This window comes from Scyliorhinus torazame, chromosome 5, assembly GCF_047496885.1.
Source record: "Scyliorhinus torazame isolate Kashiwa2021f chromosome 5, sScyTor2.1, whole genome shotgun sequence".
In the NCBI taxonomy this organism is placed as follows: domain Eukaryota; kingdom Metazoa; phylum Chordata; class Chondrichthyes; order Carcharhiniformes; family Scyliorhinidae; genus Scyliorhinus; species Scyliorhinus torazame.
Window position 1 is genome coordinate 112187712 of NC_092711.1, and position 72089 is coordinate 112259800.

At 47.1% G+C, this 72089-nt stretch overlaps 5 non-coding genes and 1 gene segment (V, D, J or C); 1 reads left to right on the plus strand and 5 right to left on the minus strand.

Moving 5' to 3' along the window:
* The first annotated feature begins 19819 nt into the window (after window positions 1-19819).
* LOC140417869 (T cell receptor alpha variable 38-2/delta variable 8-like) lies at window positions 19820-20340 on the plus strand. The segment is given in 2 exon segments: window positions 19820-19865; window positions 20018-20340. Coding segments are annotated over 2 exon segments (369 nt in total).
* Window positions 20341-39549: 19209 nt separating this feature from the next.
* trnar-ccg (transfer RNA arginine (anticodon CCG)) lies at window positions 39550-39622 on the minus strand. Its single transcript has one exon. It is a non-coding gene; the product is annotated as a tRNA-Arg (tRNA).
* An 82-nt stretch (window positions 39623-39704) lies between these two features.
* trnav-uac (transfer RNA valine (anticodon UAC)) lies at window positions 39705-39777 on the minus strand. Its single transcript has one exon. It is a non-coding gene; the product is annotated as a tRNA-Val (tRNA).
* Window positions 39778-42625: 2848 nt separating this feature from the next.
* Window positions 42626-42698, minus strand: trnav-aac (transfer RNA valine (anticodon AAC)). The gene has a single exon. It is a non-coding gene; the product is annotated as a tRNA-Val (tRNA).
* Window positions 42699-49473: 6775 nt separating this feature from the next.
* trnar-ccg (transfer RNA arginine (anticodon CCG)) lies at window positions 49474-49546 on the minus strand. The gene has a single exon. It is a non-coding gene; the product is annotated as a tRNA-Arg (tRNA).
* A 94-nt stretch (window positions 49547-49640) lies between these two features.
* trnar-ucu (transfer RNA arginine (anticodon UCU)) lies at window positions 49641-49713 on the minus strand. The gene has a single exon. It is a non-coding gene; the product is annotated as a tRNA-Arg (tRNA).
* Window positions 49714-72089: the final 22376 nt, after the last annotated feature.

Here is a 72089-nt window from a genome sequence, read left to right on the forward strand (position 1 = left end):
TGGGCGTCGCGGGCTGCACCGGCATTTATTCCCCATCCCTGAGGGCATTTAAGAGTCAACCACATTTCTGTGGGTCTGGAGTCACATTTAGGCCAGATCAGGTAAGGACGGCAGATTTCTTCCCTAAAGGACATTTGAAAATCAGGTGGGTTTGACAATTGACAATGGTTTCATGGTCACCTTAATCTGCCGTGCCGGGACTCGAACTCGAGTCATCAAAGTATGACTCTGGATCCCTGGATTACTAGTCCGGCGACACGGGCCGGCATGGTGGCATAGCGGTTAGCACTGCTGCCTCACAGCGTCATGGTTCCAGATTCGATTCCCGGCTCGGGTCACTGTCTGTGTGCAGTTTGCACATTCTCCCCGTGTCTGCGTGGGTTTCCTCCGGGTGCTCCGGTTTCCTCCCAAAGTGCAAAGATGTGCAGGTTAGGTGGATTCGTTATGCTAAATTGCCCCTTAAGTGTCCAAAAGGTTAGGTGGAGTTATTGGGTTACAGGAGGGTGGGAGGTGTGGGCTTCAATAGCATGCTCTATACAGTGAATGGTAGAACCCTCAAGAGTATTGACAGTCAGAGAGATCTAGGTGCACAGGTCCACAGGTCACTGAAAGGGCCAACACAGGTGGAGAAAGTAGTCAAGAAGGCATACGGCATGCTTGCCTTCATTGGCCGGGGCATTGAGTATAAGAATTGGCAAGTCATGTTGCAGCTGTATAGAACCTTAGTTAGGCCACACTTGGAGTATAGTGTTCAATTCTGGTCGCCACATTACCAGAGGATATGGAGGCTTTAGAGAGGGTGGAGAAGAGATTTACCAGAATGTTGCCTGGTATGGAGGGCATTAGCTATGAGGATAGGTTGAATAAACCCGGTTTGTTCTCACTGGAATGACGGAGGTTGAGGGGCGACCTGATAGAGGTCTACAAAATTATATGGGGCATAGACAGAGTGGATAGTCAGAGGCTTTTCCCCAGGGTAGAGGGGTCAATTACTAGGGGGCATAGGCTTAAGGTGCGAGGGGCAAGGTTTAGAGGAGATGTACGAGGCAAGTTTTTTACACAGCGGGTAGTGGGTGCCTGGAACTCGCTGCCGGAGGAGGTGGTGGAAGCAGGGACGATAGTGACATTTAAGGGGCATCTTGACAAATACATGAATAGGATGGGAATGGAGGGATACGGACCCAGGAAGTGTAGAAGATTGTAGTTTAGCCGGGTAGCATGGTCGGAGGGCCGAAGGGCATGTTCCTCTGCTGTACTTTTATTTGTTCTTTGTTGTTTGTTCTTTCCGAGGGCCGGTGCAGACTCGATGGGCCAAATGGCCTCTTTCTGCACTGTACATTCTATGACTCTGTGACAATACCACTGCGCCATTTCCACCCCTTTTCTGTTTACTGCACAGTCAAACACGGGATTGTTCCTGAATTTGGTTAATTCGGAAAAACAGTTTCTGACAGTTAGTTTAGTGTTGCCATCAGGGGATTGGCAGCCGTGACCCCTGTGATGTTTCTCTCATGAATCACTGAGCCAATTGTCTCACCATGATTACATATTTTGTCGGCTTGGCTTGGACAGCCAGTCTTGTGACACAACGGCAGCGTCCCCAGAAACGACTTATTCATGTCCACCGCGAGGACCTGTTTGCTCCGGAAGGAAAGCTTACGATGCGGTTCAACGGCTTCATATTTACTCTGGAATCCTTTGCTAATATTCCCGAAAGAAAAAATTGTGTGTGAGCATATGGCTAAAAAGAATAGATCTTTCACTTTAGAGCAACGGCGCGAACTGTCACTGCACAAGCAACTGAACATTCTTAAAGAATAAACGTTTCCAACTAACGTAAGCAGGATTTCGTTCAGTGTCTCCTTCTGTTTAAAATGGTGTGGAGGTGCCAGCGTTGGACTGGGGTGAGCTAAGTAAGAAGTCTTACACCAGGTTAAAGTCCAACAGGTTTGTTTGCAACCATGAGCTTCCGGGGCGCAGCTCCTTCATCAGGCGAGGGAGCTACGTTCCTGATGAAGGAGCTGCGCCCCGAAAACTCGTGTTTCCAAATAAACCTGTTGGATTTTAGCCTAGTGTTGTAAGGCTTCTTACTGTTTACATCGATACATAGATACATAGAAGATAGGAGAAGGAGGAGGCCTTTTGTCCCTTTGAGCCTGCTCCGCCATTGATCACGACCATGGCTGATCATCCTACTCAATAGCCTAATCCTGCTTTCTCCCCATAGCCTTTATTCCCATTCTCCCCAATTGCTATATCCAGCCGCCTTTTGAATATATTCAAAGCTTTAGCATCAACTGCTTCTGTGGTAATGAATTCCGCAGGTTCGCTACTCTTTGTGTAAAGAAATGTCTCCTTATCTCTGTCCGAAATGGTTTACCCTGAATCCTCAGACTGTGACCCCTGGTTCTGGACACACCCATCAAACGATGAACTTCAATCTGGTTCGTTGTCGTTTATTCACTGAGCCACGGCTCTCGGATTTTGGATACCTTTATGAGAGAAGGTCGTCAGCGCTTTTCAGAAATTCTGCATTATTCTGTTCAAAACCCAGGAGCAAAGGTCAAAGAGCAGGTTCACAGCGTCTGGGGGACGTGTAAAGAGAGTTCTCATTCATTAGAGTTTATATCAGCCGCCCAGTAAAACTTTTCATGCCACGTCCACTCGGAGTAGAAATACACATGGTACCCAAATGGTTAGAGTGAAGTAATTCTGAAAACAGGTCAAAGGGAGTCTTTCAGTCTCATTCTCACATCCTTTCCCACATCAGACACGCCTTCCCTCCCTCTCTCTGTGCTCTGACCAATATCAGGCGCAAACCCTGCGATATGAGAATGTCTTCGTGATGATTATTGCCTGCATTAGCTTCTCCAAACCATTGAGGGAAGTTGAGTTCAACCATTAAACCTATGTTTATTTCAAAATGGATGAGGTCTTACTCAACTCGCTGCAGGTGCTGCGAACCCTACGAGCGGTATTGTGAGCTGCCGGCCTCTCGCCCTATCGTGGATATCGGATAGATGTTCCGATGCCGGCGGCCTGAAGAGGAAAGATTCTGTGGTTATTCATTGGCCTGGGCTGACTATTTTGATATTTGGAAAGCTGGACTTTTGCCTGACTGAAATAATATGCCGAGCAGAAAATTGAGTTTTCAATCATTAATCTAAATATCAGAAGAAAGAAAGTAAAACGATTATGGGTGAAACGTGGGAACTGGCGACTAGATGGAGCAGTGTGGGAAAATAAATGTTAAGTCTCAAGGACAATTAAGGCTGCACAGTTGCCTTTGTGAAGATCATTTTGAATATATTGCGAATTGAAATCATCAAGTATTATAATTTTGCGAGTAGACCTCGCCAGTGATTGTTGCGTTTTGTGTTTATTGCATTTTGAGATAGATTGCTCTGGCTCTCACCCCACAGGTTGCATTATTGCTCCTGTTTGCGAGCGCCCTCTGCTGCGTAGTAACTGGAATTGTCACTGTGTTTAACCTGCTTTCTCTCGATAGCAGCGTGGGGACTCATGGCACGGAAATACACGGCGGTGTCGGAGATCAGGGCTTTGATGACCGTCAGCTCGGTGATTTTGATAGTTTTGCTAAACGTGGAATAGAACCGATCAGTAACATCGAGGGTTTTTCTCCCTCTGCAGAGATTATGCATGTACCCTGGAGGATGATAGCGCTGTTAACACGAACAGAACACTGAACATTCAGAAAAACTTGATTTAAGGTGTAGTTTGGGGTGATATTACTTTCCTTTGCAAGCCTCATTTCAGCAACCCACCGTCCCAATGTGTCTTATTGGCTCGGTTCTGATGGATAAACAGAGAAAATAGGAACAGAAGGAGGCCATTCGGAACATCGAGACTGCTCAGCCATTCATTATGAGTCATCGAACTCAAGAGCCTAATCCCACATTCCCCCAAATACTGTCATCCCCTTCGCCCGAAGTGCTGGATCTAACTGTTCTTGAAAACAGACAATATTTTGGCCTCAACTACTCCCTGTGGTAACGAATTCCACAGGCTGATCACTCACTGGGTGAAGAAATCTCTCCTCATGTCTGTCCAAAATGGTCGGCCACGTATCCTCAGACTGTGACCCCTGGTTCTGGACACGCCCACCATCGGGAACATCCCTCCTGCAAATACCCCGTTCAGTCCTGTTGTAAGTTTATAAGTTTATCTGAGGTCTCCCCTTATTTTTCTGAACTCCAGCGAATACAATTATTTTCTGAATCCTCCTATACTAACAGAAATGGTAGTAATGATCATTATTTCATCAGCATCAGCATCATCAGTATATCCATAACAACTAGATGGCAGGAGAAATGGGCTGAATGGATTTTATCTGGGAAGAAAATATTGATTTTAAAGTGAAATAATGACCAGTGAGATCGTCCCACGTGACGGTTACATGGGTAGCTCTGCGGTCCAATCAATCACGATAGCTTCTGACAGAGCAAAACCATCGAGCCCCATTCCAGTGAACTGCTGATACAACAATGCCAAGCATAGAACAGCCGGAGCACCCTGTCCAGTAAGTGCAGGCAAGACAGCAACATCTGCTTTAGTAAGGGCAACAGCAGATAAAATCTCACACGGAGAATCAACGGGTAACGATCTTAAATCAATAATAACCTTCCCACCGAACATTATATAAGCCCCCCCCCCCACCCCCCCCCCCCCCCCCCACCCCACACTCTCTGTAACAGAGGCAATACTTACACACCCGTTCCATACGGAGGAATGCAAAGTCAACATGCGTGTCAGGATTAGTGAATTGTTCAATATTGAATAAAATCCGTATTACCGACCTCCAAGAAAACTGAGGATGAATCTATGGGCATCTGGGATGGAATAGTTCTGAATTAATGTCCAAAGAACTATTAATGATCTGAAAAGTTTAATTTAAACATGGAAGAAGAAAATGTTTTGACTTCTGGGCAACGGATGGAGACAGTTGGATCGAAAAATTACAGAGGAAGGCATTAAAGGGGGGGGGGGGTGAATGAAAGCACCATAGAGTGATTGGTAATGTTCACTTTTGCTCGTGTAAATGGCACAGTAATATTACTGCATTTACATAGGAATAAAATGCTGGAAAAACTCGGCAGGTCTGACAGCATCTGTGGAGAGAGAATGGAGCTAACGTTTCTGGATGACTCTGTCAACGCTGGAGCGAACTGGAAATTACGTCAGATTTATACTGTTGTGGGGGAGGGGCGTGGAGCGGATGGGGGAACTAGATAGTGGATCAGTGATAGGTGGAGATTAACAAATATATGGACAGGCGCACAAATGGAATGTATATGCTGGTGATAATGGCTAAGAAGGAGTACTGTTATTGGCACATTAAGAGGTCAGAATGTGTCAATGGCAGTAAAGCGGTAAGCAATGTGTCAAAGGACTACCAAGGTACAGATGACCCCAGTGGCGGGGAGTGGGGGAGGGGAGACAATGGTCAAGAAAAAACGGATCGATGGAAGATATGAAAATAAATTGATCGAAAAAAATGGAGTGAAGGTGGAGGAGAGAGTTCACAGTCCGAAATTGCTGAACTCAATGGTAAATCCGGAAGGCTGTGAATGATATGACTGGAAGTGGTTATTCTCTGTTCTTATAGGGGGTTGCGTTTGTTGCTGTTTTACGATGGTCCCTGACTATGACACTCACTGTGCAGGCTGGATTATAACGTCTGATAATCGGTGTGTGAGCACCCTCTGCTGAGCACTAACTGGAATTCTCACTGTGGGGTTTTTGTAAGGGGTCCACGAGATCGGTATCACTGTGGGCTGCAGGGCGCATAAATATACCGCACTGTCAGAGATCAGGGTGTTGGCAATCATTAGCTTGGTAATCTTCGCAGTTTTATCTAAAGTAGCTGAAAAGCGGTCACTGGTGTCGCTGGGTCTGAATAGTTTCCCTCCCAGAATATGAAGCAGATAATATGGAGGGTGCCCGGCGCTTTGGCTGTACCAGTACACATACGGATCAGAATCGCTTGTTTTCAAAGTGCAGGTTAGTGTGATATTACTTCCTTCTTCAATCGTCATTTTTGCAGCCGGTTGCTCCACTGTGTCTTGGTGGCTCCATTCTGATATCAAAATAGAGGGAAAACAACAACAGTATCAGTCCCATATTCATCTATTGATGCATCATAATCAGCATCACTATTATTTTATCAATAATAACATCTGGGTTAGAACAATGAGGAGGAGACTGAGTGTTACTGGGACTTACTGAAAAATGATATAACGATGAAGATCGGAGTGACACGGTTCCTCATGGTCCTTCTGTAACTGTGCAGAGAGAGAAAACCTCTGTCAGAGACATAAATACAGTTCCCCGCCCCCCCTGCACGGCTGGTTCAACCAATGATCGGAGCAGCCAATAACCCAATCAGGGTAGAGCAGCAAACGGAAGCGGTGGGCGGGATGACGCAGACTCAATGTTGAGTGCAGTGTGCGCAGCTGCACTCAGAACTGACGGAGCGGAATTAGCAACGCTTGAGTCTCCAAACGTCTGAGACCATCTTGCAACTGCTCACTGTTCAAATGGCTGCAAATAAATAGACGGTAGAAGAATGAAGGAAGGTAAATATCAGGAAGTCCGAAAATGGCATGCGCCCTTTCGGCCTATCCAACCTGTATCTTATGAGATAATTAACCAATTCGTCTTTCAGCCTAACCCCTCCCGCATTTTTTCACATAGCCCGCCAATTCCCCTTTCCTAGATCATTCCCTTTTGAAAGTTACATTTAATTTTTTTCCTGCCAGCCTTTTTAGGCAGTAAATTCTAGATTTGAAGACATCTCATTTTAATCAAGGAATCTACCATCTCTCTGTCTTTTTCCTCTTAATTAGGGATGCTTGGGCTATCATTTTAGTGGAAACAGTTGCGCCCATAGCGATTCCTAAGTAAGTCTTTCCTTTTACTGGTTTGTCTAACAAGAACAATCTCAGTTTCTCTGCGCCGTTCTCCTTTGTGAAGTCTCCAGTTCCTGGTACAATTCTAGCCTATATCCCCCACACCTTCGCCCACGTCTTCAGATTTTCTTTTCCGAAAAACTAGTTTTACCCATGTGAACACTTATTGAATAACAACTTTTGAAGCATAAACATCACGAGAAGTAAAGAGTCTGTCTCATCAGCTCCGATTTACATTTCCAGGAGGCAATATTTGACACATCTAAAAAAATTTAAATCAATTAACACTAGATCCACCCAATGACCTCATTCAAGTCCCGATGGAACCGAATCCCCCAGCAGGGGCAGTCAAACTGAAGCATGCTAATCCTAAAGTCCCGTGTGGCCACGTCAACGCCAATAGGGATGGTAACTTCAGAGAATTTACAGTGCAGAAGGAGGCCATTCGGCCCATCGAGTCTGCACCGGCCCTTAGAAAGAGCACCCCACTTAAGCCCCACATCTCCACCCTCTCTCCCCGTAACCTCACCTAACCTTTTTGAACACGAAGGGCAATTTAGAATGTTCAATCTGCCTAACCCGCACATCTTTGGACTGTGGGAGGAAACCGGAGCACCCGGAGGAAACCAACGCACACACGGGGAGGATGTGCAGACTCCGCACAGACAGTGACCCAAGCCGTTATCGAACCTGGGACCCTGGAGCTGTGAAGCAACTGTGCTAAGCACTGTGCTGCCGTGCTGCCCTGAGTTTGGTCACAGTGGGTCTGGCCTCCTGCAGTGTGTGGGTGGAACACTGAGCTATAAAGAGGCCGGGTTCCCATCCTCCTTCTCAATCCCTGACTTATTACATTCCCGTTGACTGAGAGAAATTGAGTCAGGCATGTTTCTGATAATACTGACAGCGCTGTTGCATCGTAAGATCACTAGGATAATTTAGCAGATTGACGGAAGAGGTTTTGCTTGTATTTATATAGTTGACCAGAAGATCGATATTGGCGGCCGGTTTAGTTCAGTTGGCTGGAAAGCTCATTAGTGATGCAAGCGCGGGTTCAATTTCCATAGCGGCTGAGGTTATTAATGAAGAACCTGCATTCTCAACTGTCCCTTGACGGACGGGTGGGGATGCTCAGGTTAAATCGCCACCATTCAGCTCTCCCCCTCAAAGGGGAAAGTAACCTATGACAATCTGGGACTATGGCGACTTTATCTAAATATATTATCATAGAATTTACAGTGCAGAAGGAGGCCATTCGGCCCATCGAGTCTGCACCGGCTCTTGGAAAGAGAACCCTACCCAAGGTCAACACCTCCACCCTATCCCCATAACCCAGTAACCCCACCCAACACTAAGGGCAATTTTGGACAATAAGGGCAATTTATCATGGCCAATCCACCTAACCGGCACACCTTTGGACTGTGGGAGGAAACCGGAACACCTGGAGGAAACCCACGCACACACGGGGAGGATGTGCAGACTCCGCACAGACAGTGACTCAAGCCGGAATCGAACCTGGAGCTGTGAAGCAATTGTGCTAACCACTGTGCTACCGTGCTGCCTGGTAAATGGGAATTTACACACACATACAGATAGACACAACTCTCGATCGATCCTCTTTAACACGATGCTCTTATGCTCATTCACATTCACAGGCGGATTGCGTGTAGTTCCCGTAACTCAACCTCCGGTGTCCTTAACTGTGTTAGAAGAAGGATCGGCGCAGTTAGACTGTGAATATGCAGACCAGCTGATATACACCATGCAATGGTATCTACAAAAACAGACACAAACTCCAAAATGGATAATTAGCAATGCGGTAACACTGAAAAAAGATGAAATCTCTGGACGATATCTGGCATAGGCCACGAGTCGACAAAGTCTGGTTACCTCAATATAAGCAGCCTCAGTGTGGAGGACGGAGCGGTCTATTACTGCGCAGCGAGGCAGCGCGTCAAATAAAAGACAAGAGCTGGTACAAAAACCTCAGCGAGTACTTACCTCTCGGATAATTAATTGCGATGCCTCGTTGCCCTTGTCCAATTCAAGAGAAATCCGGTCGCCGAATTCCTGGGACCTAGCTCTATGTCCGCAGTTACACATTTCAGTAAAAATCACGGAGCTTACCCCGAATATCTATGTTCCAATGGAGGTCGAAATCAACCAACAGATATGGAATGAGTAACTGTGCAGTGTGGGCTGTTCTTCCAAACAGGGAGATAAACAGTAGGAAAGACAATGGCAGATAATGAAAGAGAGACATGAAGGCAAACAGAGCGAGACAGAGAGAGAACGGAGAATTTAGATGAATATACTGTGAGAGGGAAAATGCAGCAATACTGAGAAATGGGAACTAATAAATGAAGAAAAACAAATGACAGATTTACAGGGAGAGACTGTGATAGAAAAAGTGAGCTAAATAGAACGAAAACGTTCGAGATGTTGGGAGATGAACACGATGAAAGGGAATGGTAGAAATGAGGGAGATAACGAGTGATAATTAGTGGGACAGAATCAAAAAAATGAGGGAGAGGTGAAGGCAGAAAGGGAAAGAGATGAAGATAAGGTGAAGAAACAGTGAAAGGAACAGATGCAGGAATGCTGAGACAATACACTTTCTCAGGTGGTCTATGCGCAAATCCAGTAATTTAGTTACTGAGTTACTGGATCTGCGCATCCAGTAGCTCAGTTTCCGGTGACAATAACAGTGTCAGAATAGGATTTGGTGAAGTTAGATTGCCAATATAAAGATCCCAACATGTACCAAATGCAATGGTTTCAGGAGAATCCGGTACAGCCATCGAGATGGATCATCACCAACACCTTAGTAACGATGAAAGATGAAGTTTCAGGACGATATCTGGCGGCTGCTGACGAATCGAAACTGAACGGTTAGCTCAGTATAAGCGCTCTCGGTGTGGAGGACAGGGAGGTCAATTACTGCGCAGTGTGGCACAGAGTTAGAGAAAATCTAAAGTGCCATAGAGAAGCGTCGGTGAGTATTTACAGCTTCACTGAGGTTCCTTTTCGCGAATGAGGTGTTCCTGTGCTCACGGAAGCAGTAGAGTCTATTTACCGAACATTTTTCTGTCATGTAGATCAACCGAGGAAGAGTTTGGGCAATGTTGAGAGCTATCATGCCGCGAATTTTATTGTAACTTTAAAAACCGGAATATCTACCTAGCAGCAGAGGGAAGCAGTCAAATGATAGGCGAAAATCATGGCCTGCTCTTCAAGCTTAGTCCAAGGGCAAAGACTCCTCATTACCTGTTCCTGTAACGAAATGCAGAATGGATCAATATCTGCTGCGGTACTTTATATACACAGTGGTTAGCACTGCTGCCTCACAGCTCCTGAACCTGTGTTCGATTCCCGGCTTGAGTCACTGTCTGTGCGGAGTCTGCACGTTCTCCCCGTGTCTGCGTGGGTTTCCTCCGGGTGCTCCGGTTTCCTCCCACAATTCCCGAAAAGACGAGCGGTTAGGTAATTTGGACATTCTGAATTCTCTCTCTGTGTACCCGAACAGGCGCTGGAAAGTAGCGACGTGGGGCTTTTCACAGTAATTTCATTGCAGTGTTAATGTAAGCCTACTTGTGACACTGATAAAGATTGTTATTACAATGTACGCTTAATATACAATAACCGCCGAGCAACACGAGAATTACTATCAGTTGGGACATGGGAAGCACAAGATGCCGGGTTTGACTTTAATAGAAATCAATTTGTCGATCAAAATACTTGAAGTTTCCATTGACACGACATGTCTGATGTTGGATTCCCACGCTGATCAGAGACATACTTCGCTCGATTGAGACAAAGGGGCACTAAGGGCCAATTAACATGGCCAATCCAGATTTCCTAGACATCTTTGAACTGTGGGAGGAAATCGCTTCTCGGCCTTTTGGCTAAGGTGAGCGTGAGGTCAGGTGTAATGCCTGCATCTGGTATGTTTCTTTTGTGGGGACCGTGAATTGGATTAAATTTGAATTGGTTTTTGGAGCAGGCAAGGAGCTGCATTAGGGGTTTGCCCCTGTTCACACTCTGAGCTCTGGCTTTGTAACTCTTGTAAAGTAATGACAATGAAAAAGAAACTTAAACAGCCAAAGGAAACCCTCGCAGACACGGGGAGAAAGTGCAAACTGCGCACAGTCACTCACGGCCGGAAGTGAACTCGGGTCCCTGGCGCTACGAGGCAGCAGTGCTAACTACTGTGCCGCCCCTGTGTCACCGCGCAACCCCTGCTTGGAGGGACAATAGAGGCATAGATGATAAAAGCAGGGAGATCATGTTGGAATTGTACAGAACTGTCGTGAGACCACAGGTGAAGTGCTGTGTGCAGTCCTGGTCGCCACATTATAGGAAGGATGTGATAGCACTGGAGGGGGTGAAGAGGAGATTCACTAGGATGTTGCCTGGGATGGAACATTTAAATTATGAAGAGAGGTTGGATAAGCTTGGGTTCTTTTCGCTGGAGCAGAGAAGACTGAGGGGCGACCTGATCGAGGTGGACAAGATCATGAGGGGCAGTGTGGATAGGGAGCAGCTGTTCCCCTGAATTGAAGGGTCAGTTACGAGGGGACACAAGTTCAAGGTGAGGAGCAGGAGGTAATGGGGGATTTGAGGAACATCTTATTTACCTAGAGGGTGGTTACGGTCTGGAATAAACTACCTGGAAGGGTGGTAGAGGCAGTCTGCTTCACATCCTTTAAATAGTACCAGGATGAGCACATGGCACGTCATAACATTCAAGGCTATGGGCCAAGTGCTGGCAAATAGGGTTAGGTCGGTCGGTCCGGTGTTTTTCGCGTGTTGGTGCAGACACGAGGGGCGGAAGGGCCTCGTCTGAACTGTGTGGTTCTGTGTGTCTGCGATTCCCAGTGCTATAACATTCCTGTCATTAGGTTAATTCCACGAGTTACACACTTCCGGGTTTGCCACGTACACATTTATATCCAGATATTGGCTGCCCAATGCTACTGGCCTTGCCTTTCACTGGAGTGTCGCTAGCAATCGGAGGAATGCATTTCTCTGCTGCAATGAAGCAAGATGTGATAATTTTCTGATAACAAGTACAGCGAACCGGCTGCGGCATAGGGTTCGCCAGACCATTGAAGGATAATGGTGTGATAATACTGTATTCATAATAAGTTTTGTTTTAGAACTTTTTAAAGGGTTTTAAGGGCGGCACGGTAGCATTGTGGATAGCGCGGTTGCTTCGCAGCTCCAGGGTCCCAGGTTCGGTTCCGGCTTGGGTCGCTGTCTGTGCGGAGTCTGCACGTCCTCCCCCTATGTGCGTGGGTTTCTTCCGGGTGCTCCGGTTTCCTCCCAAAGTCCGGAAGATGTGCAGGTTTGCTGGATTGGCCATGATAAATTGCCCTTAGTGTCCAAAATTGCCCTTAGTGTTGGGTGGGGTTACTGGGTTATGGGGATAGGGTGGAGGTGTTGACCTTGGGTGGGGTGCTCTTTCCAAGAGCCGGTGCAGACTCGATGGGCCGAATGGCCTCCTTCTGCACTGTAAATTCTATGAGTCTATGATAACAAACAGTCACTCAGGAAAATGCAGGGCCTTTTCATTGCCATATGAACATCCAACATAGTAGCAGGGAGTCGGTCAATCGGCCGCTCGAGTTTACTCCACAATTCAATGAGATCATGGCTAAGGTGACCATGGCCTCAGCTCCACATTCCGTGTAACCCAAGAACGCTGGCAAGAGGTATGATCAGTAAGTTTGCAGATTCCGAGAAAATTGTTGATGTGGTTAATAGTGAGGAGGAAAACCTTAGAATAGTGGCAAATGGACTCTGAAAAGTGCGAGGTGATACATTTTGGCAGGACTAAAAAGGCAAGGGAATATACAATGAATGGTAGACGCTAGGAATTACAGTAACCAGAGGCACCCCGGGTGCGTATCCATAGACCCCTAAAGGTAGAGGACAAGTGGTTAAGAAGGCTTATGAAATATTTAAGTTTATTTTCCATTGAATATAAGAGCGGGAGGCTATGGTGGAGCTGTTAGGACACAGCTGGAGTATTATGTGCAGTTCTGGTCACTACACTGTAGCAAGGATTTGATTGCAGTAAAGAGGGTGCAGTGGAGAGTCACCAGGATGTTGCTGGGGATGGAGTGTTTCAGCTATGAAGAGAGGCTGGTTAGGTTGGGGATGTTTTCCTTGGACCAGAGAAGGCTGAAGGGGGACCTGATTGAGGTTTATTAAATCCACCTAATCCACCTGTTCTGCATATTTTTATCCGCAGCATATTTTTGGATTGAGGGAGGAAACCAAATCAGACACGGGCACCTCATGCAAATGCCACAAACTCGCCCAAGGCCAGGTTTGAATCTGGGTCCCTGGCGCTGTGAAGTAGCAGTACTAGCTACTGTGCCACCCCAAATAACCAAACTCTTTGACCACGTTTTTGACCATACGACCTAAATATTCCTCTGAAACTCCTTCGGACATGTAATGATTTGAAAAGTTCGACATGTATATAAATTGCTGCATTTGTTGTCGTTTAGTGAGACCTGATAGTTTACTGAGTGAGCGAGTCTGTACACCAGGATATGAACATTAAGCAGGAGTTAAGGAATCACAGATCGATTCGTCAATATTATATCTGTTATGAATGCAAGTGGCAATCGTCACCTGGAATAACTGCAGGTGGACCTCACCTCTTGCTGTTTTTGAGTGTTCTTTTCTTACAGATTTTGTCACTCTGAGTATGGAAACTAAACTACCGATGAGGACGCGCCCCCTGCTGAGCAGCAGCTGGAACTGCAAGTGTGGAGTTTTTGTACGGGATCCAGCATATCTCTGTAGCAGTGTGGGCTCCAGGGCACAGAAATACAGGGCGCTGTCGGAGATCATTGTGTTACTGATTGTTAGCTCCGTAGTCTTGTTCTGTTTATCAAACGTAGAAGAAAACCGATCATTGAGGTCGGTGTTCCTTTGCACATTCTGTCCAATAAGACGAAACATGAACATTGGAGCTTTCCCGGGCTGCTGACTGTACCAGTACGCATAAAGGCTAGGAGCACTTGTTTTCAATGTGCAGGTTAATGTAACTTCACTTTTCTCTTTAACCGTTGTTTCAGGTTCCTTTTGTTCCACGTTATCTTGCTCGCTCCATTCTAACAGAAATAACAGCAATAATGACAATCAGAGTCAGCCTCATATTTAGCAATAAAAGAATCTGCAAAATAATCACTGTAATTTTACCAACAATAACATCTGGCTTACAGCAGTCAGGAAGCGACTGGAGTGTTACTGGGAAGGAAATACTTACTGAGAAGTGAGAAAACAATGAGGAGCGAAGCGAGACGGTTCCTCATGATCCTTCTTGAGTTTGTAATTCTACAATGAGAGAAATCCTCTGTCAGAGACAGAAATACAGATCCCCGCCCCACTGCACTGCCGATCGGGCCAATGAGAGGAATGAACCACCAGCAGCAACCTCTCCAGTAACACAATTGGGCCAGAGCGAGAGCAGCAACCGGAAGCTGTGAGCGAGGATACCGCAGTCCCAATATTTAGTGAAGTGTGCGGTGACTCTCAGCTGCACTCGGAACTGATGGAGCGGAAATAGCGACGGTTGAATCTTCCCTACACCGTGACAACCCTGCACCTGCTCATCGTGCAAGTCACTGGGAAGAAATAGACTTTAAAGGGCAAGACTGGACTAGAATCTAGAATCGTCTAGTCAGCGATGAGGTCACACGATATATATTGCCCGAGACACTTTGAAAGAGTTATATTATTCTTCTTTGAAAAACTGCATTATTTACATATCCCGGTCATCCCCCTTACATTTGTGTACACGTTGCTTCTTAAAGTTATTGTTGAATCTTCTTCTGCCTTTATTTAGACCGCCCTCTATAGTTTAACAAATCGCAGTGTAGATAATAGATGGAATTTTCCTGGTCTTTATTTCTCATCAATCGTTGTATTATCCAAGGATCTGCTGGAGGAAACAGCCCCGTGTGATCTTCATTAACAACCCACTTACATTTCAGCAACTCAGTTCAGTCTCTCCCTCACTTTCTTTGACCTAAGGAGAGGCCGTGTGGCGCCATCGTCAGTTTCCGTGCCTCAGGCCCCTTAGTCGTCGCGTTTTACAGCAAAGACGGGCCCTTTGGCCCATCGTGCTTGCCCAGGCCATCAAGTATCCATCTAGTCTAAAACAATTTCCTCGCACTTGGTCCGTAGCTTTGTATGAAATGGCGTTTCAAGTCCTCATCTAAACGTTTCATCAGTGTTGCGAGTGTTTCCACAGTGTGTTCCACGTTCTCACTCCGCTCAAATTCCCTCCAAATTCCTACTCCTTATCTTAAATCTATGCCCCCCGGTTGTTGACGCCTCTACTAAGGGGCAAAGTTTCTTCCTATCTATGTTCCTCAGAATTTAGAACACCTCGATTAGACCCTCCGCAGCATTCTCTGCTTTAAGGGCAATAATCCCAACCTATCCAGCCTCTCTTCACAATTGAAACATTCCTGCCCAGAAAACTTCCTGATTAATCTCCTCTGCACCCGCTCTGGTGCAATTACATTCTTCCCATAATGTGGTGACCAGATGTGCAGAACATACTCCAGCTGCGGTCTAACCAGCATTCTATACAGCTTCATAATAACCTCCCTACTCTTCAACTCAATGCCTGGGGACTGGGAGGGGAGTTCGATAGCAGATGGTATGTGTGGGCACCTCACCTGGACATCAAGGGGTTGTGGTGCTAGGTGCCAGTAAGCTCTGAGGAGCAAGCACAAAGACCAGTACGTGCAAGGTGGCAGCCAGCCATGTGTTGGGGGGGGGGGGGGGGGGGGAGGGCGATGGATTTGAGGGGGGCAGGCGGACCTGATGCCAAGAGAGAGGTGGTAACTTACCCTTGCAGGTCACTTGGGGTCATTGGTCTTTTTCCTACATTGGACGGCGATCCCCCTTGCCATGCTCCCACACTGACAGTCGTTGTCACTGCCTCCCAGGTGGTATTGGTGCCTCTGCTGCCGGCCCTCTGACCCGCCTCCCCCCCCCCCCCCCCCCCCCCACCCCGGGAGAACAGTATGTCCCTTCTCATGCATCCACATCATCAAGGAACTTGGCCAGGTCGGCATTGCCAAAGCCAGGGGCAGCTCTAGATATTGCCATGCTTGTGTGTTGACTGCAGTGAATGGTGAGGGAGCATTTCAGAGCAGCACCCCCCCCCCCTCCTCCTTAGATGAGGTGCGGATCCAGCGAATCTGACGGCGTGGCAGCCAGTAATGGTGAGAAGCTCATGGGGGCTACTTTCCAACACTAAGTGTCCTTAATTACGGGCTGCGATTTCGCCAATGCGGCCTTTGAGAAACATCCTGCCAATTGCGCCCAAAACGACACTTTTTTCCCATTAAATCACGCTATAAGTTGATATATTTTATCATGGCACTGCTAAAATAACACTAATAGAAAGGAAAAAAACTATATTCATATATCATGACCTTTTCGCATCTCTCAGAATCACCTCCAAGCACTTAGTACATATCCAATGATTTTCTTAAATATACGTAGTCTCATTAATCTCCTCTGCACCCTCTCTGGTGCAATCGCATCCTTCGCATAATGTGGCGACTAGATGTGCACAAAATACTCCAACTGCGGGCTAACCAGCGTTCTATACAGCTCCATAATAACCTCCCTACTCTTATATTCCATGCCTGAGCTAAGAAAGGCAAGTACACCCTATGTCTCCTGAACCACCTATCTACCTTTCCTGTTGACTTCGGGGATCTACGGACATGAACCCCAAGGTTCCTCTTGCCTCTATACTTCTTGGCGTCCTGCCGTTCATTGTGTATTTTCTTGCATTGTTAGTCCTCCCAAAATGCATCATCTCACCCTTTTCAGGGTTAAATTCCATTTGCCGTTGTTCTGCCCATCTGGCCCGTCCGTCTATATCATGCTGCAATCTAAACCTTTCCTCCTCGCTATTTAGCACACCGCCCATTTTCATGTTGTCTGCGAACGACGGTTGGGGATGGTTCAGGGGACTGGAAAGCCAGAAAGCACTGGATTCCTGTTCCAGCTCTGGGATAGTTGGGACCGGACCTCCAGTGCAATATATTGGACCTGGACCAGATAAAGAAATAATGAGCAGAATCCAGATTTAAATAGTCAATTCTCATTCCTGACATTTATGTTTTGACATACAAATCAATAATTACAGTGTTAATATAAGCCTACTTGTGACAATAAAGATTACTATATTATAAACCTTAAGTCCATTCAGTAACCCTCATTCTGAACCGGATTGAACATAATTCACCATCAGAGGGAGAAAAGCCCAAACATGATAATTAGAAAGTCACATGAGACCAGCAGCAGAAGTATCCTCAGTGATGTCACAATAGGCCTGCCCCCCTGCTGTGTCTCGGTGGAACAATGAGTTGGACAGAGCCCGGGTCGCTCTCTCCTTCTAAAACTCTGACTCATTTCATTCCCATAGATAAGTCCCCTGGGTTGGATGGCATTTATCCTAGGATTCTCTGGGAAGCTAGGGAGGAGTTTGCTGAGCTTTTGGCTTTGAACTTTATGTCATCATTGTCTACAGGAATAGTGCCAGAAGACGAGAAGATAGCAAATGTTGTCCCCTTGTTCAAGAAGGGGAGTAGAGACAACCCCTGTAACTATAGACCAGTGAGCCTTACTTCTGTTATGGGAAAAGTCTTGGAAAGGTTTACAAGAGATAGGATGTATAATCATCTGGAAAGGAATAATTTGATTAGAGATAGTCAACATAGAAAACATAGAAAATACAGCACAGAACAGGCCCTTCGGCCCACGATGTTGTGCCGAACCTTTGTCCTAGATTAATCATAGATTATCATTGAATTTACAGTGCAGAAGGAGGCCATTCGGCCCCTTGAGTCTGCACCAGCTCTTGGAAAGAGCACCCTACCCAAACTCAACACCTCCACCCAACACCAAGGGCAATTTGGACATTAAGGGCAATTTATCATTGGCCAATTCACCTAACCCGCACATCTTTAGATCAACACGGTTTTGTGAAGGGTAGGTCGTGCCTCACAAACCTTATTGAGTTTTTTGAGAAGGTGACCAAACAGGTGGACGTGGGTAAAGCAGTTGATGTGGTGTATATGGATTTTAGTTAAGCGTTTGATAAGGTTCCCCACGGTAGGCTATTGCAGAAAATACGGAGGCATGGGATTCAGGGTGATTTAGCATTTTGGATCAGAAATTGGCTAGCTGGAAGAAGACAAAGGGTGGTGGTTGATGGGAAATGTTCAGCCTGGAGTCCAGTTACTAGTGGTGTACCACAAGGATCTGTTTTGGGGCCACTGCTGATGGTCAGTTTTATAAATGACCTGGAGGAGGGAGTAGAAGGATGGGCGAGTACATTTGCAGATGACACTGAGGTTGGTGGAGTTGTGGACAGTGCGGAAGGATGTTACAAGTTACAGAGGGACATAGATAAGCTGCAGAGCTGGGCTGAGAGGTGGCAAATGGAGTTTAATGCAGAAAAGTGTGAGGTGATCCATTTTGGAAGGAATAACAGGAAGACACAGTACGGGATAATGGTAAGATTCTTGGTAGTGTGGATGAGCAGAGAAATCTCTGTGTCCATGTACATAGATCCCTGAAAGTTGCCACCCAGGTTGAGCGGGGTGTTAAAAAGGCATACAGTGTGTTAGCTTGTATTGATAGAGGGATTGAGTTTCGGAGCCATGAAGTCATGTTGCAGCTGTACAGAACTCTGGTGCGGCCGCATTTGGAGTATTGCATGCAATTCTGGTCGCCGCATTATAGGAAGGACGTGGAAACATTGGAAAGCGTGCAGAGGAGATTTACCAGGATGTTGTCTGGTATGGAGGGAAGCCCGTATGAGGGAAGGCTGAGGGACTTGAGACTGTTTTCGGTAGAGAGAAGAAGGTTAAGAGGTGACTTAACTGAGGCATACAAGATAATCAGAGGATTAGATAGGGTGAACAGTGAGAGCCTTTTTCCTCGGATGGTGACGTCTAGCACGAAGAGACATAGCTTTAAATTGAGGGGAGATACATATAGGACAGATGTCAGAGGTAGATTATTTACTTAGAGAGTAGTAGGGGCGTGGAATGCCCTGCCTGCAACAGTAGTGGACTCGCCAACACTAAGGGCATTCAAATGGTCATTGGATAGGCATATAGATGATAAGGGAATAGTGTAGATGGGCTTTAGAGAGGTTTCACAGGTCGGCGCAACATCGAGGGCCGAAGGGCCTGTACTGCGCTGTTATGTTCTATGTTCATTCACTGAGCGATTCAATCAGACACGTTTCTCGGCGGTGCTCTTGCACATTAAGTACTAGATTATACTCATCAGTACAGTTTAACAGATTGATGGGAATTTACACAGACTCATACAATTAATAGAGGTTTACCTCCATCAGCCGGGTTAATTTCATCCAGGCCAATGGAGAACAAACATTGGCAAGTTTGTTTATCCTTCTGCTCTTTTGATGCTCGACATTGACAGGCAGACTATTTGCAGATCCAGTGACGCAGTGTCTAGTGTCAGAAGCCGTGTTTAAAGGGGCCTCGGTTGCTTTATGTCCCTCCCGCACGATTTTTTTTCTCAGTGGCTGGAGCAGTGAGCAGGTGCAGGATGGTCACAGTCTTCTGCAGATTTATCCCTTCCTATTTCCGCTCCGGGTGCAGCTGAGAGTTACCACACACTCAATATTGAGACTGCGATATCCCCGCCCACAGCTTTCGGTTGCTGCCCTCGCTCTGGCCCAATTGTGTCATTGGAGAAACTGCTGGCTCTGCCATTGGTCGATAAGCAGTGCTGTGGGACGGGGATCTGTATTTCTGCCTCTGACAGAGGATTCCTCTCACTGCAGAGTTCCAGACTCAGGAAGGATCATGGGGAACCGGCTCACTCAGATGCTCATCATTATCTCACTTCTCAGTAAGTATTTCCTTCCCAGTAAAACTCCATTCTCCTCCTGGCTGCTGTAACCCCGATGTTATTGTTGGTAAAAATAATAGTGATGGTGAAGATTAAGTTGATCAATTTGGGATTGATACTGATTGTTGTTCTTAATCTATTTTTTATGTCAGATTGGAGCCACCAGGATACAGTGGAGCAGCCGGATGCAGAAATAAAGATTGAAGAGGAAAGTAATGTCACACTAACCTGCAACTTGAAGACAAGCACTGCTAACCCGTATGTGTACTGGTACAGTCAGAGTCCCGGGAAGTCTCCACATTACATGCTTCGTGTTCTAGGAAAGAACCTTTACAGACACCCTGACATCACCGATCGCGTTTCAGCAACCTTAAACAAAACTGCGAAACTTAGCGAGCTAATGATAGGCAACATGCTGATGCCTGATAGCGCACTGTATCTCTGTGCCTTGCAGCCCACACTGCTACAGATATAGCGGGTCCCGTACGAAAACCCAATAGTCAGAGTCCCAGTTAGTGCTCAGCAAAGAAACAATAATCCAGCCTCCACAGTGAGAGTTACAGTCGGGGACCATTAGAAACTGGCAACAAATCGCACCCTACTTCACAATATTCCAGATGTGATCCCACGCATACCCTCAATAATTGAAGCATAACCTCCATGTTTTTGTGATGAATTCATTCACCTCACAATAAATAACAATATCCTCATTATTTGCTGCACCTGGAAACTGACGTTTGTGATTCACGCACTCGGACACCCAGATCCCTCCGAATCTCAGTCCACTGCAATTCCTCAGATAATGAGCTTCTCTGTGTGGCTGCTTCGCAAAATTTACAATTTAATATTTTCCACATTATATTCTGTTTGCCAGACATGTGTCCATTCAATTATCCTGTCCATGCCCTTTTATAGGCCCCTAAGGTCCTCTTCAACATTTACTTTCCTACATCTCTCTCTGGTGAGCAGATTTAGCAACTATACCGTCCAAGTCATTTATCTAAATTGTAAACGTTCGAAGCCCAGCACTAACCACATCCTGACAAACTAAAAAAAAAAACAGTTTGATGTTCATTGTGGATTGCAGGAAAAGGTTACAGAATTACAGATCCCGGATTCCTGCTGAGGCAATAACAAACTGGGAAAGACCTCCACGATCACAGGGCAGAAAATGTGTATCAGACTTTGAACAAGCTGTTATCGGGACGGCAGCTCGCAGCGTTACCGCCAGTTCTTTGTCGATATTTTATGTTAATAACAGGAAATAATTTGGGACCACCTCGCCCTCTGGCGCGTTTCCCAGTGGGAGGAATTTACATGGTTAGAACTGTGGAAAGGGTGTAGATTTACGTATGGAGCAATATCCAATAGCAGTTCTTCAAAAGCCGTTTTTCAAGCCATGACATGTCGAATTATCAAGGAAGATTGAATGATGTTAAAACAAAGGCCGTTTTACATTATTTCTGAGTCGCTTCATTTATGATTTTACCTGATCCTTCACTCTGTGCATCACACCCGTTATTTCTCACTTTTTTTCATTTCTCTTTTCATTGTTTCAGAACGTGCGTATCTTTACGTATCTTTACGTATTCTTCTTTCACTCATTCCGGTTTGCATGTTAACGCTTCCCCTTCGACTGTATTTCCAATTCTCTTCATGTTTCACCCTCTTTAAATCTTCCCCTTCTCGCTACGTTTTGCTCTCATTCCCCCTTTCCATGGAATTCCACATCCCGCCTTATGAAATGCCGATATTTCAGACACAGCAAAGCGGCTTGGTAAGACGGTGCAGGTTTTTGTATGGGGTCTCCCTCTGTTAGTTACACTGTGGCTCACAGCGCAGAGATAGGTGGCAGAGTCTGTAACTCGCGCGGCTCTCACAGTCAGGATACTGAGCTTATTGTTTCCAGCGATTGAAGCTGTAATCCTCCCGTGTTGGTCGGTTCCTCTTGTGGCCATCACCAGATGCTGGGGTGACTGGTTCGGGTACTGTCTGTACCAGTTTACGAGGTTAAAAGCTATACTGCTGGTGCAGTTCATGGACACGTTACCCGCTTCACTAACAACCATCCACCCAGGGAGCTGCAGCATCGCAGCTTCTCCGCTCACCTCCGTGCAGATCAGAATGAAACACAGCAAAATGCCAGTGTGAACCCGAAGCATTATCAGTTCACACGCAATACCGAGCTCGGCTCAGAACCAGGAGATGAATACTATATTCTGAAAAATTAACGGGGTGCCAAACACTTACTTCGGGTTCACTCAGTGACGTGTTTCTGTTGAACTAACTAAATGAGCTGAGCATTCCTTCAGGTTTAACCACCCATTCTCCACGTTTCACACTGACACCAGCTCGCACTGAGAGCACACACCTGACCTCCCACGTTAAATACTTTCCATACATCACACTGCTCTCTGGCGGTGTATATCGGTATGTGCACGGTGCAATTATTCACTTGAACTGCCGGCAAGTTGCATAGTAACGAATGAGAACATATATTCCCTCCTTCCTGTTATAGCTACTTTCTTGCGGGAGAGACTAAATCTCACCTTCATGTCTGCTGTCCAAGGATTGCGGTGCCTTTTGCTCACTCACTCTTCCTGCAGCGTTGTTGCACACTCCTCACTCACTCTTCCTGCAAATCTGACCACTCGGTTTGACAAGAAGAAGGTCCTGATGAAGGTCCTTATATCATGTTCTAATTTGAACCCGTCAAATGCGAACTCGTCTATCTATCGGACATTTGTAACAGTAATAGCAACAGTGAGAACACATGATAATAAATAACTTTTTTTAAATTTCAAGTTTCATATCAGTGTTAAAATAATGTTTCTGTTTACGCACTGGCTCCCTCCATCACATTTTCTTCACTATATATATTCACCCAGTCTCTCACTGCCCTCTGGTGGCAGCGACAATCATTACAATGTGCGCTTCAAAATACCTGTCCCATTTCTGGAACGTAAGGCCATAAGACATTGGAGCAGAATGAGGCCATTTGGCCCATCAGGATTGCTCCGCCGGTCAATCACAGCTGATGTGTTTCTCATCCCCATTCTCCTGCCTTCTCCGTATAACCCTGATACCCTTATTAATCAAGAACCGATCTATCGCTCTCTGGTGTGGGGCAGCTGAGGCGCAGCGAGGTAAGAAGCACGTATTTCTTGCGGCACTACCTGCCGGAAGGGAAGTGTTTAAAGGGACAATTAAAAAGGTAAGTGGGGCAGGCAAGGCGGGGGTATCGGACGGGGGGGGGGTACAATGGGGTGGGGGGCCGCGGTGATCGGGGGGGGGGTACAATGGGGTGGGGGCACGGTGATCGAACAGCAAGCGAGGGGGTCTGCTCAGACCGGGCGTGTGTCGGATCACAAGGTGGGGTCGGGTCAAACCAGAGGGCCTCCGAAGGAACAAAGAAGAGGGTATGGGAGGCGCAGAAGGAGTGTCGGAGCGGAGGGAGGAGGGTCAGATTGGACTGGATTTGGGGGGGGGTGGGGGGGTGTCAGTCATTTGGCCCATCCAGTCTGCACCGACCCTCTGAAAGGGCACTCTACCTCGGCCCACTCCCCAGCCCTAAACCCTGCAACCCCACTTAACCTGCACATCCTTGGACATTAACGGACAATTTTTGCATGGCTACTCCACTTATCCTGCACATCTATGTTGCTGACGGTGTAGCCTCTGGGATGGCCACGTCCCGATTACAAAATGGACACTTGCAAAGACTGCAGGGAAAATTGGACAATGTTAAGAAACAAGCAGGTGCAAGCTCTGTCTGTTGATTAGAACCTTAAACTCTCAGACAGGACAGAAACTACCAAGCAATCTACATACTAATGAGCCATCTCCGGGGGCAAAATGGAAACATTTAGACACACAATGTTAAGGCAGGCTCCCCGGCGTCAGAAGAGGCTAAGACAAAGCAGACTAACAGTCACCAGGACACGCCCAGCGATCAGGGAACCACCCACCTATTGGAGGAAAATCGATACGACTGATTGAGAAAGACCCAATTAGTTGAGGTCAAGTTCAAGGCCCGCCCAGCGGACTTCCGGGTGCGGGCGGACTTCCGGGTGCGGCTATGCAGAGCTACGTCGCATATTCGGTAGCTCCCGCTTGGAACGGACTTTTGGGCTCTTTTACAGGGCCCTCACGACATTGGTTTGACATTTCCCGGTGTGGCAGGAAGACTGCAACATTCCCCTGACAGTGTCGCCCAGGAACTTTATGTCTTTTGGTTACCAGACCCGGCAGAAACAGTAAAAGATTTGGCTGCAACAGGATAAACAGGGCCTCTTCCAGCATGCAGGCGGGGGAAGGGCAAGCTCAAAGCTGCAAACTGACCTGAGGGCCTTTATCAAAGTTGAATTCTAACAGCAGAGGGAACAACTGTGAAAAGATCTCACCAAGGCCGCTGAACATAGAACATAGAACATAGAACATAGAAAATACAGCACAGAACAGGCCCTTCGGCCCACGATGTTGTGCCGAACCTTTGTCCTAGATTAATCATAGATTATCATTGAATTTACAGTGCAGAAGGAGGCCATTCGGCCCTTTGAGTCTGCACCGGCTCTTGGAAAGAGCACCCTACCCAAACTCAACGCCTTCACCCAACACCAAGGGCAATTTGGACATTAAGGGCAATTTATCATTGGCCAATTCACCTAACCCGCACATCTTTGGATTGTGGGAGGAAACCGGAGCACCCGGAGGAAACCCACGCAGACATGGGGAGGACGTGCAGACTCCGCACAGTCAGTGACCCAAGCCGGAATAGGACCTGGGACCCTGGAGCTGTGAAGCAATTGTGCTATCCACAATGCTACCGTGCTGCCCTTGAGAACAAATAAATCTACACTATATCATTTAACCGTAATCCAAGTACCTATCCAATAGCTGCTTGAAGGTCCCTAATGTTTCCGACTCCACTACTTCCACACGCACTGCATTCCATGCCCCCACTACTCTCTGGGTAAAGAACCTACCTCTGATATCCCTCCTATATCTTCCACCTTTCACCTTAAATTTATGTCCCCTTGTAATGGTTTGTTCCACCCGGGGAAAAAGTCTCTGACTGTCTCCTCTATCTATTCCCCTGATCATCTTATAAACCTCTATCAAGTCGCCCCTCATCCTTCTCCGTTCTAATGAGAAAAGGCCTAGCACCCTCAACCTTTCCTCGTAAGACCTACTCTCCATTCCAGGCAACATCCTGGTAAATCTTCTTTACACCTTTTCCAAAGATTCCACATCCTTCCTAAAATGAGGCGACCAGAACTGTACACAGTACTCCAAATGTGGCCTTACCAAAGTTTTGTACAGCTGCATCATCACCTCACGGCTCTTAAATTCAATCCCTCTGTTAATGAACGCGAGCACACCATAGGCCTTCTTCACAGCTCTATCCACTTGAGTGGCAACTTTCAAAGATGTATGAACATAGACCCCAAGATCTCTCTGCTTCTCCACATTGCCAAGAACTCTACCGTTAACCCTGTATTCCGCATTCATATTTGTCCTTCCAAAATGGACAACCTTTTGAAGAAGAAGGTTGGCCGAGGAGCTGAAGAAGCGGGGACGAGTCTTCCGGGGGCGGCCATGGAGGAGTAGGTCGCGCATTCGGCAGCTCCCGTCTGGAATGGACACTGAGACCTTTTTCAGGAGTTTCCACAGACATTTTGGGGTAGATTGGTGAAGCGAATACTGCCAAAAGGATTCCCTCGCGAGACTTCCGGTTGCGGCTATGCGGAGCTAAGTCGCACATTCGGCGGCTCCCGCAAAAACGGACTTTTGGGCTCTTTTCTGGCCCCCAAGGGCACTTTTTCGACGTTTCCCGGTGTGGGAAGGAGTTAATAATAGCTCCCCGTCAATATATGGCTTTAACTAGGAGCGGGATGACAGAAAAGGTGGTGCTGGACCCGAAGAAGGGAGGGAAGAAGGACAAAATGGCGGCGGGCGGAGACCAGGCAGCGTGGAGGCAGTGGGCGGAGGAGCAACAGGAGGGTATCCAGCACTGCCTCAGAGAGATTAAAACGGACCTGCTAGTGCAGATGAAGGCTTCTATTGATAAGCTGCTGGAGCCACAGACGGCCCGGGGGGTGGCGATTCGAGAGGCACAACAAAAGGTCTCTGACAATGAGGACGAGATCTTAGTCCTGGCGGTAAAGGTGGAGGCGCACGAGGCGCTCCACAAGAAATGGCAGGAGCGGTTCGAGGAGATGGAGAATCGGTCGAGGCGGAAGAATCTGCGGATTCTGGGCCTCCCGGAGGGGCTGGAGGGGCCGGACATGGGGGCCTATGTGGTCACCATGTTAAACTCGCTGATGGGAGCGGGGTCCTTCCAGGGTCCCCTGGAGCTGGAAAGGGCCCATAGAGTGTTGGCAAGGAGGCCCAAGGCTAACGAGCCTCCGCGGGCAGTGCTGGTGCGGTTCGATCGGTTCGTCGATCGGTAGTGTGTGCTCAGGTGGGCCAAGAAGGAGAGGAGAAGCAGGTGGGAGAATGCAGAGGTTCGGATATATCAGGACTGGAGTGCGGAGGTGGCGAAGAGGAGGGCCGGGTACAATCGAGCGAAGGCGGTGCTGCACAGGAAGGGGGTGAGGTTTGGCATGTTGCACCCGGCGCGACTGTGGGTTACCTACAAGGACAGGCACCATTATTTTGAGTCTCCGGAGGAGGCGTGGGCCTTTGTTCAGGCCGAGAAGCTGGACACAGACTGAGGGTCGGGATGGACGATTGGGGACTGTGGTGGATATGTTATGCCTATTTTTGGTTCGGGGGGGGGGGGGGGGTGCTCTGCATTGTTTTGGGTCTCTTTTTCTCTGTGTTTTTCTCTTTCGGGTTGGGGAGGGTGGATGGGGTGGGTTGGGCACTGTTTTGGTTGGTGGCGGGGCCTGGTAGGTGGAGAGCGTGGGATTTTTTTCCCGTGCTGAAGACTGGGGGGGGGGGGGGGGACCGGGGCGGGGAAGCGAGGATTGTCTCCCGCGCTTAGAACAGAGGGGTAGAGCCTGTGAATGAGGAGCGGGAGAGGAGGGTGTGCCACACAATAGGAGGAGTCGAAGGGGAGGTGGGAATGGCTGGGGTCAGCAGGAGTCAGCTGACTTGCGGAAGTACAATGGGGGGAGTAAACCAGCTAGCATGGGTCCTAGCCGGGGGGGGGGGGAATCGAGTTGCTGCTGCTAAGATCAAGGAGGAGCTGGAGCGAGTGGGGTGGGTCGAGACGGGGGTATGCCGCTGTGGGGAACGGGCCGGGTGTGGGGTGCGGGTGCGTGGCTGGCCGAGGAGGGGTCACGGCTAGTCGGCGGGGGAGCGGGGCTGGTAGCCCCCTGATCCGGCTGCTAACCTGGAATGTAAGGGGACTGAATGGGCCGGTTAAGCGGGCCCGCGTGTTCACGCACCTGAAGGGGCTCAAGGCGGATGTGGTTATGCTCCAGGAGACACACCTGAAGGTGGCAGACCAGGTAAGACTGAGGAAAGGGTGGGTAGGTCAGGTGTTTCACTCGGGGCTTGATGCCAAAAATCGAGGGGTGGCGATCTTGATGGGAAAGAAGGTGTTATTCGAGGCGTCGAGCATTGTGACAGATAATGGCGGTAGGTACACAATGGTAAGTGGTAAGTTGCCGGGAGAGAGGGTGGTACTGGTCAATGTGTATGCTCCGAACTGGGACGATGTGGGTTTTATGCGGCGTATGTTGGGTCAGATCCCAGACTTGGAAGTGGGGGCCTGATAATGGGGGGAGACTTTAACACGGTGTTGGATCCTGCACTGGATCGCTCCAGGTCTAGGACGGGTAGGAAGCCGGCGGCGGCTAGAGTGTTGAGGGGATTCATGGACCAAATGGGAGGGGTGGACCCTTGGAGATTTGCAAGGCCGGGGGCTAGGGAATTTTCATTCTTCTCACATGTCCATAAGGCTTATTCTCGAATCGACTTTTTCATTTTGAGTAGGGCGCTGATAGCGAGAGTAGAGGATACCGAGTATTCGGCAATAGCCATTTCGGACCACGCCCCGCATTGGGTGGACTTGGAGATGGGGGAGGAGAGGGACCAGCGCCCGCTGTGGCACTTGGAGGTGGGGCTGTTGGCGGACGAGGAGGTGAGCGAGCGGGTCCGAGGAAGTATAGAGAGGTACTTGGAGACCAACGACAATGGGGAGGTCCGAGTGGGGATGGTATGGGAGGCACTGAAGGCGGTGGTGAGGGGAGAGCTGATCTCCATCAGGGCCCACAAGGAGCGGAGGGAGCGGGGGGGGGGGGGGGGGAGAGGGAGAGGCTGGTGGGGGAAATGGTGAGGGTAGACAGGAGGTATGTGGAAGAACCTGAGGAAGGATTGTTGAGGAAGAGACGCAGCCTCCAGGCCGAATTCGACCTGGTGACCACCAGGAAGGCGGAGGTGCAGTGGAGGAAGGCCCAGGGGGTGGTCTACGAGTATGGGGAAAAGGCAAGCCGGATGCTAGCTTCGGAAGCGGGACGCAGCTAGGGAGATCGGGGGAGTTAAGGACAGGGGAGTGAGCATGGTGCGGAGTGGGGCTGGTATCAGTGGGGTCTTCATGGACTTCTACGAGGAATTGTACGATCCGAGCCCCCACGGGAGGAGGGAGTGATGGGCCGTTTCCTGGACCAATTGAGGTTTCCAAAGGTGGAAGAGGGACTGGTGGCGGGACTGGGGGCCCCGATTGGGCTGGAGGAGCTGATCAAAGGGATAGGAAGCATGCAGGCGGGGAAGGCACCGGGGCCAGACGGTTCCCCGGTCGAGTTCTATAAATAATATATGGACCTGTTGGGCCCGCTGTTAGTTAGGACCTTCAATGAGGCAAGGGGGGGGGGCTTTACCCCCGACGATGTCCCGGGCACTGATCTCCTTGATCCTGAAGCGGGACAAGGATCCCCTGCAATGTGGGTCTTACAGACCGATTTCCTTGCTAAATGTAGATGCCAAGGTGCTGGCGAAGGTCTTAGCCACGAGGATTGAGGATTGTGTGCCGCAGATCATCCATGAAGACCAGACGGGGTTTCTGACGGGGAGACAGTTGAACGCGAATGTGCGGAGGCTTTTGAATGTTATCATGATGCCGGCGAGGGAGGGGGAGGCGGAGATAGTGGTGGCGATGGACGCTGAGAAAGCCTTCGATAGGGTAGAGTGGGGGTACCTGTGGGAGGTGCTGAAGAGGTTCGGGTTTGGGGAGGGGTTTGTCAGGTGGGTTAGGCTGTTGTATGAGGTCCCGATGGCCACAAATAGGAGGAGGTCCGAGTACTTTCAGTTGCACCGAGGAATGAGACAGGGGTGTCCCCTGTCCCCCCTGTTCTTCGCACTGGCGATTGAACCCCTGGCTATGGCACTGAGAGAGTCGAGGAACTGGAGGGGGTTGGTGCGGGGTGGGGAGGAGCATAGGGTGTCGCTTTATGCGGACGACCTGCTGCTGTATGTGGTGGACCCGGTGGGAGGAATGCCAGAGGTAATGAGGATCCTTAGGGAATTCGGGGACTTTTTGGGGTACAAGCTCAATATGGGGAAGAGCGAGCAATTCGTAGTTCAGCTAGGGGACCAGGAGAGGGGGATTGGCGAGCTCCCACTAAAAAGGGCGGAGAGGAGCTTCAGGTATTTGGGGGTCCAGGTGGCCAGGAGCTGGGGGGCCCTGCATATGCTTAACTTTACAAGGCTGGTGGAGCAAATGGAGGTGGAGTTCAAGAGGTGGGACGCATTGCCGCTGTCCCTGGCGGGTAGGGTGCAGTCAATCAAAATGACGGTGCTCCCGAGGATTTTGTTCCTGGTCCAGTGCCTCCCCGTGTTTATCCCGAAGGCTTTTGTCAGGCGCGTTAACAGGAGTATAATGGGGTTTCTGTGGGCGCGAGGGACTCTGAGGGTGAGAAGGGTGTTCCTGGAGCAGAGTAGAGATAGGGGGGGGCTGGCGCTGCCCAACCTCTGTGGGTACTACTGGGCCGCCAATGCGACAATGGTGCGCAAGTGGGTGATGGAGGGGGCTGCATGGAAGAGGCTGGAGATGGCGTCCCGTGTGGGTACGAGTCTGGGGGCACTGGCAACGGCGCCGCTGCCGTTCCCTCCAAGGAGGTATACCACGAGCCCGATGGTGGTGGCGGGGGTGTGGGGGGGTGGGGGGGGGGTTTACTTTATTTTTGTTTATGTTATTTACACTGGAGGGTCTGAGGGGGTGTATACACCTGTTGTCTTAAGTCGGGGTGTTAATGTTAATTTATTATTTAGGCACGGGGTGGAGGGGTTTGGGGGGTTGCTTTTTCAGATTGTATTTTGTACTTAACCCTGTTGGGTTCTTTTTTCTTTCTCATTTTGTTGTTGATATTTTATGAAAACCTTTAATAAAAATTATTTTAAAAATAAAAGTTCAAGGCCCGCCCAAAAGCGCACGGAGCCCTTTTCAGTATAAAAGATATTCCCCAAGGGAGAATCTTCCTTCTTTGGCTTTGGCTCTCAGCGAAGAGAGAGACGAGCCTAGCAGCTGCACCAGACCAAGTAAGTCCCATGTCAATGCACGCTACGAGATAGACGCTCCTAGTGGCTACACTGTAAACAACTCAACCCATCAGCCTCAGAACCGAGCAACGGCCATTGTTCCTCTCACTGACTGGGCACCCGAAGCTAAGTATAGGCTTTAGTAATAGTGGTAGCCTAGTTTGTAGAGTTTATGCATGAGTTGATTTGACTGTGTGTAAATAAATGAGCATTGCTTTTGAACATACTAACTGGTATATCGTGTCATTGGTCAGTATTCGGTTCTGAACCTTGTGGCGGTGTCGAAAGATACCTGGCGACTGTTGAGCAAACATAATTAAACAAAGCCAAATTAAGAGCCAAACAAAGACAGCAACAACGGCTCAGTATATCATCATATTCGCAAGGCCTAATGTTCATGCAAAATACAGAGTTCTCATCCAAACACCCATTGTTTACAACAATGCCCACCAAATTCATTAGAATTTCATTTGTTCCAGCTCTGGACGAAACAACTGCCCACCTCACATTATAAATAAGCCTATTCCTGTCAACCTATTTAGCATGGAGATGAACAAATTCACTTTGTGGCTTTCGATCTGCGCCATCAGGATGAATTGGAGTCCAATGAGCTGTGAGAAGATTTGTTGAATTGAAGAGAAAAGGAGCTTACAGGCAATTGGATGTGACTCGATGACGTTGTGAGCAATGTACCAATCAGCAGGCACTCGGATGTGACTCATCCTCTTCTCAACTCTTGACGAAAACAATTTCAGCCTCAACCAGTTCTGCTGAAAGCTGCCACGATCTCTCTGCAAACATGTCGCCTGTTACTTTGTATTTATTCCTCACAGCGGTCTCGCTTTTAACCGGTAAGTTCACAAGTTGCTCAACTCTTTATGTCACAGCTTTTCTACACATGACATTCCGTCAGGCAGTTCGCTCAATACAAGGGGGTGGTGTGGGTGGTCGGACAAATAGATTGACCCCAACTTCGAAAGGGCATCCGAATTTCTCTGGTCCCAGCACGGAACACTGCTGGAAGTCGGCACATTTCCCGAGGGGATGAGAGCGGAAGAGTTGGGCTGAGATTGAAGCTCCACTGCTGCCAGTGAATGACATTGACAAACAGCAGACTGTCAAACACACAGACCGTTAGGACTTTGCGCTTCCAGTTACAGTGACTGAAGGTGAGGACCGGATCTCGTTAGAAAGAACGGAATCTTTGTGTTAGAAGATTTATTTAATCCGTCCAAACATTTTCCCGTTGCAACCACTAAGCTGTGGAAAATATATTTCTATTGTCTTGTCTGATCATTCTCTGAGGTTATTATTCAGGATGATGGGACGAATCTGCGGTATAGACTCAGTGAATTCGCATTGTTTAATTTATAATCACTCTTGGTTCTTACAGGACATTGTCGAGGAGATTCCGTTTCACAGATACCGGCTTCAGTCACAGTTAATGAAGGAGATGATGTTCAGTTGTTCTGTAATTATACAGCTACAAGCACGAGCAATCCTTACCTATTCTGGTACCGTCAGTATCCCAGCGGATCCATGGAGTACCTGCTTCAGATTAGTAAATTCACCGGGAACACCGAGAGATCTCCAGGGGACCGTATTTCAGCGGAGCTCAATGATACAATCCGCACCGTCCGGCTGAGCGTGACTAATACAGAGCTGACAGACTCCGCGGTGTATTACTGCGCGCTGAGACCCACAGAGACACAGAGCTGGGCTGAACGTGTACAAAAACTGTCACTACTCAGCATAACAGAGCGTTAGGCACACACTGTGATCAGCGGCGAGTCTGAAATGGAGCCTGAAATCCAGGTGATATCTCAACTTTTCAATTCTAACATACACTTTTAGCACTAATAAATTTATTGCCAAAATAAAGCAATGGAAGGGGGCAGTTTGGAGAATGAAATTAGAATATTTATAGAGCTTCAGGTTCCAAAGTGTTTCACCGTCACTGTTATAATAAAATGTAGAAAACCCAGCAGCCAATGGAACTCAGCATATCATCCCATACAGTAATATTTAACCGTCTCGCTGTTACTGTAATTGTGATTGGTGGATGGATATTGGACAGGGCGTCGCTCCTGCTCTTTTTTTGGAAATGGTGGCCATGCGGTGTAAATACCTCCATTGGTATGTGTTTCACTGTGTCTGCTTCGCACAGAGATACATTCCGGAGGAAGGCAGTGTCCTCAATTTAACATTTCATCCAGAGGCCAGGAACTCTGAGAGTGCAGCATTCCCTGAGGAATGCACCGTCTCCTCGGAAAATTCCAGGATTGTTGTTCCTGACGGACTGCCCGTGTCCTGTTGAGGGGAAAGAACCTCTGAACAGGCTGGAGACAGAATCCTGGAAAATCCCAGGAGGTGGTGACCACTTATTTATCCAATCCGGGAAAAGGAGATTGGAATAAAGAATAGGAAATTAATAACAAATTAATGATCCCCATGGGAAAAGGAGGAGAATTAATTTAACCCCTGGAGTAAAATATGACTTGGCAAGCGAAAGTAAGACTTTTACTGATGTCGCCCCTGTTACCCACTCCGGATGGCCGAAAGCATTTTCAAACCTCAGGAAGTTCATTTCCACTGCAGTCGGTGTCGTGATGTCGGAGTTATTATTAACACAGAGGGCTTTGGGAATGTTTAATTCTTGAGCAAAGGGATTTGAGAGTCTAGGCATTTCCCTGGTTACCATTTCGCAAATAGTAACCAGAACATTCTGTAACGACTTGGTGGACATCCCTTTCTCTTTCTCTTTCTCTCTGATATATTGAGGAATCACATTGATTAGAAACCTGCTAAATCTTAGTCAGACCACCCAGTGATATTGGAATACAACTATTTATTATGTTCACTGTCTCAGTCTCCACTGCCACCCTTCACACCCTCCAGGTACCACCATCGCTGGTTGACCACGGGCTTCCATTAGACTGACCCATGATTATGTTTGAGTGCAGTGGTTTCAATTGCCTCCTGCAGTTTGGTTGACGAGAAAACTCTCCAGCTCTTACGACCTGTCAGTGAGCATAATGGAAGAGTTTACAAGCTGATCATCAGTCGGTTTAACCAGGCTACGAACCAGAAAGTCCTGAAGTGGGACTGGATTTCAGAGCCTCAGGCCCAGAAACGTGCTCTGTGCGAGAGCTTCTGTAAGTCATACATACGTTCTTGCCCTAAATACATGAAATGGCACGAATCATAGATATTTCCTGTGCTCCTCAGCTGTCAGTTGTAACGGCGGTGAACTGACGCCTCTGTAAGTTTTGAACACAGATAAAGTACTAGCGCGCCATCCAGTGGAGTGTTGTCTGTGAAACATCGATTCTAAATTTATCCTCGAATATGGCGGGATTTTTATTGTGACAGCTTATTACGGGTTTTATTACTTTGATTATTTTATCACCGCATCTGATAGATTTTTCATTGCATTACCGGATCCGCTCTGTGTCTCACTGTGTCTGCTTCACACAGAGATACATTCCGGAGTCCTGGATCGCGCTGCCATCCATAGATATGGTATTGGACTTCTTTGTTCTGTTAAAGGACAGGGTGTAGTTCATTTCAGCCCGATCCCCTGCCCGAGACACCTCCTGCTCAGGGTGGGAGCACTGATCCTCACACTGAACGGCTACGATAAAAAAAAGAATCACGCATAAACCACACGGCATGAAGAGATTGTTAAAACAATGCATCAGATAAGAAAATGAACTCACCCAACATCAGCAGCATCAGAGTTCCAGCTGGAAACAGCTCTTTCCTGGGGTTTCTGGTCATGATGATGATGGTGGACAAAAGGCGGATGAATCCGGGTCTGATTTCCAGACTGGGACTTGCTGCCGAGTCCGGGACTGAATGCTGTGCGGGTGAGGAGAGGAGAGAGCTTTACATTCTCCCCCTGAATGTGAGACTGATGGGCCATATTGTCACCGATTGGACTATTATGGGATGTCGTTATCTGCCGTTACTCACGGTGCCACTGTGCGATTTGTTGTTTCTCAATTCATGGACCACGCGAATCGTCACTGATTCCAACCCTCTCTGCTTCCTGTGTGTAACAGCAGGTTAACATGATTCATATAGTCAGTGCTCTGTTGTCTTTATAACAGAACAGAACCGTTCGTTATCTTCGAATCATAGAGTTTGACAGTCCAAAAAGAGGACATTCGCTCAGTACATATGTACTGTCTCGCATAAAGAGTTATCCACTGATTAATCATGATTGTTTCCATGCATTTCATCATTTTAAAATTTCTATTTACTGGTCAGATATTTCTTCCTTAAGCTGATTGATAGATTCTGTTCCCGGCCCTGTTTCTCGTGCACTTGCTCCAGTTGCTGAAGTCTCTGCTCAGGATTATTGTCGCTTCACCTTTCCCAATCCCTCCCACACTGTCTGTGAAGTTAATACCAAACGAAAGAAGAGTCACAGAACCGATCCACGTGTTTGAACAGCATTTCCATCAGTGATCTGTACATATTTATGTGTATCTGTTCGAATATCTGCAACGCTGTTGATAAAACCGGGATCCTTTACCTCTTTCACGTCATCAGCAACGTGTCAAATTTCTGCATCGAACCCTGAATGCTTTCTCCTCTTTGACTCATTCAAATTATATTTACTTCTTAGTTCCTTCCTCGTTCTATCTACTTTATGTGTGTATATGATATAAACAGACACAACATTTATGGTTGTACTTTAGATCATCAGCTCTGTTGTTTGGTGGTTATTTAATGCAGGAAAAGATCTGCTGGAGCAGACATACAGATTCCTGCACCATTGCATTGTTTACAGAACCAATGATAGGAAGAGGCCAGACGCAGCGATGTCTCCACCAGCACAATCGGTTCAGATCGAGGGCAGCAAACGGAAGCTGTGCGGTGGACACCGCAGTCTCTAAACTGAGCAAACTGTGCGGCGGTTACCAGCTGCCGTCACAAGTGCTGGGGCGGAAATAGCGACCACCCCGGAAGTCTGTGACCACCCTGCACCTGCTCGCTGCTCAAGTGACTGAGAACAAAGTGTGGGAGTGATATGAACGGCCCTGAACCATAGAGATTTAGGGAACGGAATGAGGGTTCAGTTTTCCTGTGTCTATTTGAAAACGCTGTCCCAATCGACTTTCACACCCCACATTACCCATGCTGCTTTCCCTTCACAATTCTCTTTTGAAAGTTGCCGTTGAATCTTCTTCCTTCGTCATTTCATGCGTGGAATTACGGACGGTACCATATCGTAACGTAATAAATAAAATATCTGCTGCTTTTGGAAACAATTAGTTGTGTTCTATACAACCCAAAATACATAATTTTAGAACATCGTTTGAGTGTCGCTTCTACTTTCTTTGTTAAAAACAATGAAGGCAAGCATCTCTAGCCTTGTGCAAAGATGTGCCTCATGCCTCCTATTCTGTTATACAACCCGCACTTTCTCCGACGCCTTAACAATAAAGAACAAAGAACAATACAGCACAAAAACGGACCCTTCGGCCCTCCAAGCCTGTGCCGGTCATGATACCAACCTTTGTTCCTACTTTGTCCTGCACAGGTTTTGGACAGAGCCGGTCAGCAAAGAATTCAACAGGTTTCGCGTCACATTTAGAATCATCTGACATAAACATCAACAGCACTATAAGCTGAGTGTAAAAAGCTCCAATTTGCGTTTCTGGGAAACATTCGTACCTTGTGTGTTTCCGTGCACGCGGAATTCATTCAATGGCCACATTCTAACAGCAATGAGATAAATCCGGCAGCAGAGGGCGCCATGTTCAAGCAGGGGCGTGATGACGTCATGCGACGGAACTGTCAAAGCCGATAGGTTTGGGAGACGAGGTGATGTCATAATGGGTTTGGTAGCCTGGGTGATGTCGCAATGGGCCTGGTCCCCTGCAGTGTGTGGGTGGAACAATGAACTGAACAGAACCTGGGTTCCCTCTCTCCTCTCAATCTCTGCCTCATCCCATTCCCATTCTCTCACAGAGATTCAGCCAGACATGTTTCGGCTAATACTGGCGGCGCTGTTGGGCGGTAAGTACTGGATAATGTTCACCATGCCTGATTAGCTGATAATAGATTGTAATAATTAATGATCAGAAATGTCTATCTGATGGGTAGAGTAGAGCTTCCACAAACTCACACATTTGCAAACAAATTTAGGTAACTTATGTTTAAACTCTTGATATTTAATTCCGCCACTATCGCAGGCTTACAATGCGCAGATCCAGTAACTCAGTCACCGATGACAAAACCCGGGGCAGAAGGGGATTCGGTGCAGTTGCATTGTCAATATTCAGACTCGGACACTCGCTACGCCCAATGGTATCAGCAGCAAGCGGCACAGCCATCAATCTGGATTATTCGCAATGTAATAACTCTGAAGAAAGATGCAGTTTCAGACGATATCTGGCACTGCTGACAAGTCTGAACAGAACGGTTACCTCAATATAAGGGCCCTCAGTATGGAGGACGGGGCGGTCTATTACTGTGCAATGAGGCACAGCCTTGGATATAACATAACGCCCCGTAGAAAAACCTCAGCGAGTATTTACTGGACAGCCAAACTTTATTTAGTGTCATTGCTTGCGGGAATAATTTCACGAAAGCAGTCAGGTCTATCTATTGCAGTTATATTGCTGTCTCTGTTCTTGTACAAGTCAACACAGAGACAGTTTGGTAAATCATAAGGCTCATCTCCATGCGGCGATTTCTACAGTAAATTTAAACTTGGAAGACCCACGTACTAGCAGAGGTAGTGAAAACTATCTGATGTGGAGCTAATAATACCGACAATTATGGATAATATTTCCAAAACTTAACTCAGGTGAACCAAAGGCCACTGAGTCTCGGCCATCCCATCCTGTAATGAATCTACAAATGTGAGAAAGTCTGAAATGCACAATAACCATTTCAATAGAGCATCACCAAGCAACACGATTATTATTATCGTGCAGGACCATGTGACGTTTTGGTGTATAGTTTAGCCTTCAACAAAAATATAAATTTTTTGGTCGATGTTGATCGATGTTGACCATTTCTGCCCAATGATAAGGCGCCATCCAGGTTAGGGGCAGACTTCACCTGCTGAGAGACGGAGGGGCAGGTCCCAAGGTGAGTGCAACAACATCCCAGGGGCTATGTCGACTCCACCAGTTACAAAAACCCTGAAGCGCCGCTGATGTGAATTTGTGCTGTCCCTACAGATCCTCACATTCTCACACTTGCTGCATTCACGCAGCTGTTGATCAATCTGCCCCGACAGCTCCTCCAAACACATCTTTTCATTCTTTGTTTCTTCCATTGCTCCAACAGAGAGCTGGCACAGACACGGCAGCCCGAATGGCCTCATTCTGTGGTGTAATCATTCTCTGATTCGATGCTAACCTCACCCTGTGGCCAGGGAACCCTAGGCCTTTTCTCATTTAATCTCTCCTGACTTGCACCCTGTCAGAGCCCTTTCCTGTTGTTCTGTTTGCTCCCTCCGGGATTTCACTTGGTTACAACGTCCTACATTTCTAACCTGTCCGGTTTTAATGAAAGGTGATGGTGAAAGACGAGCTTTGTTGTCCTGTCGACAAATGCCGCCTGGCTCCCTGAGTTGTTCAAGTATTTTCCGCTTTCTCCGCAGATGTTAGATCGAATTTCGATGCCAATGACAGTCTGCTTGGGTTATTTTTGAGGGTCTCGTTGGTCTAGGAGTGTGATTCTCACTTCGGGTGTCTCGGTGTCGAAATTTGCGAGTAATCCCGCCTTCAAATCTCGGATGAGCCCTTTGATGCTGTTTTCTGTTGGTCACGCGACATGTTTTCTTCATTTCTTTGCGGCGCAGACGGCGGGATTCATTCACATGGGGTTCGCTTTGAGAAGCTGAGCTCACGCTTCAGGGAATCAATAAGTTCCCGAGAAAATCGTGACATTTTCGAAAAGCTTGTCTATGTGTGGACATTCACTTATCTCTATTGACTAATTCCAGTGGATTCAGGCAGCTCTCTGTCAGTTTTATTTTATTCAGTTCAACATCAGACTGTGTAATCTCTCTTCCCCCTCCACCATCTGTTTCCATCAACTTATTTTCATTCCTTCCATTGCTCCCCTCCCCCCGCCCATAAAATCCTGCTTGAGCAATCTGATCCCTGTTGCCAATTGTTCTCTGACACAGTGCTTACTTTGTTCTGCCATTAACACATTCTGACCTCTTAATGCGCCATCAGCACCTTTCTTAGCCTTGATTAGCCTCATTTACATTGCCTTTTTCTTTCTGTCCGAGACATTTTCGTCATTTTCCACCTATTGCTGACCACTCTATCGAGGCCCAATAGGGCACCCCACCCCTCGCCCATCCACAATAGTCCGAATCTGACCCCATTTCCAGTTCTCCAGCTTTGACAAAGAGTCACCCAGACCCGGAACGACACATGCCATCTCTCTCCACAGAGGCTGTCAGACCTGCTGAGATTGTCCAGTATTTTCTGTTTTTGTTTCAGAATGAAGCATCCGCAGGAAATTGCATTTGTCGTTCATTTAGACATGTTTGAGATGGTGAATAAGTATGTTCATCTGCATTTGTAAATGCATGAAATTCTGTTGTGGGTGTACTAGCTCCGAATATCCAAAATAGGAAGATCCTTTTCTTCTCATTGCCTGTCGAAAATTCAGTACTTGTGACTTAATGTGGAATTTATTTTAGTGGCTCATGAGAGACTAAACCTCATAATCCTCGAACATACGAGATCGGGGAACAAAAGTACTTTGTGCAAACATTCCTCACACAACATGAGAAGCACTTGATGTTTCTACCCGGTATAGACCCGGGGACCTTTCGCATGTTAGGGGAATGTGCTAACCACTACACTACCGAAACCGCTGGCGGTGCAGTAATCAATTGACTCGTGCAATGTTCAACCTCACTGTGCTGCCGCCTCTTCTCATGGTTCGGCTGAGAGGCCATGCCACTTATTACAAGAAGACAGCCGTTTCTTTAAAGCCGATGTCTCAACTTATAAAACAATCAGGAATGGAACTTTACAGACCTGAAGATAAGTTATGTTTTGCTTGAAGTGGAAGTTAAATAGAGAAGGCAGGGCTTTCGTAAATAACCACAACCGATACGAGAATGGAAGATGTTCTGCTCACTTTGCTCTGCATCAAGAATCAGCTGTCCCACCCACTGAGTTAAAGCGCACGCCAAAATTCACAAGTCCGAGCCAGCCAGGAGTCGAACCTAGAATCTCCTGATTCGGAGTCAGGCGCGTTATCCATTGCGCCCCTGGCCCATTCGAGGGCATGCATTTGGCTGTTCCTCGTTGATGAAGACCAGTTACGAGATAGTCTGCAGACTAAACCGGAAGTACGAGATGTTTCTGCCCGGTTTCGAACCGGGGACCTTTCGCGTGTAAGGCGAATGTGATAACCACTACACCACAGAAACAGTTGGCAAATCACGGACGTGTACAATGTTCAACCTCACTGTGTTGCTGCAGATTCGCATTGCGAGGCTGAGAGGCCAGGCCACTTGTTACAAGACGACAGCTGTTTATTTTAAAAAAAACAGATGTTTCAACATATAAAACCGTGAGATGTAGAAATTATATCGAACTGAACATAAGTTCTATTTTGCTTAGCTCGGTCTTAAATTTGTGCCCTGTGGTCTCGAGGTATGGTCCTCGTTTACGGATTTTTAATCAATGCGAGCGGTCGTGGGTTTAAATCCAGGACTGGCCCTTTACTCCAGGTCAGACATTATGAATTGTTTGCGATGCTGACGGCGGGGTTGATTTACATTGGCCCACTCTGAAAAAGGTTTCTCAGGACTCGGGATGTTTACGTCGTTTCTCTCCCCACAGATGATGCTCGAGGGAGACAGTGTCTGAGCTGGAGTGCGTTTGGATAAAATTGATGCTCCAGATCTGCGTTAACTTCACAGGGACGTGACCCATCTAATCCACAGAGCCAAAGTGGAGAATTGACCTGACGTGGAGAGCTGCATCTTAACGCTGACCTCCCGGACCTCGGCCTCCTGAAATGTTCCAAAGAAGCTCAACAAACACTCGAGGAACAGCAGCGCATCTTTCCACTGGGCTCAATACAGCTTTCACACTCAGAGAGTGGTCAACAGTCTCACACTGTAAATGCTTCCCCCATTCTGTGTGTTCTTCCATCGCAGATTTGGGTTTGAATCTTGTTTCCACTTGTTCTTTGTATCCGGGCGACAGTTGTTGAGAGCTGGCACAGACACAGCGGCTGGAATGGCCTCATACTGTGGTGTAATTATTCTCTCATTCGACGCTAACCTCACCTGTGGCCAGGGAACCCTAGGCCTTTTCTCATTTAATCTCTCCTGACTTGCACCCTGTCAGAGCCCTTTCCTGTTGTTCTGTTTGCTCCCTCCGGGATTTCACTTGGTTAAAACGTCCGACATTTCTAACCGGTCCCGGTTTTAATGAAAGGTGATGGTGAAAGACGAGCTTTGTTGTCCTGTCGACAAATCCCACCGGACTCGCTGAGTTGTTCCAGTATTTTCCGCAGATGTTAGATCGACTTTCGATGGCAATAACAGCATGCTTAAGTTACTTTCCCAGGGCTCGTTGATCGAGGGGTATGATTCTCGCTTTGGGTGTCTCGGTTTCGAAAGTTGCGCGAGTTCCCAGGTTTAAATCCCGGACGAGCCCTTTGATAAGGTTTTCTGTTGGTCAAGCGATATGTTTTCTTCATTTCTTTGCGGCGCATTCGGCGGGAGCCATTAACATTGGGTTTCCTTTGAGAAGCTCAGCTCACACAGCAGGGAACCAACACGTTCCCGAGACAATCGAGACATTTTCTAAAAGCTTGTCTGTGATTAGACATTCATTTACCTCTATTGACTAATTCCAGTGGATTCAGGCAGCTTTCTGTCTGTTTCATTTTATTCAGTTCAGCAACATCAGACTGTGTAATCTCTCTTCCCCCTTCACATCTGTTTCCACCAACTTATTTTCATTCCTTCCATTGATACGTTTTACCCTCAGCATTGGCCCCCTCCCCCAGCCCATACCATCCTATATGAGCAATCTGATCCCTGTCGCGAATTGATCTCTGACACACTGCTTACTTTGTTCTGCTATTAACACATTCTGATCTCTTGAGGCGCCACTATCAGCACCTTTGTTAGCCTTGATAAGCAACATTTACATTCCCTTTTTCTTTCTGTCCGAGACATTTTCGTCATTTTCCACCTATTGCTGACACTCTATCGAGGCCCAATAGGGCACCCCAACCCCGCCCCAGCCACAATAGTCTGAATCTGACCCTATTTCCAGTTCTCCAGCTTTGACAAAGAGTCACCCAGACCCGGAACGACAGCTGCCATCTCGCTCCACAGAGGCTGTCAGACCTGCTGAGATTGTCCAGTATTTTCTGTTTTTGTTTCAGAATGAAGCACCCGCAGTAAGTTGCATTTGTCGTTCATTTAGACATGTTTGAGATGGTGAATAAGTATGTTCATCTACATTTGTAAATGCACGAAATTCTGTTGTGGGTGTACTATCTCCGAATATCCAAAATAGGAAGATCCTTTTCTTCACATTGCCTGTCGAAAATTCAGTACTTGTGACTTAATGTGGAATTTATTTTAGTGACTAAACCTCATAATCCTCGAACATACGAGATCGGGGAACAAAGTACTTTGTGCAAACATTCCTCACACAACATGAGAAGCGCTTGATGTTTCTACCCGGTATGGACCCGGGGACCTTTCGCATGTTACGGGAATGTGATAACCACTACACTACAGGAACCGCTGGCGGTGCAGTAATCAATGGACTCGTGCAATGTTCAACCTCACTGTGCTGCCGCCTCTTCTCATGGTTCGGCTGAGAGGCCATGCCACTTATTACAAGAAGACAGCCGTTTCTTTAAAGCCGATGTCTCAACTTATAAAACAATCAGGAATCGAACTTTACTGACCTGAAGATAAGTTATGTTTTGCGTGAAGTGGAAGTTAAATTGAGAAGGCAGGGCTTTCGAAAATAACCACAACCGATACGAGAATTGAAGATGCCCTGCCCACTTTGCTCTGCATCAAGAACCAGCTGTCCCACCCACTGAGTTAAAGCGCACGCCAAAATTCTGAAATCCTATCCAGCGAGGAGTCGAACGTGGAATCTCCTAATTCGAAGTCAGACGTTATCCATTGCGCCACTGGCCCATGCGGGTGCATGCATTTGGCTGTTCCTCTTTGATAAAGACCAGTTACGAGATTGCGGTAATAGTCTGCAACAGAGTAAACTAGAAGTATGAGATGTTTCTGCCCGGTTCCGAACCGGGGATCTTTCGCGTGTTAAGCAAACGTGATAACCACTACACCACAGAAACAGCTGGCAACCAACGGACGTGTACACTGTCCAACGTCACTGTGTTGCTGCAGATTCGCATGGTGAGGCTGAGAGGCCAGGCCACTTATTACAAGAGGACAGCTGTTTCTTCAAAAAAAACTGATAGAACATAGAAAATATAGCACAGAACAGGCCCTTCGGCCCACGATGTTGTGCCGAACCTTTGTCCTAGATTAATCATAGATTATCATTGAATTTACAGTGCAGAAGGAGGCCATTCGGCCCCCCGAGTCTGCACCAGCTCTTGGAAAGAGCACCCTACCCAAACTCAACACCTCCACCCAACACCAAGGGCAATTTGGACATCAAGGGCAATTTATCATTGGCCAATTCACCTAACCCGCACATCTTTGGACTGTGGGAGGAAACCGGAGCACCCGGAGGAAACCCACGCAGACGCGGGGAGGACGTGCAGACTCCGCACAGACAATGACCCAAGCCGGAATCGAACCTGGGACCATGGATCTGTGAAGCAATTGTGCTATCCACAATTCTACCGTGCTGCCCTTAAGAACAAATAAATCTACACTATATCATTTTCCCGTAATCCATGTACCTATCCAACAGCTGCTTGAAGGTCCCTAATGTTTCCGACTCAACTACTTCCACAGGCAGTGCATTCCATGCCCCCACTACTCTCTGGGTAAAGAACCTACCTCTGATAGCCCTCCTATATCTTCCACCTTTCACCTTAAATTTATGTCCCCTTGTAATGGTGTGTTCCACCTGGGGAAAAAGTCTCTGGCTGTCTACTCTATCTATTCCCCTGATCATCTTATAAACCTCTATCAAGTCGCCCCTCATCCTTCTCCGCTCTAATGAGAAAAGGCCTAGCACCCTCAACCTTTCCTCGTAAGACCTACTCTCCATTCCAGGCAACATCCTGGTAAATCTTCTTTGCACCTTTTCCAGAGCTTCCACATCCTTCCTAAAATGAGGCGACCAGAACTGTACACAGTACTCCAAATGTGGCCGCACCAAAGTTTTGTACAGCTGCATCATCACCTCACGGCTCTTAAATTCAATCCCTCTGTTAATGAACGCGAGCACACCATAGGCCTTCTTCACAGCTCTATCCACTTGAGTGGCAACTTTCAAAGATGTATGAACATAGACCCCAAGGTCTCTCTGCTCCTCTACAATGCCAAGAACTCTACCGTTAACCCTGTATTCCGCATTCATATTTGTCCTTCCAAAATGGACAACCTCACACTTTTCAGGGTTAAACTCCATCTGCCACTTCTCAGCCCAGCTCTGCATCCTATCTATGTCTCTTTGCAGCCGACAACAGCCCTCCTTATTATCCACAACTCCACCAATCTTCGTATCGTTTGCAAATTTACTGACCCACCCTTCAACTCCCTCATCCAAGTCATTAATGAAAATCACAAACAGCAGAGGACCCAGAACTGATCCCTGCGGTACACCACTGGTAACTGGGATCCAGGCTGAATATTTGCCATCCACCACCACTCTCTGACTTCTATCGGTTAGCCAGTTCGTTATCCAACTGGCCAAATTTCCCACTGTCCCATGCCTCCTTACTTTGTGCAGAAGCCTACCATGGGGAACTTTATCAAATGCCTTACTAAAATCCATGTACACTACATCCACTGCTTTACCTTCATCCACATGCTTGGTCACCTCCTCAAAGAATTCAATAAGATTTGTAAGGCAAGACCTACCCCTCACAAATCCGTGCTGACTATCCCTAATCAAGCAGTGTCTTTCCAGATGCTCAGAAATCCTATCCTTCAGTACCCTTTCCATTACTTTGCCTACCACCGAAGTAAGACTAACTGGCCTGTAATTCCCAGGGTTATCCCTAGTTCCTTTTTTGAACAGGGGCACGACATTCGCCACTCTCCAATCCCCTGGTACCACCCCTGTTGACAGTGAGGACGAAAAGATAATTGCCAACGGCTCTGCAATTTCATCTCTTGCTTCCCATAGAATCCTTGGATATATCCCGTCAGGCCCGGGGGACTTGTCTATCCTCAAGTTTTTCAAAATGCCCAACACATCTTCCTTCCTAACAAGTATTTCCTCGAGCTTACCAATCTGTTTCACACTGTCCTCTCCAACAATATCGCTCCTCTCATTTGTAAATACAGAAGAAAAGTACTCATTCAAGACCTCTCCTATCTCTTCAGACTCAATACACAATCTCCCGCTACTGTCCTTGATCGGACCTACCCTCGCTCTAGTCATTCTCATATTTCTCACATATGTGTAAAAGGCCTTGGGGTTTTCCTTGATCCTACCCGCCAAAGATTGTTCATGCCCTCTCTTAGCTCTCCTAATCCCTTTCTTCAGTTCCCTCCTGGCTATCTTGTATCCCTCCAATGCCCTGTCTGAACCTTGTTTCCTCAGCCTTACATAAGTCACCTTTTTCCTCTTAACAAGACATTCAACCTCTCTTGTCAACCATGGTTCCCTCACTCGACCATCTCTTCCCTGCCTGACAGGGACATACATATCAAGGACACGTAGCACCTGTTCCTTGAACAAGTTCCACATTTCACTTGTGTCCTTCCCTGCCAGCCTATGTTCCCAACTTATGCACTTCAATTCTTGTCTGACAACATCGTATTTACCCTTCCCCCAATTGTAAACCTTGCCCTGTTGCACGTACCTATCCCTCTCCATTACTAAAGTGAAAGTCACAGAATTGTGGTCACTATCTCCAAAATGCTCCCCCACTAACAAATCTATCACTTGCCCTGGTTCATTACCCAGTACTAAATCTAATATTGCCCCTCCTCTGGTTGGACAATCTACATACTGTGTTAGAAAAGCTTCCTGGACACACTGCACAAACACCACCCCATCCAAACTATTTGATCTAAAGAGTTTCCACTTAATATTTGGGAAGTTAAAGTCGCCCATGACTACTACCCTATGACTTCTGCACCTTTCCAAAATCTGTTTCCCAATCTGTTCCTCCACATCTCTGCTACTATTGGGGGGCCTATAGAAAACTCCTAACAAGGTGACTGCTCCTTTCCTATTTCTGACTTCAACCCATACTACCTCAATAGGGTGATACTCCTCGAACTGCCTTTCTGCAGCTGTTATACTATCTCTAATTAATAATGCCACCCCCCCCACCTCTTTTACCACCCTCCCTAATCTTATTGAAACATCTATACCCAGGGACCTCCAACAACCATTTCTGCCCCTCTTCTATCCAAGTTTCCGTGATGGCCACCACATCGTAGTCCCAAGTACCGATCCATGCCTTAAGTTCACCCACCTTATTCCTGATGCTTCTTGCGTTGAAGTATACACACTTCAACACATCTCCGTGCCTGCAAATACTCTCCTTTGTCAGTGTTCCCTTCCCCACTGCCTCATTACATGCTTTGGCGTCCTGAATATCGGCTACCTTAGTTGCTGGACTACAAATCCGGTTCCCATTCACCTGCCAAATTAGTTGGGTGATGTTTCAACATATAAAACCATGAGATGTAGAAATTATATCGAACTTAACATAAGTTATATTTTGGTTAAGCTCGGTCTTAAATTTGTGCTCTTTGGTCTCGAGGTATGGTTCTCGTTTAAATATTTTTAATCAATGCGAGCGGACGTGGGTTTAAATCCAGGACAAGCCCTTTACTCCAGGTCAGACATTATGAATTGTTTGCGACGCTGACGGCGGGGTTGATTTACATTGGCCCACTCTGAAAAAGATTCCTCAGGACTCGGGATGTTAATGTCGTTTCTCTCCCCACAGATGATGCTCGAGGGCGACAGCGTCTGAGCTGGAGTGCGTTTGGATAGAATTGATATTCCAGATCTGCGTTAACTTCTCAGGGACGTGACCCATCTAATCCACAGAGCCAATGTGGAGACTTGAACTGACTGGAGAGCTGCATCTTAACGCTGACCTTCCGGACCTCGGCCTCCTGAAATGTTCCAAAGAGGCTCAACAAACACTCGAGGAACAGCAGCGCATCTTTCCACTGGGCTCAATACAGCTTTCACACTCAGAGAGTGTTCAACAGTTTCACACTGTAAATGCTGCCCCCATTCTGTGTGTCCTTCCATCGCAGATTTGGGTTTGAATCTTGTTTCCACTTGCTCTTTGTGTCCGGGCGGTAGTTGTTGAGAGCTGGCACAGACTCAGCGGCTGGAATGGCCTCATACTGTGGTGTAATTATTCTCTCATTCGACGCTAACCTCACTCTGTGGCCAGGGAACCCTAGGCCTTTTCTCATTTAATCTCTCCTGACCTGCACCCTGTCAGAGCCCTTTCCTGTTGTTCTGTTTGCTCCCTCCGGGATTTCACTTGGTTAAAACGTCCGACATTTCTCACCGGTCCCGGTTTTAATGAAAGGTGATGGTGAAAGACGAGCTTTGTTGTCCTGTCGACAAATGCCGCCTGACTCGCTGAGTCGTTCCAGTATTTTCCGCAGACGTTAGATCGACTTTCGATGGCAATAACAGCGTGCTTCCGTTACTTCCGAGATGCTTTTTGGTCTAGGGGTATGATTCTCGCTGTGGGTATTTCCGTGTCGAAAAGTGCGTCAGATCCCGGGTTCAAATCCCGGACGACCCATTTGATATTATTTTCTGTTGGTCAAGCGACATGTTTTCTTCATTGCTTTGCGGCGCAGACGGCGGGATTCATTCACATTGGGTTTCCTTTGAGAAGCTCAGCTCACACAGCAGTGAACCGATACGTTCCCGAGACAATCGATACATTTTCTAAAAGCTTGTCTATGAGTGGACATTCACTTACCTCTATTGACTAATTCCAGTGGATTCAGGCAGCTCTCTGTCTGTTTCATTTTATTCAGTTCAACAACTTCAGACTGTGCAATCTCTCTTCCCCCTTCACATCTGTTTATTCCCATCAACTTATTTTCATTCCTTCCATTGATATGTTTAACCCTAAACATGGCACCCCTCCCCCCAGCCCATACCATCCCACTTCAGCAATCTGATCCCCGTTCCTAATTGTCCTTTGGTTCACTGTTTACTTTGTTATACCATTAACACATTCTGATCTCTTAATGCGCCACTATCAGCATTTTCTTAGCCTTGATTAGCCTCATTTACATTCCCTTTTTCTTTCTGTCCGAGACATTTTCGTCATTTTCCACCTATTGCTGACCACTCTATCGAGGCCCAATACGGCATCCCACCCCATCCACAATAGTCTGAATCTGACCCTATTTCCAGTTCTCCAGCTTTGACAAAGAGTCACCCAGACCCGGAACGACAGCTGCCATCTTGCTCCACAGACGCTGTCAGACATGCTGAGATTGTCCAGTATTTTCTGTTTTTGTTTCAGAATGAAGCATCCGCAGTAACTTGCATTTGTCGTTCATTTAGACAGGTTTGAGATGGTGAATACGTATGTTCATCTGCATTTGTAAATGCATGAAATTCAGGACTTCAGGAAGCAAAGTACTGTACACAGCATCAACGGGGCCGAGGTGGAAATGGTTAGCAGTTTCAAATACCTAGGGGTGCACATCTCCAAAGATCTGTTCTGGTCCACCCACGTCGACGCTACCACCAAGAAAGCACAACATCGCCTATACTTCCTCAGGAAACTAAGGAAATTCGGCATGTCCACATTAACCCTTACCAACCTTTACAGATCCACCATAGAAAGCATCCTATCAGGCTGCATCACAGCCTGGTATGGCAACTGCTCGGCCCAGGACCGCAAGAAACTTCAGAGAGTCGTGAACACTGCCGAGTCCATCACACGAGCCTGCCTCCCATCCATTGACTCCATCTACACCTCCCGCTGCCTGGGGAAAGGGGGCAGCATAATCATAGATCCCTCCCACCCGGCTTACTCACTATTCCAACTTCTTCCATCGGGCAGGAGATACAGAAGTCTGAGAACACGCACGAACAGACTCAAAAACAGCTTCTTCCTCACTGTCACCAGACTCTTAAATGACCCTTATGGACTGACCTCATTAACACTACACCCTGCCTGCTTCATCCGATGCCAGTGCTTTTGTAGTTACATTGTATATGTTGTGTTGCCTATTATGTATTTTCTTTTATTCCCTTTTCTTCTCATGTACTGAATGATCTGTTGAGCTGCTCGCAGAAAAATACTTTTCATTGTATCTCGGTACACGTGACAATAATCAAATTCAATCCAAATTCTGTTGTGGTGTACTAGCTCCGAATATCCAAAATAGGAAGATCCTTTTCTTCTCATTGCCTGTCGAAAATTCAGTACTTGTGACTTAATGTGGAATTTATTTTAGTGGCTCATGAAAGACTAAACCTTATAATCCTCGAACATACGAGATCGGGGAACAAAAGTACTTTGTGCAAACATTCCTCACAGAATATGAAAAGCACTGGATGTTTCTGCCCGGTATCGACCCGGGGACCTTTCGCATGTTAGGGGAATATGCTAACCACTACACTACAGAAGCCGCTGGCGGTGCAGTAATCAATGGACTCGTGCAATGTTCAACCTCACTGTGTTGCTGCAGCTTCTCATGGTTCGGCTGAGAGGCCATGTCACTTATTACAAGAAGACAGCCGTTTCTTTAAAACCGATGTCCCAATTTATAAAACAATCAAGAATCGAACTTTACAGACCTGAAGATAAGTTATGTTTTGCTTGAAGTGGAAGTAAAATTGAGAAGGCAGAGCTTTCGTTAATAACCACAACCGATACGAGAATTGAAGATGTCCTGCTCACTTTGCTCTGCATCAAGAACCAGCTGTCCCACCCACTGAGTTAAAGAGCACACCAAAAGTTTTAAGTCCGAGCCAGCCAGGAGTCGAACCTGGAATCTCCTGATTCGGAGTCAGACGCGTTATCCATTGCGCTACTGGCCCACAGCGGTGCCAGGCTTTTGGTATTCCTCGATGATGAAGATCAGTTACGAGATTAAGGTAATATTCAGCAACAGGCTAAACTTGAAGCACGAGATGTTTCTGCCCGGTTTCGAACTGGTGACCTTTCGCGTAGAAGGCGAATGTGATAACCACTACACTACAGAAACAGCTGCCAATGCGAAAGCCAACGGACCTGTGCCACGTTCAACTAAACTGCCTTGCTGCAGCTTCTCATTGTTCGGCTGAGGGGCCCTGTCACTTCTTACAAGAACACGTCTGTTTCTTTAAAACTGATGTCTCAATTTGCAAGACCAGAAGAAATAGAACTTCTCTTGAGCTGAAGCATTTGTTCAGCAACCCAAGGCCGGAAGTGAACGTTGGTCCCTGGCGCTGTGAGGCAGCAGTTCTAACCACTCGGCCACCTCACTGAAATTTTGCTATCTGGAAACCGCTCATGCCTGCAGATAAAATACTCACCGAATCGACTAATTGACCTCATCCTAAAATGTTTTACAACGCACCCGCCAGTAGGGGGTGCCATTGTCAAGCATGGGCCTGATGAAGTCACGTGATGGCACTGACAAAGCCAATGGAGATGGTATCCTGAGTGATGTAACAATAGCACTGATGCAGTGTGTGGGTGGAACAATGAGCTGAACAGAGCCCGGGTTCCCTCTCTGCTTCTCAATCTCTGCCTCATCCCATTCCCATTCACACAGAGAGATTCAGTCAGGCATGCCTCTGTTAATACTGGCGGCGCTCTTGCATAGTAAGTTCTGGATTGTGGGCTGGATTCGCCGGTCCCCCAGCCGCGTCTTTCTCAGATGGACAACTCACTCTCAGAGTCTCGGAAATTTTGATTAACCCTTCATAGATTAGAATTTAGAAGGATGAGGGGGGATCTTATCGAAACTTAAAATTATGAAGGGAATAGATAGGATAGATGCGGGAAGGTTGTTTCCACTGGCGGGTGAAAGCAGAACGAGGAGGCATAGCCTCAAAATAAGTGGAAGTAGATTTAGGACTGAGTTTAGGAGGAACTTCTTCACCCAAAGGGTTGTGAATCTATGGAATTCCTTGCCCAGTGAAGCAATAGAGGCTCCTTCATTAAATGTATTTAAGATAAAGATAGATAGATTTTTGAAGAATAAAGGGATTAAGGGTTATGGTGTTCGGGCCGGAAAGTGGAGCTGAGTCCACAAAAGATCAGCTATGATCTCATTGAATGGCGGAGCAGGCTCGAGGGGCCAGATGGCCTACTCCTGCTCCTAGTTCTTATGTTCTTATGTTTCATTCATCTACTTTCGCAAGCGGACTATGCGCAGATCCAGCAACTCAGTCACCGGTGACAATATGGCATCATAAAGGGATTCCGTGCGTTTAGATTGCAGATATACAGACCCAACTATGTACCGCATGCTCTGGTATCAGCAAAAACCGGCACAGCCGCCGAGATTGATCATCATTAACATATTGGCGATGAAGAGGAGATTTCAAGGCGATATCTGGCGGCTGCCAACAAGTGTAAAAAGAATGGTTATACCAATATAAACGCGCTCAGTGTGGAGGACGGGGCAGTCTATTACTGTGCAATGAGCACAGTGTCACAAAGCAGCTACAGTCATGTACAAAAACTTCAAAGCGTATTTTCAATTCCACTAATTTTGCGTTCCTGCCCTTGCTCTGGGGGATGGTTTGATCTCGATTCAGAAAAACACTCAAGTCTATATATCCACCGATTATATTGTGGTCTCTGTCCTTATACAGGTCAATAAAGGGGACATTTGGGATTCGTGAGATTAATCTGCATGTCGCCATGCACAGTAAATTTATGATTGGAATATCACTTCCGAGCAGAAGTAATGCAAGCTCTCAGATGTGGGGATAATCAAATCTTCCGGGACCATTAAGTTAGGTGGGTCTAAGACTACTGCATCTGAGCCACTAGTTCCTGTAACTGAAGACAGAATGGACTGATCTGCTGTACTTATGAATACATAGACTGCACATTTACTATTCAATGAGAGTCTCACGAAGCAACACCACTAAATTACCAGAAAGGAGCACGCTTTTTTAGACTTCAGTGGAACATCGATTTCCGATCGAAAATACATCAAATATGTGTTGACTCGTTTTGCTTTCTGTTATGCAGTCGCCCAGATAAGCGAGGGGATGAGCGAGTGGTGCTGTCCATGGTGAGTGCTGTAAAGTTCATGGGACTCTGATAACTCCTCGACTCACAAAAGTTCAGAAAATTATAATAATTTACGAACAGAAAATTATAATAATTTCAAAATTCAGAATCAGCCTCATGTCGACCAACAAAAACGGTCATCCGTAGAATTATCATTATAAGTTATATAGTAAGTTATATAAGTTATATTATAACTTATAATTACACACTCCCGGAGGTGGCGCCGACTTGAGCGTGCCCGACAGCCAAAGCCATGGCCTGTTCGGCGGGGTCGGCGAAAGTTACGGAGAGTCATCCGCAGAATTATCATTATAAGTTAATGAACAATAAAATCTGGGTACACATTGAATGGCGAATGGGGGTTTTGCCGTGAAGAAAATACTGAGTCTCGAGATCATAACGAGGTGAGCGGCGAATCGGTTCCCCGCGATAGTTCCGAATCAATCGCTCTTCAGGGCAGGCAATTATCTGTCAGAGCAGAAATCCAGATTCAGGTCCCACTGCACCGCTGATCCAACCAAACACAAGAGTCTATAGCATCACAATGATGTTGGAGTGAGACTAACAAACGGAAACTATGACCGGGGACACCGCAGACTGAAAGCTGAAAATGTGCGCGGCGATTGTCAGCTGCAGTCACAAGTGATGGAGCGGAAATAGCGACAGTTGTGCATCCAGCCGCCTTTGACCACCCTGCACCTGCTCACTGCTCACCTCACTGAGAACAATATTGTGTCGGAGGGGCGGTAAGGGGCCAGATTCAACTGACACTATATACGCCTATTTGAAAGAGGTCTTTCTTTCTTTTTTAAATATATTTTATTGAAATTTTTTTCCCTGAACAACATTTTTCCCGCTTACAAAACAAACGAAACGATAACAATAACAAAACAGAAATTTTTAACTTTTTAACAATAATAATAATAATAATAGTACACAAGTACCAAAACCTAATTCTCTATTGACCTATACTCAACTAAACCTCCTCCCCCCCTCCCCCTGGGTTGCTGCTGCTGGTCATCCGCCTTCCCTCTAACGTTCCCCAAGGTAGTCGAGAAATGGCTGCCACCGCCTGGTGAACCCTTGAGCCGATCCTATTAGGGCAAACTTTATCTGCTCCAGTTTAATAAACCCCGCCATATCGTTTACCCAGGCCTCCAGTCCGGGGGGTTTTGCCTCCTTCCACATGAGTAGGATCCTGCGCCGGGCTACGAGGGACGCAAATGCCACGACATCGGCCTCTTTCGCCTCCTGCACTCCCGGCTCTTCCGCAACTCCAAATATAGCTAACCCCCAGCTAGGTTTGACCCGGGCATTCACCACCTGCGAGATCACTCCTGTCACTCCCTTCCAATATCCTTCCAGTGCCGGACACGGCCAAAACATATGTGCGTGGTTTGCCGGGCTCCCGTCACACCTCCCACATCTGTTCTCCACTCCAAAAAACCTGCTCAATCTTGCCCCCGTTATGTGTGCTCTATGTAGCACCTTAAATTGAATCAGGCTAAGCCTGGCGCATGAGGAAGAGGAGTTTACCCTGCTTAGGGCATCAGCCCACATACCCTCTTCTAACTCCTCCCCTAATTCTTCTTCCCACTTTCCCTTTAGTTCTCCCACCGACTCCTCCCCCTCTTCCCTCATCTCTCTGTAAATCTCTGACACCTTGCCCTCTCCGACCCACACCCCTGAAAGCACCCTGTCCTGTATCCCCTGTGTCAGGAGCAACGGAAATTCCCTCACCTGTTGTCTAGTAAACGCCCTCACCTGCATATATCTAAAGAAATTTCCCCGGGGTAACTTGTACTTTTCCTCCAATGCTCCCAAGCTCGCAAAAGTCCCATCTATGAATAAATCTCCCACCTTCCTAATTCCCAACTGGTACCAGCGCTGAAATCCTCCATCCATTCTTCCTGGTGCGAACATATGGTTGTTCCTGATAGGGGATCCCACCAGGGCTCCCCGCACCCCTCTCTGTCGCCTCCACTGTCCCCATATGTTCAGTGTTGCCGCCACCACCGGGTTCGTGGTGTACTTTTTAGGTGAGAGCGGTAGCGGTGCCGTCACCAGCGCCTCTACACTCGTCCCTTTACAGGACCTTCTCTCCAGCCTTTTCCACGCCGCTCCCTCACCCTCCATCATCCATCTACGTATCATTGCCACATTGGCGGCCCAATAATAATCTCCCAAGTTCGGTAGTGCCAGCCCTCCTCTGTCCCTACTGCGCTGAAGGAACCCTCTCCTTACTCTCGGAACTTTCCCTGCCCACACAAAGCTCGTAATGCTCCTGTCTATTTTATTAAAAAAGGTCCTGGTGATTAAAATAGGGAGACACTGGAATACAAATAAGAACCTCGGGAGGACCATCATCTTAATTGCTTGCACCCTGCCCACCAGCGATAAAGGCTGCATGTCCCACCTCTTAAAGTCCTCCTCCATTTGTTCTACCAGCCGTGTCAGATTAAGTCTGTGCAAGGTTCCCCAGCTCCTAGCGATCTGAATCCCCAGGTATCGGAAGTTTCTTTCCATTTTCCTCAGCGGTAAGCCTTCTATCTCTCTACTCTGGTCCCCTGGATGTATCACAAATAGTTCACTCTTCCCCATATTTAATCTATACCCCGAAAATTCCCCGAACCTCCTCAGAATTCGCATAACCTCTATCATCCCCCCCCGCTGGGTCCGACACGTATAACAATAGGTCATCCGCGTATAACGAGACTCGGTATTCTTCTCCCCCTCTAGTCACCCCTTGCCATTTCCTGGAGTCTCTCAACGCCATGGCCAGAGGTTCAATTGCCAATGCAAACAACAATGGAGACAGCGGGTATCCCTGTCTTGTTCCCCTATGTAATCGGAAATACTCCGATCTATGTCGACCTGTAACTACGCTTGCCGTTGGTGCCCCATAAAGTAGCCGAACCCAGCGAATAAACCCGTTCCCAAACCCAAACCTCCTTAACACTTCCCATAAATACTCCCACTCCACCCTATTAAATGCCTTCTCTGCGTCCATTGCCACCACTATCTCTGCCTCCCCCTCCACTGAGGGCATCATTATCACCCCTAATAGTCATCGCACGTTAACATTCAGTTGTCTCCCTTTTACGAACCCAGTCTGGTCTTCGTGCACCACCCCCGGGACACAGTCCTCTATCCTCGATGCCAGCACCTTTGCAAGCAATTTGGCATCCACGTTCAATAGTGAAATAGGTCTATAGGACCCGCACTGCAACGGATCTTTGTCCCTCTTCAAAATTAGCGATATCGCCGCCTCCGACATCGTCGGGGGTAGAGTCCCCCCTTCCCTGGCCTCATTGAACGTCCTCGCCATCAACGGGGCCAACAAGTCCACATAATTTCTGTAGTATTCCACCGGGAACCCGTCCGGCCCCGGGGCCTTCCCTGCTTGCATGCTTCCCAGTCCCTTAATAACCTCGTCCACCTCAATCGGTGCCCCCAGGCCTTCCACCTCCTGCTCCTCCACTTTCGGGAACCGCAATTGGTCCAGGAACTGCCGCATCCCCTCCTCTCCCTCTGGGGGCTGAGACCTATATAGTTCCTCATAAAAGGTCTTAAACACCTCGTTTATCTTTCCTGCCCTTCGCTCAGTGTCTCCCCTTTCATCCCTAATTCCTCCTATCTCCCTCGCTGCTGCCCTCTTTCGCAGTTGGTGTGCCAACAGGCGACTAGCCTTTCCCCCATATTCATACCTCCTCCCCTGTGCCTTCCTCCACAGTACCTCCGCCTTTCTGGTGGTCAGAAGGTCAAACTCGGTCTGGAGTCGTCTCCTCTCCCTGTATAGCTCCTCCTCCGGGGTCTCTGCAAATTCCCTGTCCACCCTTAAAATCTCCCCCAGTAGTCTATCCCTTTCCTTGGCCTCTGTTTTCCTTTTGTAGGCCCCAATAGAAATCAGCTCTCCTCTGACCACCGCTTTTAGTGCTTCCCAGACCACTCCCACAGGGACCTCGCCGTCGTCATTGACCTCCAGGTATCTCTCAATACACCCCCTCACTCTTGCACACACTCCCTCATCCGCCATCAGTCCCACATCTAATCGCCAGAGTGTTCTCTGCTCCCTGTCCTCTCCTACTTCCAGGTCCACCCAATGTGGGGCATGGTCCGTATTTGCTATGGCTGAGTATTCAGCTTCTTCCACCCTAGAGATCAACGACCTTCCTAAAACAAAAAAATCTATCCGGGAGTACACTTTATGGACATGCGAGAAGAAGGACTACTCCCTAGCCCTGGGTCTAAGAAATCGCCATGGATCCACTCCCCCCATTTGGTCCATAAACCCCTTAAGTACCTTGGCCGCTGCCGGCCTTCTTCTGGTCCTTGAGCTGGATCTATCTAGCCCCGGGTCCAGCACCGTGTTGAAGTCCCCTCCTAAAATCAAATTTCCTGCCTCCAGGTCCGGAATACGCCCCAGCATCCGTCTCATGAACCCCGCATCATCCCAATTTGGGGCATAAACATTAACCAACACGACCTCCATTCCCTCCAGCCTACCACTCACCATTACATATCTACCTCCACTGTCTGCTACGATGTTCTTTGCTTCAAATGCTACCCGTTTCTCCACCAAAATGGCCACCCCTCTGTTCTTTGCGTCCAGTCCTGAGTGGAACACCTGTCCCACCCATCCTTTCCTTAGCCTAACTTGGTCCGCCACCTTTAGGTGCGTCTCTTGGAGCATAACCACATCTGCCCTTAGACCTTTCAAATGCGCGAGCGCCCGGGCCCTTTTTATCGGTCCATTCAGGCCTTTCACGTTCCACGTGATGAGCCTCACTGGGGGGCTACCTGCCCCCCTCCCGTGTCGACTAGCCATTACCTTCTCTAGGCCAGTCCCATATCCTGCCTCCGCGCTCCCGCTCGCTCCCCCAGCGTCGCACTCCGCCCCTGACCACCCACTCTTTAGCCATTTCCTTTTGGATTTCCGCAGCAGCAACCCAGTTGTCCCCTTCCCCCCCCCCCTCCCCCCCCCCCCCCCCCGCCCGCTAGATCCCTATCTAGCTTGATTGCTCCCCCAATATCACTTCCGTAAGTCAGCTGACTTCAACTGACCCCGGCTACTCCTGCTCACTCCTCGGCCCCCCCGGTGTGAGGGAACTCCCATCCGCCTTGCGCCTGTTTTCCCGCCTTATTCTTTCTGGCGCGGGAACATCCCTTTACCTAACCCGCCTCTTATGGCGCAGCTCCCTTTCCCCTCCCCCTCCCCTTCCCTATTCTTCGACTATGTCCCGCCTTTCCCCCTCACCGGCGCCCACATTTCCCCAGTGCCCCCCCCCCCTTCCCTGTTTACTTCTCGATTCACTTTCACCATAACATTAACAAAAACAATAACAATAACAATTCCCTGCAGCATCAGTCCCTCCGTTCCGGTCCAGTTTCTCTTCATTGATGAAGGACCATGCTTCCTCCGCCATCTCAAAATAATAGTGTCTCTCCTGATACGTGACCCATAGTCTTGCCGGCTGCAGCATCCCAAACTTCACCTTCCTTTTGTGCAAAACCTCTTTGGCTTGGTTGAAGCTCGCCCTCCTTCTCGCCACCCCCGCACTCCAGTCCTGGTATATCCTTACAACAGCATTCTCCCATCTGCTACTCCGCACCTTTTTTAGCCCATCTCAGGACCTCTTCTCTGTCCTTAAGGCGGTAGAATCGCACGATTATCGCCCTCGGTGGTTCTCCCACTTTTGGACTTCTCGCCGGGATCTGATTTGCCCATTCCACCTCCATGGGGCCCGCAGGGGCCTCAGCACCCATCAGTGAGCTCAGCATCTTACTTGCGTACGCTCCACAGTCCACTCCTTCCACACCCTCAGGGAGACCTAGTATCCTAAGGTTCTTCCTTCGCGCTCCATTTTCAAGGGCCTCAATCATGTCAGCACACTTTTTATGAAGTGCCTCGTGTGTCTGAGTCTTAACCGCCAGGCCCAGGACCTCGTCCTCAATATCTGATACCTTCTGCTCCATCACGCGAAGCTCAGTCTCCTGGGTCTTTAAAGTCTCTTTAAGCCCCTCAATTGCCTGTAACATCGGGGTCATTACCTCCTTCTTTAGCAGATCCACGCACCGTCTCACAACCTCGTCCTGCTCAGGCCCCCATGTCACCTGCGATCCCTCCGCCGCCATTTTGTTCCACTCCCTCTGACCTTCTGGTTGCAGATTCTTCGGGTTGCAGCCGCCGGCGCCGGCTTTTCCTCCGTCGTTGGGGGGGGGGGGGGGGGGGGAACTCCCTTCCCACGCACCTCCCACCGGGTTTTTCGGCCGGCAAAGTCCCCGTTGGGACTCTTAAAAGAGCCCGAAGGTCCGTCGGAACATGCGGCTAGCTCATCCTTGCCGCAACCGGAAGTCGAAAGAGGTTTTTCTATTGCTCTATTGCTCTCTCCTTCCAATCTCTGACTCAGTCCAGTCCAATTCATTGAGAGAGACTCAGTTAGAAATGTTTCTGGTAATACTGGCGGCGCTGTGGCACAGTGAGTAGTTGTAATGCTCATCAAACCGGATTAACATATTAGGACTCATGCGCCAAAATATAATTCACGATCGGTAATATCTATGTGGTGCCTAGATGGGAGATTCCACATAATCTTGCAGAAAACAGCAAATTGGAGCAACTCAGTGCGGTAGCGCAGTGGTTGGAACTGCTGTCGCATGGCATTGAGGACTTGGGTTCAACCCTGCCCCTGCTCACTGGCTGTGTGGAGTTTGCACATTCTCCCCGTGTTTGCATGGGTCTCACTCCCACAACCCAAAGATGTGAAGGGTAGGTAAATTGACGAACGACGACATAAAGCTGTACTTTCAAAAGTTCTGGGTCTGGTGCCTATTTGTCAGTGGAAATCTTTGAAATGTGAGCTAATGGCACAGTCAGAGTTATCACATTGTAAAGATCCTGTCGTAAAAATAATGACTGAAATCAGTACTTTACAAAGGTAACCCTAGTGGAACCGCATCTCGGTGTGGAGTTGGTTGACTATTTATCCCCGGTCTCCTCAAAACAGTAACTATTAACGATGCCCATGCTCTGGATGGCACTCGTTAATTATTGTGCATTAGGCTGAATTAAAATGATTCCTTTCACCTTTCGCCTTGATTCGAGATAAAGATCTATCGAAACAAATAGATAAACATTAATTCGAAGAAAAGCGAGTTACACCCAGAAAAGGCCAAAATGACGGATAATATGAGACAGAAAAAGGGAACTAAACTGGAAAACACAACCAGGGGTGGAATCTGATTGGACAGACTTAGCTGTGTTTCGTCCTCAATTAACAGAGGCTGGTCCACAGCTGACGTAAAAGCTGCGAGACGAGCCAATCGTAGCACGGAGGAACGCCCCTCAATTTCCCAACCAGTGAAGCCGGCCTCTGATCTGAGTTTACTCTGTGAAATGAGACTAGAAGCAGCAACATATTTGAAACAGTGTCGCTGTTTACTGTCCAATCAGGAACCATGTGCTCCCTGTGTGCTTTACTGATAATAATGGTCTTGCTGCCCGGTGAGTCTGAGCTCAAATCCTCAGCCTGTGTTTCATGGGTTATACTTACTCCCCGATTACTGACACATTTTATATATTGTTACAGGAACCAGTGGCCAAGATTCAGTTTCCCAGGAGCCGCCTGAATTAACGGTTGAGGAAGGACAGACGGTGATATTGAATTGCAGTTACAAAACACAATACTCCTCGCCAACTCTCATCTGGTACATCCAGTATCTCGGGAAAGCTCCGAGATATTTACTGAAAATGTTCGGCAAGGAACAGGGCGATAAGTCACCAGAGTTTTCTGACCGATTTTCTGCTGATTTGGACAAAAACAAGAAAACCGTTCCATTAAATATCATCGGGGTCCGTGTCTCTGACTCTGCCGTGTATCTCTGTGCTCTGAGCTCCACACTGTTACAGAGGCACAGTCAACCCGTACAAAAACCGGTAAGGCCCTCTCACCTCCTCTTCGCTGATTCAGATCTGTAAACCTGGATTGTAAACTGTTCGTATAAACAAAACAATATTACAAAGAACAGCTGCGCGGGTGATCACTGCCAGTGATGCTGAATGTTTATCACTCTGTGTAAAATCCCGGTTTACATTAGTTTTCCTGATTTCCGAGCAGATCTGTAAATGGGAGGTTCTGGTTCTGCTATCAGAACAACATGAAATATTACCAACCCGTGCCCCATCTCGAAAATTAACCCCGATAAAGAACCAACATTTGATTTAATGCGCGTTTTATTATTAGTCTGTCGCACAGAGGAACCTCATTGTACAGTCGCTGAGTTTCTTCAAGGAGCCAATAGAATTGTGGATATTAAGGCAAATGCGACCTCTTTGGATAATGCTGGAGCGTGGATGTGAGGCAGATCGCCCTTGATCTTACTGAATGACAGACCAGATCCAAGTGAAGGGCAAATGGTCCACTGCAGCTCCTATTTCTTAATTTCTGAAGTTATTCTGTTCAGTTCATTGTTCTGAGAACTGTTTCATGTGGTTCCATGCTCCTTGTTCTGACGTCATGGATTTGAGACCAAAGAAACTCTGAGCTGATTGGATGAAAGATAGGGCACAGGAGCTGAGGGACGATTGGGAGTCGCCTTTACATTCTGTCACGAATAAACCAATCAGTGGCGAGGTGGGATATGACTCAACATCTTGCCAAGTCTTATCCGAAACAATTTAGCTTTAACTCACTCTGTTTAAATCCACCACCTGTGAACATGTCGACTGTTACCTTTTACACATCCCTCGCAGCTGCAGCTCTCTTAACTGGTAAGTTCTCAAGTTGCAAAATATTCACTTTGCTCGTAATACGAACATATAAATCATTATTTAAATGTTTCTCCCCTCCTTTTGCAATCTATTCCCTCAACCCGATATCATCGTGATAATAAAAAAATGAAGTCTTCCATTTCTGAATGTTTTCAGGGATTAGGAGTGAAGGCTCGGTCTCTCAGGAGCCGCTTGCAGTGACACGATTTGAAGGAGACTCAGTGACCATTAATTACAACTTTTCGACCAGAGCGGATTCGTATTATTTACAACTGTACCGTCAGGACCTGAACAAAGCCCCCACATTATTGATTTACGTTCATAACTATGGTGATGTTTCCAGAGCAGTGGGTGTGGGGACTCGATTTTCTACATCAATAAATACATGGAAAAGTGAGGGGAATTTCACCATCCGGGAGCTGCGGCTGTCTGACAGCGCGGTGTATTACTGCGGACTGAGAGACACAGTGACAGCAACCAGAGGGAGCCTCGTACAAAAACACAGCCGCAATGTGACAAAGAGAATAGCGGACTGAGGCGGAAAAACTGGACTTTATGAACATATCAGCAGATTTTTCTGATTTGAAATAAATCCAAATGATTGACAAGCAAGAGATAATAATAATTTTTAATACTGTCACAAGTAGACTTACATTAACACTGCAATGAAGTTACTGTGAACATCCCCCAGTCGCCATACTCTGGCGCCTGTTCCGGCAGCACTGTGAAGGTTTCCTCTGCTCCATTTTAAAATCGAATACACTCTGAGCATAACGTTATGATATGTTTAGAGCATTTATTCCAGTTTCCAAATTAAATATATTGCGACAAAAATGCTGAGCAAATATTTGACATTGTGTTCCAGTCTTTGAAGGAGTGACACACACCGCGTAAATGCAGTAGCGGGCATATAACACTGAGGGGTGCTCAGGACAAAAGTACAAAAACTTTGTGCATAAAGCCTTGTCCGATGCGCACCGGTTCGCTAGGGCGCTCCAGGCGCTTTCTGATGTTCTTTTCCATTTGGCTTTTGTATTTAGTTGGCTTTGTTACCATTAGTCGAGGTGTCCAGAACACCAAGTCTGATCTTAAGGATAATTTACCTTTTTAGCATTATTCATCAACTTCTAATCGTGTCCGGAAAATAACTCCTGTACTTTTTCTGTATTGAGGATTGGTTGTTTGGTAGCACAGGCGTGAGCATTGTTGAAAATAATTGTCGAGGTTTTTCGCCTTGTACTCATCAGGACAAGAACAGCAATACCAGGGGAAACAGCATAATGTATTTTTTTCAGCCATATTAAGCATTCTGAGTTTTAATATATGTCAGTGACATTAACATTCAGTGGTGTTTAATCGGGTTATTATGATTATTAAGGTTTTCCTCACCCGATGGGCATTGGTTTGCACTACAGACTGATATTACAAACCTAAAATTACTTGTCCTTCAGCGATTTCCTGAACAGCGGTCAGGGATATAAATAGTGCCGACCACATGCAGAGTTTGTTTTCTCAATGGTTACGACGAGTTCACAGATATCCTCATATCATCATCAACTAATTCTGCTCTCAGTAAATGCAATAATTGGACTGAATCTGTCTTCGATGTAAACGATTTTAGATGGTGTTTACGGAGATTGTGTTCAGGGCCTGTGCTCACAGGAAACCATTCACGTTTCAGTGTCTGAGCCGCTGTGAAAACAAGCTCTCACCAGACAGCAGCTGTGACCCAGTAACTTGCGGCAGTTTTTGTTTGAAACTTTACCTCGTTGCCATCACTGTGAGACCCTGCACAGTAACAGCCGCAGCTCCGAGATGGTCAATCGGTACAGCTTGTCTGACAGCTGAACTGTATCAGAAAACCGGTCCTGAGCGAAATCCGCCTTCAATTCAGCACCGCCACCCGTGTGTCTCCGGACCGCAAACTCGGGCTCTCTGTCTGGGTACCGACGATACCAGAATAAGTATAAAGCATCGTCGGTATAGGTGCAGCTTAGAGTGACATCTTCTCTTTCTGTCTGTGTGAGTGAGGATTCCCGCTGGGTAACAGAATCTCCATCGCTCAGAGCTGCAACACACAGTTATAGAAAGCGGAAATCATTGCTCATAAATTCAGCTGAACTGAACTGAGGGTGAAAATTCCGTCGGTGTAACATAAAAATAGATAGAATTTAGAGCACGAGAAGTTCATTCGGCCTAATTGCTTCATGTCAGTGTTTACAATCCCCAGGAGAATCCTTTATCTCTTCTCATCTCATTGTATCAACAAATCACTCCGCCCCTTTATCCCTTATCTGTTTATCTAGCTTCCCTTGAGTTGTGTCTTTACTCCGCTCCTCGGCTCTTCCTTGTGTTAATTTGAGCCACATTCTACCGACTCTCTTTCTAAAGTTGTTTCTCCTGATTTCCCAGTTAGAGAATTTGGTGGTGCTTAGATTTCTGGCACCGATATTTGGAACCTGTGGAATTATCCTCTCCACACTCCCATCAGATCATTGTAACGACATCAAGGTTGGGTTGGGGTCAGTACAGAAAAGAACCAGAACATTTACATTGCTTTCTGATAGATATCATCCTTCAATTCCGGTACCATCACTCTAACTCGCGCATGCTTCGTGTTTTGCCAACATAAACTCCTGTAAGGAAGAGACTGAGGCATAGACTCGTGTTTTCTAAGACAGGTTGGATACTTGATTAACACAAGGGTACTGCTTTCCAAATTTCTTCCTCTAGAAATGAACTTTTTTAATGTTTTAAACGTCTTACCAACAATGAATGTCACCCAGATCACAGCGAGAACGGGGATCCACATCGCTGCTGGTCCTGGATTCCCGGGACTAATTATGTCTCAGAAACCTACAGAATATCCAACCAGATAAAGCTGAGAGCATTGGCTGAGGATGCTCTGACGTCGCTTCCTATGGAACGAATGATCGGAAGAGCTGGGATAGCTGGGTCTGATTGGTCTGATGTCACCTATTTAAACACACGTGTTTACATAAGAACATAAGGAGCAGTAGGCCATCTGGCCCCTCGAGCCTGCTCCACAATTCAATGAGATCATAGCTGATCTTTTGTGGACTCAGCTCCACTTTCCGGCCTGAACACCATAACCCTTAATCCTTCAAAAAACTATCTATCTTTATCTTAAAAACATTTAATAAAGGAGCCTCTACTGCTTCACTGGGCAAGGAATTCCAAAGATTCACAACCCTTTGGGTGAAGAAGTTCCTCCTAAACTCAGTCCTAAATCTACTTCCCCTTATTTTGAGGCTATGCCCCCTAGTTCCGCTATCACCCACCAGTGGAAACAACCTGCCCGCATCTATCCTATCTATTCCCTTCATAATTTTATATGTTTCTATAAGATCCCCCCTCATCCTTCTAAATTCCAACGAGTACAGTCCCAGTCTACTCAACCTCTCCTCGTAATCAAACCCCTTCAGCTCTGGGATTAACCTAGTGAATCTCCTCTGCACACGCACCAGTGCCAGTATGTCCTTTCTCAAGTAAGGAGACCAAAACTGAACACAATACTCCGGGTGTGGCCTCACTAACACCTTATCCAATTGCAGCATAACCTCCTTAGTCTTAAAATCCATCCCTCTAGCAATGAAGGACAAAATTCAATTTGCGTTCTTAATCACCTGTTGCACCTGTAAACCAACTGTTTGCGACTCATGCACTAGCACACCCAGGGCTCTCTGCACATCAGCATGATTTAACATTTTATCATTTAAATAATAATCCCTTTTGCTGTTATTCCTACCAAAATGGATAACCTCACATTTGTCAACATTGTATTCCATCTGCCATCTGTTTGTTGAAGCAAACAGAGGCAGTTGCCGTGCATTCTGCTGATCAGAGCATGACGAGGACACACAGACAACTTGATCCTTAATCCTATTCTGCTCAAACCTGCCAAGCCGACACCATTTATTCCCTATAATACATGGAATTGGCGGAACTGAAAGCCTTCAGAGCTCACTTGTCCTCTCGTTGGGCCTTTAAAATAGTTGTAGTAACTGTAATGACCAGTGAGACGTTCGGTGAATGGGAGCGACCGGCATTGTTAGTAGCACATTAAGAGCTATTTCCCTTCACTTCACCCATCTCACAGAGTGAAACTGTTGAAGGGACAACATTTAATTCCTGTTCCCTGTTCGATTCACTGCTTCCCGCCCTGAGGTCATGAATTGGAGCATGAAGGAGCTGTGAGCTGATTGGATCAATACTGGACCAAAGACCCCATGAACTAATTGGGTAACAGCTGATGACTGTCAGGAATTAATCTATCGGCAAAGATACCAGGTGTTGCTCAATCCGAACCCAACTCATCACAAATACAATTTCAGGTTCAAATCCGCTGTCAGCTCTCTGCAAACATGTGGGATGTTGTTTTTCATTCATTCCTCACAACTGCAGCTCTCTTAACTGGGAAGTTTACAAACTACAAAATCTCCATCGTGCAGGCAATGTGTTCTGTGTTAACCCTGTTTTCTCTTTATTTCTGGCAGCCGTTATTGGTTTAGACTCAGTCTCACACGCACCGGTTTCCACATCACATTTTGAATGAGGCTCTGCGATAAATAATTTCAGCTATACGACCACTGCTGATTCGTATAATTTACAGCTGTACCGCCAGGGCCCGGGTATAGCGCCCATATTTTTGATCGACATCCCGAAATACGGAGATGTTTACAAAGCAGAGGGCATGTGTTTTTCAGCATCTCACGACATTTTGAAAAGGGAGGGGAATTCACCATCCGGGAGCTGCGGCTGTCTGACAGCACGGTGTATTACTGCGGACTGAGAGACACAGTGACAGCAACCAGAGGAAGCATTGTGCAAAATCACTACCGCGGTGTGACAAAGTGAATGGAAAATTGGACTGTGGAGAGATGCATCGCTAATACCAGCAATGAGCAGAGGGACTGGAGAATGTATCCACAAGACAGATCCCAGCAGCTGTGAACAGAGGTGTAAGATGTCAGATTTGATTCACTCAATAATGAGCAATTGAGTGGAAACCTTTAAGGTCTATTTGACAAACTGACATTTTAACCTATGTTAAATTGAAAATTTCTCCTGTTGATTGTCATTGTACTTTTTCCGCTCCGTTTGATACGACACGAATACAAAACAAATCTGAGAACACGTTTTCTTTCATCCCCGCCTGAAATTCAGTCTTTTTCGTGATTGAAATACTCGGAACACCTTCATTCATATTCAGCACTTGTATTTCCTTTCTTCAAGGCTGTTTCTTTCAGGTGAACCGAAGGTACAAATGCCTCTCAGATCAATTAGGGATCAAGTTTAGGGGCTGTTTAGCACAGGGCTAAATCGCTGGCTTTGAAAGCAGACCAAGGCAGGCCAGCAGCACGGTTCAATTCCCGTAACAGCCTCCCCGAACAGGCGCCGGAATGTGGCGACTAGGGGCTTTTCACAGCAACTTCATTGAAGCCTACTTGTGACAATAAACAATTTTCCTTTAATTTCATTTCAAGTTGTCTGTGTATTCTGGTCTCGCTCTGATCAGCAGAATGCACAACAACTGTCTCGGTTCCCTCCAATAAACATGTGTGGACATTCAATGTTGGAAAGACGTTTAAAACTTTTTAAAATGTTAATATCTGGCAGAAATAAATTTGGAATGCAGGACACCCATGCCAACAAGCATCAGACCAGCCTTAGAGCACACATGAATCTTTGTCCTCGTCTCTTTTTTTTTAACAGGGGTGTACTCGCAAAACACAATGCAAACGCTAGTTAGAGTGACGATACCGGAATTAGAAGATGATATCTAGCAGAATGTAAATGCAGTGGTTCTTTTCTGTACTGACGGGAAGTCAATCGTGCTGTCTTTACACTGATGTGATGGACGTGTGAAGAGGATAATTCCACATGTGGAATGTTCCAAACCTCCGAGCCAGATATCTGCCGAACATGAACATATTTGGACTCAATAAAAAACTAAAATCCTGTCGAACTGAACTACTGACCTAACCAAGGACAGAAATGGGCCCTGGGAAGCAATGTCTGCAATAGCACAATCGGGTTAACCCGAGAGAAGCAAATGCAATAACACAATGTCCAGCAATATCACAGACTCAAAGCTGATCAAACTATCACAAAGTACCTGTATGAGCACATGGCAGGTCTTAACATTCAAGGCTATGGGCCAAGTGGTGGCAAATGGAGTTAGGTAGGTAGGCCTTTCCCACCACCGTCTGGGTGAAAAGGGTTTTTCTCAAATCCTCTCTAAATCTCCAACTCCTTATCTTAAACGTATACCTTTACTTATGGAAAGGTTTCTTCCTATCTACCCTATCGATGTCCCTCGTAATTTTGTATACTCTGGAAGGACAGTCAGTGTGCATTTAGGTCTCTCCTAATAGAATAGAATAAAATTCGTGCAGTGCAGAAGGAGGCCATTTGGCTCACCGAGTGTGCTCTGACACGAGTTAACCTACACATCTTTGGACACTAAGGTAATCTAGCATCGCTGTCCACCTAATGTGCCCATTTTTGGACTGTGGAAGGAAACCAGAGTACCCGGAGGAAACCCATGCAGACTCCAAACAGTCTCGCAGGTCGGATTTGAACCCGGGTCCCTGGGGCTGTGAGGCTGCATTGCTCGCTACTATGTCAGCGTGCCACGCAGAATAACTACACTCTTTGACCAAGCTTTTGATTATATGAGGTAAATGTCCTGATGTTCCTGTGAAACTCCTTGGAACATGTAATGGTGTGAAAAGCTCGATATGAATATGCGATGCTGCATTTGTGGTAGTTCAGTGAGACCTGACAGTTTACTGAGTGAGTGAGTCTGTACACCAAGATATGAACTGGAAGCAGGGTTAGGGTTCATCAATCTTATACATGTTATGAATGCAAGCTGCAATCGTAAACTGGTATAACCGTGCAAGGAGACATCACCTATTGCTGTTTTTGAATGCTTTGTTTCAATTTTTGTCACTCTCACTGTGCAAACTGAACTATCGATGAGGGCGCTGAGCAGTAGCTGGAACTGCCTGTGTGGGGTTTTTGTACGGGATCCCCCATATCTCTGCAGCAGTGTGGGCTGCATGGCACAGAAATACACGGCGCGGTCAGACATCATTGTGTTACTGATTGTCAGCTCGGTAGTCTTGTTCCTTTTATCAATTGTAGAAGTAAAGCGATCATTGAGGCCGGTGTTCCTTTGCACATTGAGTCCAATAAGACGGAGCATGTACATTGGAGCTTTCCCGGGCTGCTGACTGTACCAGTACACATCCGGGCTAGAATCGCTTGTTTTCAAGGTGCAGGTTAATGTGACATTACGTTCCTCTGTAACCATTATTTCAGGTTCCTTTTGCTCCACGGTGTCTTGATGGCTCCATTCTAACAGAAGTAACAGCGATAATGACAATCAGAGTCAGCCTCCTATTAAGCAATAAAATCATCAGCAACATAATCACTGTCAGTTTACCAACAGTAACATCTGGATTACAGCAGTCAGGGGAGAATGGAGTGTTACTGGGAAGGAAATACTTACTGAGAAGTGAGATAATGACGAGGAGCGAATAGAGACGGTTCCTCATGATCCTCCTTGCGTTTGTAATTCTACAATGAGACAAATCCTCTGTCAGAGACAGAAATACAGATCCCCGTCACACTGCACTGCTGATCCACCCAATGAGAGGAATGAACCAGCAGCAGCAACCTCTCCAGTAACACAATTGGGTCAGAATGAGAGCAGCAACCGGAAGCTGTGGGCGGGGATACCGCAGTCTGACTATTGAGTGAAGTGTGCGGTGACTCTCAGCTGCACTCGGAACTGATGGAGCGGAAATAGCGACGGTTCAATCTTCACTACACCGCGACCATCCTGTACCTGCGCGCTGTGCAAGGCACTGAGAAGAAATATATCGGGAAGGACATTGCGGACTAGAATCTAGAATCTTCGAGTCAGGGATGAGGCCACACGATGTATATTGGCCGAGACACTTTGATTCCCAAGGGGCAGTCACATGCCAATCGACCGCTGCGCTCCCACCTCTGGCGTGTTTCTTCTGTCGATGAGGCCGGAGGTTCCCAGGCATGGCGGCTGTTGTGTCCGAGACATTATCGGTCAGGAATGATTCTGTGAGTATGACCGCGTCAGCCTGTGTCTTCACTGGTCTTTATGAGAGATTTCTCAATTTTCGTGCACGCCTCAGCTGTTAGAAAGTGCCGACAGCGTAAAGTTTTGCCCATGTCCTTTCTGCTGCCTGGGTGGATGCCGAGTGATCCATTCGTTTTCATGTCTGTAATCTTAAATGTGATTTCTACACAGCAGAGCGAATTGCACACTCATTTCACGACATTCAATCCTGTGGGCCTGGAGTCACATGTAGATCATGAGGTAAGGACGGCATGTTTCGTTATTTTCTCACCGTTCAGGACTTTAGTGTATCAAAAGAGTTTAGACCGCAATGTGGGCCTTTTAATTCCAGATTTTATGCATTGGAATTCCACCATCTGCCGTGGTGGAATTCGCAACCTAACGTCTGGATTTCTGGCCCACTACCTTCACACCCCATATGATTATTATTGTTGTCGTGTTGTTGCCGATATTGCCACAACATGGTCATGGAAATTTTCAGATTCAACCACTGCCCATAAGAGTGAAGGTAAAGCGGCAAACTGTTTTTAAACATTCCAAGATGATCACGGTGGAGATTTGACTTTTTATTCTGTTGCTCGTCGGTAAACAACATTCTGCTGAGCACCAACTGGAAAAAGCCAGCGGGAGTTTTTGTACGGGACCTGCTCTATCTTTGAAGCACTGTGGGTTCAGAGCACAGAAATACACAGCAGAGTCAGAGATCATTGCACTGCTGATCCTTAGCTCTGTAATCTTACTACTCGTGTCGAACATTGACGAGAATCGATCACTGATGTCGGGTTGTCTTCTCACTTTCTCTCCTATAATACGAATGACACACTGTGGGTTCTGTCCAAAGTGTTGACGGTACCAGAACACATAACTTCGACGATCACTTCTTTTCATGGTGCAGGTTAGTGTGACATTACTTTCCTCTCTCATCGCCGTTTCACTGGTCGGTTGTTCCACTGCTGCTTCGTGGCTCCAGTCTAACATAAAACCATAGATATTATCATCATGGTAAGTGCCATAACCTCAATGAACATGACTATCATTGTTTCGCCAGAACAGTAACTTGGTTGGAGAACTTGGGGAGGATATTTGTTGCTGGAAAGTAAATACTTACTGAGAAATGACATAATGATGAGGATCAGTGTGAGCTGTTTCTGCATGACGCTCCCTAAATCCGGGACCCTACAGTCCAATAACCTACCCGTCGGAGCAAAGAGATAGATTGCTTCCCCACTCCACTGGTAATCCAAACCAAAGTCGAAGAGGAAACCTCTTCAACAATATGTCAGTAACAAACGGCAGGCAATGTGGGTCATATCAAGAACAGCAAGGGGAGTTTGGGGGCGGGTCTTTGGCTGGTTGCATCTGTAATTTGCAGTTTCTAACTGTGCGAAATGCATTACCACAGCGTCCTCTGGCGGTTTCGCCGTTCATTTCGCGGCTTCAAGAAGCTTGAATCTTGTTGCATAATTATATTCAGTGTAATATTTCAACAAAGAACAAAGAACAAAGAAATGTACAGCACAGGAACAGGCCCTTCGGCCCTCCAAGCCCGTGCCGACCGTACTGCCCGACTAAACTACAATCTTCTACACTTCCTGGGTCCGTATCCTTCTATTCCCATCCTATTCATATATTTGTCAAGATGCCCCTTAAATGTCCATATCGTCCCTGCTTGCACTACCTCCTCCGGTAGCGAGTTCCAGGCACCCACTACCCTCTGCGTAAAAAACTTGCCTCGTACATCTACTCTAAACCTTGCCCCTCTCACCTTAAACCTATGCCCCCTAGTAATTGACCCCTCTACCCTGGGGAAAAGCCTCTGACTATCCACTCTGTCTATGCCCCTCATAATTTTGTATACCTCTATCAGGTCGCCCCTCGACCTCCTTCGTTCCAGTGAGAACAAACCGAGTTTATTCAATCGCTCCTCATAGCTTATGCCCTCCATACCAGGCAACATTCTGGTAAATCTCTTCTGCACCCTCTCTAAAGCCTCCACATCCTTCTGGTAGTGTGGCGACCAGAATTGAACACTATACTCCAAGTGTGGCCTAACTAAGGTTCTATACAGCTGCAACATGACTTGCCAATTCTTATACTCAATGCCCCGGCCAATGAAGGCAAGCATGCCGTATGCCTTCTTGACTACCTTCTCCACCTGTGTTGCCCCTTTCAATGACCTGTGGACCTGTACTCCTAGATCTCTTTGACTTTCAATACTCTTGAGGGTTCTACCATTCACTGTATATTCCCTACCTGCATTAGCCCTTCCAAAATGCATTACCTCACATTTGTCCGGATTAAACTCCATCTGCCATCTCTCCGCCCAAGTCTCCAGACAATCTAAATCCTGCTGTATCCTCAGACAGTCCTCATCGCTAGCCGCAATTCCACCAACCTTTGTGTCGTCTGCAAACTTACTAATCAGACCAGTTACATTTTCCTCCAAATCATTTATATATACTACAAAGAGCAAAGGTCCCAGCACTGATCCCTGTGGAACACCACTGGTCACAGCCCTCCAATTAGAAAAGCATCCCTCCATTGCTACCCTCTGCCTTCTATGGCCTAGCCAGTTCTGTATCCACCTTGCCAGTTCACCCCTGATCCCGTGTGACTTCACCTTTTGTACTAGTCTACCATGAGGGACCTTGTCAAAGGCCTTACTGAAGTCCATATAGACAACATCTACTGCCCTACCTGCATCAATCATCTTAGTGACCTCCTCGAAAAACTCTATCAAGTTAGTGAGACACGACCTCCCCTTCACAAAACCGTGCTGCCTCTCACTAATACGTCCATTTGCTTCCAAATGGGAGTAGATCCTGTCTCGAAGAATTCTCTCCAGTAATTTCCCTACCACTGAAGTAAGGCTCACCGGCCTGTAGTTCCCGGGATTATCCTTGCTACCCTTCTTAAACAGAGGAACAACATTGGCTATTCTCCAGTCCTCCGGGACATCCCCTGAAGACAGCGAGGATCCAAAGATTTCTGTCAAGGCCTCAGCAATTTCCTCTCCAGCCTCCTTCAGTATTCTGGGGTAGATCCCATCAGGCCCTGGGGACTTATCTACCTTAATATTTTTTAAGACACCCAGCACCTCGTCTTTTTGGATCACAATGTGACCCAGGCTATCTACACCCCCTTCTCCAGACTCAACATCTACCAATTCCTTCTCTTTGGTGAATACTGATGCAAAGTATTCATTTAGTACCTCGTCCATTTCCTCTGGCTCCGCACATAGATTCCCTTGCCTATCCTTCAGTGGGCCAACCCTTTCCCTGGCTACCCTCTTGCTTTTTATGTACGTGTAAAAAGCCTTGGGATTTTCCTTAACCCTATTTGCCAATGACTTTTCATGACCCCTTCTAGCCCTCCTGACTCCTTTCTTAAGTTCCTTCCTACTTTCCTTATATGCCACACAGGATTCGTC